We start from the raw sequence: 70,058 nt of genomic DNA on the forward strand, positions 1-70,058 counted from the left end.
ACCAGGCTCTGAGGGGTGGCCCCTGTAGATGCTCTCACTGCCCTCATCCCTGGCCTGGGGAGCTGGGGCAAGTGCAGAGGTGGGAAAGGGCAGGGTTCTGGGGCTCACAGCAGGAATCAGGATCCCAGCTCTGCTGACTCTCATGGGGTGAGAGTAGTTGACCTTGGAACCAGGGTCTTAACCCCTTTGAACCTCAGTTTTCTCTTCTGTAAATGGATATCACAGCCTACCCACACAGATTTGCTGATAGAATTGGAAATGACACCTCTACAATGCCTGGCACCCAGCAGGTCTCCAAAAGAGCAGCCTTAATTATGATGTAGCACGAGGATCCTTATCTGGGTAAGGACATCTGGGGGGTTGGACCCGGGGCAGCTCTGCTCTCCTAGGCCATACAGGAAGGCTTCCCAAGGCTCAGGCACAGACTGCGTCAAGGGGCTGCAGGCAGAAGCAGGCAGGTCCAAGCACACTGCAGGGCGGCCCCACCTGTGTCCCAAGGGGACTGCACCCCCACTCCTATAGGAATGAGTCACTTCTGGAAAAGCTTGACCAAGCTGCCCCTAGCACCCTCGGGCCAGGGACAGTTTTAAAGCAGCCTACGAGATGAGCAGGGGCTTCGGGGCCCTAGGTCCCACTGAGGACCCCACAGCATGGACTCCAGGGTGCGCTGGGCTGTGTTGAGGGTGCTGCACCCGCCTGTCCACAGCGGATATTCCTGCGGTCCCTTTGGAAAATGCATGCCGCCCGCTCAGCTGGGTTTGTGGTGTTGGTTTTTCCAGCTCTCTGGGTTTGCTTCCAGGAGGGCTTTCTGGTGTGATGTTGTCTACGTTTAACAGCTTTACTGAGGCATAATTGACACCCGATGATCGCTTCCGGTCCCTAACAGAACGAAAGGCAGGGCACCACTCCCCTTCCCCCCTCGCCCCCCGCCCCCGGCAGGGCTTGATGTGGACACTGGGAGCCCACGCCTGGCAGCCAGACTCGCTCCCAGAGCCCGCGCTGGCCTGAACCAACACACTAGGGCCCACCGCGGCCAGCCCTGCAGCTGTGAAATCCTGGCAGTTCCCAGCCCCGCTCCTGCGGTTCCGACGGGCTGCAGCCTCCGAGTACTGCCGGAGCCCAAGCAGTACTCGGGACCCTGGCGGGACCCTCCGCCCCACGAATGCCGCGTGCTTGCCAGGCTGGGCGGCGGCGAGTGAGGAGCCCGCACCACCCGGCCCACACGTGAGCCAACGGGGAGCGAGCCCTCCGCAGCCAGGATGGGCCCGGGCCGCTGGACTCTCCAACCGGCCCACGAAAGACAGAATCTTTGGTGGGCAATCACGATTCTTAAGAATTGGCTCAACGTTTTATAACTTTCATTGGGGTATAATAAACATGGAGGGGGGGAAATGCACCTTGTCTGAAATTCCTTTCAAACAAGGAGGGAGCCATAAAGCCGGTCCGCAGGCCTCTGCAGACAGCCCAACATCTCTTCCATGCGGGTCTGCAGGGCACTGTCCCAAAGCCAGCCGCAGGGGGTGAGGGGATCGAGCAGGAAAGGAAAGCCTCGCTTTCCCTCTCGGCCCCGGTGGTGGGCGGCCCCCGCCGCCCTAGTCCCTGGAAGTGCAGCCCAGTCGGCTAGCGTCTAACTTCAGCGCCCCAGCGTGCAAGGTCAAGGCCTTTCCTCCCGTGCGGGCTGCGGAGACGCGGGCGGCCGGGACTTGGGGAGGAGGGGGTACGGACCCAGGCTCCAGAGGCGCCAGCCGCCGCGCCCCCTCGCCGCGGCCCCCGCCAGGAGTGCCTCCCACGCCTGGGCTCCGCACTGCGGGTTGGTCCCCCACTCCCCTGCGGGCGGAATCACTTCCCAGTCGCTGGCTGCCCGCCTACTAGCGGCCTCGCCACCGCAGCAGACTCAGGTCCCGCGCCCAGCACCCGCGGCGAACCCCGGCACTCCGGAGGCGGGGCCGAGGATCGGCGCGGGCGGCGACGGCAAGAGACGCCACGGGGGCGGGCCAGGGGCGGGCCGGGGCGGGGCGGCGGCGGACTGCGGAGACGCGGCGGCGCGCGGGGCGGCGCAGAGCGTTCTCGGCGCGCAGCAGAGCGGACTGGTGCTGGGGTCGCGGGGCGCGCTGTGCTGGCCGGGGCCGGGAGCGGGGCCGAGCGGGAGCGGAGTCGGGCGTCGGGCCCGGGAAGCCGGGACCGGGCGGGGAGCAACCATGGCGTCGCGGAGGGTCGGGGCCCGCGCCGCTGCGGGCGGCCTGGGCGCCGAGTAGCCGGGCCGGGCCGGAGCGCGGGCGGCGGCGGAGGCAGCTGCGCCCGCGCCTCCTGCCCTCCCAGGCCCCGCGCCCCGCGCCCGGGCCCCGGCGATGGTGACACATGCGGCGGCGGCGCGCCGGCGGCAGGACCATGGTTGAGCGCGCCAGCAAGTTCGTGCTGGTGGTGGCGGGCTCGGTGTGCTTCATGCTCATCTTGTACCAGTACGCGGGCCCGGGACTGAGCCTGGGCGCGCCTGGCGGCCGCGCGCCGCCCGACGACCTGGACCTGTTCCCCACGCCCGACCCCCATTACGAAAAGAAGTACTACTTCCCGGTCCGCGAGCTGGAGCGCTCGCTGCGCTTCGACATGAAGGGCGACGACGTGATCGTCTTCCTGCACATCCAGAAGACGGGTGGCACCACCTTCGGCCGCCACCTCGTGCAGAACGTACGCCTCGAGGTGCCGTGCGACTGCCGGCCCGGCCAGAAGAAGTGCACCTGCTACCGGCCCAACCGCCGCGAGACTTGGCTCTTCTCCCGCTTCTCCACCGGCTGGAGCTGCGGGCTGCACGCCGACTGGACCGAGCTCACCAACTGCGTGCCCGGCGTGCTGGACCGCCGCGACTCCGCCGCGCTGCGCACGCCCAGGTGAGCGCCCGGGCGGCGGGATCCTCGCGCAGCTGCGCCCCCGAGGCCGGGTCGTATGCCCGCCGTGCTGTACTGGGTCGGCCTTGCCTTCCCCACCCCTTTCTGCCCTCTTGGGGGCCCCCACTCGCCGCCACCCCTCCCGACCTGCCGAGCGCCCGAGGCTCCCAGCTCCTCTGGTTGGGCCGGCTGTCACCGCGCTTTCTGACCTCGCTCTCACCCTTTTCCTTGCCTTGTGCTGCCCCACTGCCGGCTTGGCTGCGCAGCGCCCGGGTTTTCTCCAGGGTCCCCGCCCGCTGCCCTCGGGCCACCTTACCTGCTGTGCGCCGTGAGGTCTGGCCCGCCGGACTTGGGGACGCGGGCTTCTGGGTGTGTGCGTGGCCTACCTAGAGTGTTGGCTTCCCCGTGCCGCTTCGGTGCTGTGGCCCCAAAAGTGGAAGTGAGAGTAGTGAGGTGCCGCCCCTGTGCCTGGAGTGCCTGTCTTCAGAGGGTGGAGGAGCTGCCAGGGAAGGGGGCTGGCTCTGCCCGCCTGCCTGCCGGTGTGTGCAGGTAGAACAAAGGCCCTGTTGACCTGGGGCTGGGGGCGGGGAGGAGGCAGTGGCGCCTGTCCTCCCAGAGGGGCCTGCCAGCCGAATTCTTCCAGGCACAGGCTTGCCTGGAGAGAGGAACAAAAGCCAGCCGATGGGGGACCACCTTCCCCGGGAAGCCACCAGCCAGGTTGGGGGTAGTTGAGCTGGTCCAGGGAACCTGTGCTGCCACACCCCTTCTCTGGGGTCCCCCAGCCCCATGTCTGCGGGAGTTGGGGAGCGCAGAGCTGAGCTGCGAAAGGACACAGAGCATGGGAGGGGTGCCGGGGCAGCTCTTCTGGGAAGCCGTTTGTAGGGGAACCTGGGTTGCTGCTGGGTTTCCAGCAGTTAAAGTTGGGATTATTTTCCTCCTGTTCCTGTTGGTGCCCATTCGTCCTGCAGGGATGCCCTGCGGGGCCTTCCTCCCCAAAGTCTGGGCTGGGAAGGGCCAGGAGCAGGGCTTCTTGTCTGCCTTTTGTTTCTCTTCCAAATTGGCCTTAGGACTGAGTTTGCAGACAGGCTGGTAGTAGGAGGCTGGGCGGTTGTAGGCGTGTTGGCTGGCACTCTTGGGTCCAGAGGCTGTAGGCTCTCAGGTGTGCCTGGGGAGCCTGGAAGCTCCAGCCAGCCTGGAGCTGAGCAGAGTCCGAGACACTGCTTCCCTGCACAGACCTCAGTCCTTGCTCTGTGGTCTCTCTCAGACTGTCAGGAAATTAGGGTCCTAGAGTTGGAGGGGCATCTTCCCACTTTCCTTTCTCCCCCCGCCCCCCACTGTATACACACACACACACACACACACACACTGCAGCGCGCGCACACACACACACACACACACACACACACTCTGCAGCGCGCGCACACACACACACACACACACACACACACTCTGCAGCGCGCACACACACACACACACGCACACACACACACACACACACACACTCTGCAGCGCGCGCGCGCGCACACACACACACACACACACACACACACACACACACACTCTGCAGCTCCCAGCCTGGGATGTGATGTTCTGAGCCCCTTACAGCCTCTACACTTGGCGGTCACAGAGCTGCCTGTCTAGGGCCTCTGAAGGATTGCTTCCGGCGCAGCACTTAGTCTGCTCTGCACAGATGCACGTTCCTGCTGCAGGGCCCCCTAACCCTGGTCCAGCCGCTCTGTGCTAGGCTCAGCTGTGCCTGGGACCACAGCCATGCATCCACCCACCCTTCCGCCAGCCAGAGCAGTAGGCTCCCAGAGTTGGTCACTGACCAATACCAAAAGACGCCTCCCTACCTGTGGGGGGTGCAAGGATGGGGGTCACCCCCTTTGCCAGAGGGACTTAGCTCGGCAGCCTAAGAGGAGTGCGTGGAAGCTTCAGGCCGCCAAGAAGCCGGAGCTTTTGAAACAAGCCTGCTCAGCAGAGGCCACCTCAGCCCTAGATTGCAACCAGGATGCTCTTCCTGCAGCCCCGCATGCCTGTGGGTCCCCAGGGTGAAGAGCCTTGGCCTCCTTTCTCTGGAGTTTGTCCATGAGCGTGGGAGGACCAGGTGGGGCCGATGGGGCCCCAGGTGCTACATCAGGAAGACCCAGCTCCCCCTGCCCAGGGAGCATGTGTGGAGCAAGAATGGAAAATGCAGATGCCTCTGGCGGAGGTGGGCTGCCACCCTGGAAATTGCTAGCTCAGCAGCATGCGGCAGGGTTGGGAGGGGCTTCCAGGGCTGTCAGGAGGCCCCCTCTGCCGCCCACTCTGGAAGTGGGTTGTGCTACCAGGCAGGTGACAGCACCCCGCCCTCTGAGTCTCTCTTCTCCGCCTCCACTCCCTTCAGTTCTGTTGCAGGCACTAGGTAGATTGCTTTTTTTATGAGCTTCCTCAGGAGGCCGGGGTAATCTTGGCTTTGTGCTCGCAGGGCCGAGCTGCACTGAGGTCCACCTGCTGAGCGCTGCCCCGCCACCTGAGTCCTCTGGCCCAGGCTGGGGCTGGGCTTAGCTGCTGTGCTGTGGCGGTTGGGATGCGCTTCCCCCATCTGCCCAGGGACCCAGCAACTCTCTATCGGGGCAGTGCCCATCCCTGCTGGGGTGCCTGGTGTTAAGTGGGCTTGGTGTCAGGAGACTCAGGTGTCATCCTGGCCCTCCTGCGATGTCTTCACTCTGGCTCTGCACTGCCATCTCCGTGTTCTCTGGGGACTGAGACCCTCTTTTCCTTATATCTCTGCCTGCCTCCCTGCCCAAGGCTGGCTCCTGGAACCTCTCTACCAAGCCCCTCCCATTCCCTGCTGCGGTTTGGGAGGGCCTCAGTGGGCCTGTGGTGCATGTAAGAGAGGTGGGGCTCTTCCCGGCTGCCAGCCTCCCCATTGCACAGCATCAGCCTGGGCTGCTCTGAGCTGGGCATCCATGGAGATGGACAGGTTTTTGACGTCTTCCTGGAATATGGTTTGGAACTTCTAGTGGCTGTTAGTGCTTGGCTGCCTTGGTAGAGAGGAACAAGTGTGAGCAGAGCATTGGCGGGTCCCTCTTTGGTCCTGTGTTCACAATGGGGGCTGCCTCATCGGCCAACATCAGCCAGGGTGCTTGTAAGACTGCACTGGAAGGATGTTTGCTGGCTGGCCTTGAGGTGTGGCCATCCCCAGGCAGCAGCCAAATGGCCAGCCATTCCAGGGACCACTCGGTTAGAATGTCTCAGCACCCCACACTCTGCTGTCACTCAGAGGGTCCAGATGGTGCTCCAGAGCCAGAACCTCCCTCCTTCCTCTTCCCCTCTGCCTGAAGGCAACGCAAGAGCAGGTATGGTCAAGGTCTTGCCTGGGCCACCCTGGAAAGGTCCCTGAAATCATGTAGGCTTCATTTGGGGCCACGGAGAGCATCTGGAGCCCAAATGTGGCATCTGGGCCACCTTGGCCGGGGACCCGGGCCCAGCTCACATCCTCTCTGCACCAGGGCCTCTCTGGAGCCTTTAGTGGGCTCGCAGCCTCTGTGAAGTTGCCCTGCAAAGACAGTGCTTCCTTGCAGGAGGGATGGCACAGGAGCCCGCAGCCTCACCTTTGACCTGCCCTCCGTGATCCTGAAGCCTTCTCATACTCCAGAAATCTGCCTGGTGCTAGACCTGTGTGCCGTCCACCTGGTGTGCCTGCTCTCCTCTCCCACTGTTCTGCCTGCTCCTCACCTCCCTTCAGTCTGCTCAGATGCTCCTTCCTCCAGGAAGTCTTCCCTGGCTTTCTGTTATTAGGCTCCCCTGTGGCCTTAGGCGCCTTGACTGCTCTCCCATCTGCCACCCTGGCACCTGCACAGTGCATTGGCACTGCTCTCATGCTGGCACCGTGAGAATTTTTTTTTCCCTGGGCTCTGCAGAATCTGGGCTCTGTCCCTGCTCTTTTCCTGTGACTCAGGTTCACGGAGTCGGCCTTGAGTGTCATGGTGTTCCCTGAGAACCTGGGGGCTCCTTGGTGGGGCAGACCAGGTGGGGGTGGGCTTGGATGAGAGCCTTTGTTTCTGTGGCACACGACAGTTTCCACCTTACCTTCATAATCGCTTTTTTCTTTGAGATCAAGGGACAAACCCACATTTGCTGTGATGGGGACAGATGTTACCCAGCGCATGTGACTGGGGCCAATGAAAAGGACCCAGGGACCAGGCTGGGGGTGTCACTGTGCCTGCATTGCCTAGAGAGGCCTTTGGTTAAGATGAGAAGGGAATCTGTGGTCAAGATGCTCCTAGATTTTCACTAAAAACGTAAAAAATCCTTTTTTTTTTTTTTAAGCAAACACATGATAAGGCAAACTTACGAATGGTTGGGTGACAGGATCATTTTAGATGGTCCTCTGGCTTGGGGGATCATTTCTGCCATGCTGCTCTGGTGGTCTTCAAGCCACAGCTTCCTGTCCTAGGCACTTCACGCATAAAACCTGGGCCCTGGGGGCTCCTGCTCCTGGATCAGAGAGTGCAGTGCCCACCTTGGTCCCTAGGGCCGGGGAATCCAGGTTTCTTTCTCAGCGGGAGTTCTGGCTGCCACGCGGGGGAGTGGCCACGTTGGGTCTGGCGTCCTCCAGGGCACAGGTGGGAGGAGGAGAAGGGGCCTGCTCTTGTCGTCCTTCAGGGACTTGGAGACTTTTGCTCTCACACCGTGCTTTGTTGTGGTTATAATGATTGTTTGGTAGATGAGTGGGAGGAAAGTATGAGGCAGAGGGAGAAAAGGAAAATCATCCATTCCCCATGCATGGTTTTTCCACTGTAATTGAAGCCATCATATAAATTACACCATAAATGTTGTCTGTTGTCATTAAAAACTTAATATTTGAGTGGCTGCAGCTGCTCCGCTCTGAGTGTGCCACCTCTGGCTGGCAGTGGGTGAGCGTGCAGGTTGCCCATTCTGTGCTCTGTGGGGACTGCTGCAGGAATGCTTCTTGTGTGTAAATGTTCCACATAGCTCTGATTTCCTCTGGAGATACCTAGGAGTGGAATTTCTGAGTTGAATAGGCTGAATGTTTTACTGCTCTCGGTACAAATGTTACCTTCCTTTTCAGAACACCCACTCCTGGTGTGCTCCCACCTGTGGTCTGTGAGCACCCATGTCAGTGGCACGCTCATTGGTACTGAATAGCATATGAATGTTTTTTTGAGATGGAGTCTCACTCTGTCCAGTGCAGTCAGGACAACGATGGCACAATCTCAGCTCACTGCAACCTCTGCATACTGGTTTCAAGCGATTGTCCTGCCTCAGCCTCCCAAGTAGCTGGGATTACAGGTGCCTGTCACCACACCTGGCTAATTTTTTTTGTATTTTTAGTAGAGACGGGGTTTCACCATGTTGGCCAGGCTAGTCTCGAACTCGGGACCTCAGGTGATCTGCCCACCTTCGCCTGCCAAAGTGCTGGGCTGACAGGTGTGAGCCACCACGCTGGCCTATTGTGAATGTTTTTTAATTTTATTTTCTTAAATCACCAAAAAGTGCCAATCTTATGGTTTTTATTGCAAAGCCTTGCCCAATGAGTACGCCTTTGGGGTGGCCCATCTATGTAGGGCACTTGGGAGCAGCCGTGCCCAGTCACCCACATGTCCCCATCTGCTCACAGGTGGCTGAGTTTCACCTCTGCTGAGAGAGGGGTGCAGCTCCCAGGGGTCTGGGGTGCACCCTCTCTGGGTGCCCATCACCATCCCATGTGGCATTTTGCGGGACAGAATTCCGCCTCTATGAGGAACAGTTGTGACAAGCCATGGGGGCATGTAGAGAGACTGGCAGGGTGACTCTTGTCCCCTGCGTGCTTAGCAGGCACTTGGAATGGGTCATCTTGTTTGGACCCAACACTCCCCCAAGACAAGTATATGAAGATCGGCCCCATTTTCCACACAAGGAAGTCAGGCCCCAGAGAAGGTGGAGAATGTGTCAGTCCCTCAGCCTGGAAGGCCAGGAGCTAGCATATGGACATCTGTCTGTCTGTCCTGAAGGCTGTATGCCGCACCCAGCCCTCTGCGCCCAGCAATCCCCGCATGCGCATGGAAGGCTGTCCACTGGTGGGGACTATTGCTGCTGGCCCAGACCAACCAGATGTAGAACACTAGGGCTTCTGAGACCTGGGCAGACATGGACAGTTTCACATGTAGGCCTGTGTCGTTGCGTTTACTGGAAGACATCTGGCAGCCTTCACTCAGAGCAGAAGGACAGGCATCATGCCTGGGCTCTGGGCTCTGCAAAGGTAGTGCTGGCAAGGCTGCCTGAGAGTCGGCCCCTGGCAGCAGAGACTGCCTATGGCGGTGCTTGGCTCCTGGCGCAGTGTGGCCACCCCTTCTGCCACCTCCCCCATGAGATTGGGCTGTTTTCAGGTACTCCTCTGGTCCTGCACCACCGATGCCACCACCGGCCCAGGGAGGATCAGCCGTGCAGGAGGCAGTGCTGTGAGCATGTGTGGGTGCAGGTGGGTCTAGGCCATCCCTCTGCTCCAGTGTCCTTGCTCTGCCCCAGTGAATGCTGGAGGGTGAGGAGGTGGGAAGCCCAGGAGTCTCCCCAACCCCTCAGCTTCCCTCTCTGGGTGCCATCACTATCCCACATGGCATTTTGTGGGGCTGCGTTCCCCCTCTGTAAAAGACTGTGAGGTGTTTCTGGGTCAGACCTCAAGCATCACGGAGGCAGTAGGACTGGGCTCAGCCCCCGCTTGGTGGTAGCGTGTGGTGCGTCTTTTGGGTTTGAGGCGAGAAGAGCATGAGAAGCCGAGCTCTGGGGAGCAGTTACTGAGTAGGTAGCATGTGGGGCCCAGTCAGAGGGGAGCCCCACTGGAAGGGCTGCGTGATTCAGGCAGGAGGCAGACTCGGGCCATCCCCTGCCAGCGCTTTTCGGGCACTTCTCTGCAGCCACCTGGACACTCACTGGCACCTGCTGTCCTCTCCTTGAGGCCCACTCCACAGCAGCACTTATAGGTGAGGTGACATTTTGTTTGCAAAAAGGTTTTCATCTCTTAAGACTTGTTCTTGCGTTTTCAGAAACTCAGTTGGCTCTTTCTATGAAGATTTGCTGTCTGTTTTGGGTTTGGGTGGGTTATGTTATGCTGAAAAAAATAGTCCTAGACCTAGGGGATGAGGTTGCTCCAGCCAAATGACAATGAGCTGGTGGTAGCAAGAGGTGTGGGCTGCAGTGCCCTGAGGGGGTGGAGAAGCCTCCCCCACACAGGGTTTTGCAGGATGAGCAGGGGTGTGGAATGGAAGCAGCGCTTGGAAAGCACAGTTGGGTTTTAGACACATCATCCGAGACCCGGCCACTCACAGCAAGAGGGGGCAGTGGAAATGGGATGGCTTGAGTGGAGAGGGGCCCCTGCATGCAGGCCAGTTGCTTTCTGACTGTGGGACTTGTGGCCTAATCTCTTTGTTCCTTTCCTGAAAGTGCCCCTTTACTGATAGGGCATTGTCCCAAGTCCCCAGCTTGCAAGGGATGTCGTTTTGGAAAAACATGGCAGGTACATGCCCACACAGGAGCGTTCAAGTGCTGATCCCAGACCACCCAACCCAGGATGGAGGCTGTTAGAGGACATTTAGGATCCACAGATGGGCGGAGGGAGGATGTTCAGCCACCAGAGACCACACACATCCTACCCCAGCCGTGGTGTGAAGATGGGGCTGTTTTCCTTGACCATGGAGCAAAAACCATCCAGGACAGCTCTCCCCTTCCATGCCACCAGTTGCTCCTGAGCCAGCTCTGTGGGTGCTGGGAGCTGCGCTAAGGATTTGCACCTGTCCCCGCCAGCCTGTGGCCTTCTGCTGCCGCAGTGCCCCTGCCCTGAACTCCTCCAGGGTGCAGGACCTTTGGGGCTGGGGCCCAGCTCACTGCGGGGGGATGCCTGTGGGGGTGACATGCCCCAAGTTCCACAGGGCCACCTCGGGAGCTCTTGGGTCCTCTCTGTGCAGACCAGGCGCTGAGGCTGCGGTGGAGGGCAGGGAATCCGTAGGGACTTAGCTGCCTGCTCAGGCCCTGGGCTATGTGTTGGGTGGGCTTCTGGAAAGCTCTGCTGAGAGTCCAAGGAAGAGAGGAGTGCCCTGGGCAGCCCCTCCTACCTTGTGGCTGGAGCCGGTGGGTCTCATGGGCCCAGGTAGATATCTGTCTGAGCCTCAGTCTTCCCATCTCTAAAAGAAGGGTGGCAGTCTGCCATTTGGTTCTGTAGAGGAACCAGTGACTTATTAACTGTGACCCCGGTGACCGCATGATCCCTCAGCCCCGGACTGTGTCCATGTCTTATGGGAGCCATGGCCACTCGTAACCCCTTAGCATCCTGCAGTCTAGTGCAGGCCCAGTTCCTCATCTGGAGAGCGAGCCGTCAGCAGCTGTCCGCGTGCTGCGGGGAGACTGACCGCGGGGCCAGGGCTTCAGTGAGAGGCAGCTCCCGACAGCCTGCACCTGGCCTGCCTTTGAAGGCCACACGTGACCAGCGCAGCTGCCTAGGATTGTTTACACAGAGAACGTTAAAAGGCCCAACAGGAGGGCCATCAGAGCAAATCACTAATTGTCTGGAAAGATACAAACTGGAGAGATTGAAACCCTGGAGTTAATTGTTTACGAAGCCTTGAAGGCCACAGAGGTCAGTGGCCGTGGGTGACCGCCCCCGCTGGTCATGGGCAGGGGCAGGGGCCTGTTATCTCCCTGTGACAGGGCCTCCTGCTGGGGCAGGCCTGGTCCTAGTCCAGGATCCCAGCTGTTCCCTAGGAGGGGCTCTCCACTGGTCAGCCCGGGCCGCTGCTCAGAAGCTGTATCAGGTGGACATCTCTGGGGCCAGCTCAGTTTGTATTCTAGCTCTGTCCAGCTCTGTCCCCATTCCCGCCTGGAGAAGTTGAGAACAGTCAACCTCATTTTCTTTTCCCACCCCATGGAATGGTAGGAGATGAGAGTCCACTCTGTAAGCTCCACACCATCCTTCACCCTCCACAGCAAATAGGGACAGAAGGTTCTATGGGTAACCCAGCAAAAAGGAGGGCAGGTGAGGCTGGCCAAGACCCACCTCGGGTCTGGGGAACCCTGGGACCATACCAGGGGTGTCAGCAGAGCAAAAGAGAGGCCCCAGGCTTGCAGTCAGACCAGCTGGGCCAAATCCTGGCTTTGCATCTCACAGGGTTCTGCAGCTCAGGTTCCCCATCTGTAAAATGGGCATACTCATAGTGCCTGTGCAGTAGGTAGACAGTTGGAATTATACCCACAGTTCCACTGTGGCCTCTGTACTGTAAGAGGCTAGAATCTGACCCATCTGTCCTGGAGACGGGGAAGAGACCTCCAGAGCCAGCTAGGAAGTCAGCTCTTGTTCTCACTCCATGAATTGGTTGGTTTGAAGGGAGATTCCCTCAAAGCAGCTGAAGTCTGTGCAGGTTGGGTCCTGTTATCTGGGACATCACCAAGTGTCATCACTGGCCTTCCAAGGTGATGACCTGGAGCGTGCTGTGTTTTGGCTGTGGGGGTCTCCTGTTCACCTTGGGCTATGGCCTTGGGACCACCCAGTGCCTTCCTGACTGTGCCCATTTGACAAAAGGCTGTCTCTACCAGGATCTCCAGAAAGCTCTGGCCCTCCCTGGCCAGCAGCCAGGATGTAGAGACTGTGCACATCTGTCCTGGTGCCCAGGTCGTGAGACCCTGTGGGTGGCAGCCTGACCCCACCCCCAGCCACCTGAGAACCTCGAGACCCAACCAAGAGGAACTCAGTGTCAAGAGGAGGAAAGGGTGGATGCCACGTGATGCTGGCCCTGCACAGAGGCCCGCCTGGCTGAGGGCCCAGGCCTTGTTCCTCGGATGCAGTGGTTCCTCCCTTCCCTGGACCCCACCAGCTGCTATCACCCCCTACATGGTATCTCCAGGGGTGTAACTGGGGAGCCTTGTGGAGTTTCACCTCTGTTCCCACTGCAGGCTCAGCTGGGTGCAGCTCGCAGGTGAAGACCTCATGCACTGTGCTCCACCCCACCCTTGCCTCCCTGCAGCCTCGCTCAGCACCACTGTCCTGTGTTTCACGTGTTTCCTGCCCTTGTGTTTATGCTTTCGCTGTAGATGTGTGTATTCCTTAAATGATACACAGTGCTGTTTGATGTTACTAACTTTCCAGAACCCTTATCAAACTCTGCTTGACCTTCTGCAACTTGCTGTCTTCACTCAGCCTTGTTTTGAGATTTATCCCTGTTGGTCCCTGACATGCATGTTTAATTCATTGACTGCTGGACTTAACATCAAGGTAGTCCAGACGGATCTCTGCTCGGTTCTAATGCAGCTGCGGGGAGCATTTCACTTTGGCCGTCACAGTCCAGGTGCGGCCACGGTGCTCGCTCACAGTCCCTATGTGTCCCTAGGAGTGTGTCAGAGGGAGGTTCTCCTCACCACCATGCTGTGCCCGTGGTTCCCGATTGTTTGGGCAGGCACTCTTGGCTCATTTCTGCCAGGCCGGGAGCCAGGAGATGGGACCTCTGTACTCTAAGTGCGTGTTTCCCCATGGCAGAGAGATGGCATCTTACCATGTGTTTATCAGCCAGTGAGGTCTCCTCCACCGACCTGTTCATGTCTCTGGCCTATTTTCCCCTACAGGGTTGTTTGTGCTTTGTGTATTGGTTTGTAAGCGTTCTTTATGTGTCCTGGTGCCAGGTTCTACAGGTAGCGTGCTCCCCGCTTTTCTCCTCCTGTTCATCATTTCTCCATGTGTGAGCTTGGGCCTGTGGCATCCCGGTGCCTGCACCAGGTAGGGCCAGGCTGGCCTGGGTACATCCCATCCTCCAGCTGAGTCACATGCCAAGAAGAGGTATGCCTGCTGACCCCTGAACCCCATGGGACCCTGCTGGTGGTGAGAGCTCAGCCGGGGGCTTGTTAGTGTGAGCGGGTGGACAGATGGCAGCTGACCAGCATCCTCCCTGCAGCATGCACCCCCCAGGGCCTTCCCTGGAGATCCTCAGCAGTGCCCACGGTGGCGCCTGCACAGCCCTGAGCCCAGGAAGGCCAGACAAGCAGACAGTTCCTCATGTGCCAGGGCCCCCTCACAGCGATTTTGCTGCATGTATTGGAGTCCCTTTGAGATTGAGTTGGAAGGAAACCCAACTAAAACCAGCTAAAACCAGAGCCTGGAACCCACGGCTCTGAAGTCACAGGGCCCCCCCCACCCCAACTCCCAGTGAAAATCTGGGTGGGCGTTTCCCAGAGTGAAGCCTGCTTGTGTCACCCCCCAAGCCCGGCCAAGGAGCTGGATGTCCACGCCCTGTGCCTCAGCCTCCCCCCATGACAGTGACCACACTGCTGTCTGTGCCTCCAGCCTGGTGCCTGGCCCTGCCCTCACTCCCCAGGCCCCTTGGGCACCGTCTGCTGCGGGCGCACCCAGGGCTGTCCCTGTGGGGCACTGCTCTATGGATAAAGCTTCTCGCACCCCCTCGGAAAGGAGCGTGGGGGTGGTAGCCCCCTCATCATCCCAGCCTTGGAATGTGCCCCCGTCCCACGTGGCCCCAGCCCCATATTTGCAGTACCCCTGCTGCCGTGCCCCCACTGGCTTAGGACAGAAGGGCCTACACATGACCATCCACCTGAGAATTAGAAAGCGCCTTCTGCTGCAGGGCTTGCAGGAACAAATGTTTGCAGCCCCTAGGCGGCAGGGGGAGCATCTCCCCTCTGAGTTATGAGCTTTAGAGGCTCCTGTGTAAATATTTCTCTCTCTAGAGCATTGGTGACCTTGGGAGATCGGGATCTGTAAGCACTGAGGTTTTCTGTTTGCGTCATCGTGGCCAGGGTGGGGTTGGGGGTGTCATCCTGGAACAGGGAGCCGGGCTGTGGAGTGTGCAGCTGCCTTCTCCCTGGAATCCTGGTCCACATTCCCTGGCAGAGAAATCTTCGCAGCGGCGCAGCCATGTCCTCCAGCCCGACCACAGTTGATGGAGGGAAAGCCAGGGAAGGCACTCTCCTGTGGAGTGACACCAGCGTGGTAGCCCTGTTGAGGAGCGGAGGCACAAAGGAGGGCTACCCAGAGGGTGCAGTCTGGGAGCAGGGAGGGGCTGTGACAGTCTCATTCGGGCCTCACTGTCAGGGGTGCAGTCTGGGAGCAGGGAGGGGCTGTGACAGTCTCATTCGGGCCTCACTGTCAGGGGTGCAGTCTGGGAGCAGGGAGGGGCTGTGACAGTCTCATTCAGGCCTCACTGTCAGGGGTGCAGTCTGGGAGCAGGGAGGGGCTGTGACAGTCTCATTCGGGCCTCACTGTCAGGGGTGCAGTCTGGGAGCAGGGAGGGGCTGTGACAGTCTCATTCGGGCCTCACTGTCAGGGGTGCAGTCTGGGAGCAGGGAGGGGCTGTGACAGTCTCATTCGGGCCTCACTGTCAGGGGTGCAGTCTGGGAGCAGGGAGGGGCTGTGACAGTCTCATTCAGGCCTCACTGTCAGGGGTGCAGTCTGGGAGCAGGGAGGGGCTGTGACAGTCTCATTCGGGCCTCACTGTCAGGGGTGCAGTCTGGGAGCAGGGAGGGGCTGTGACAGTCTCATTCGGGCCTCACTGTCAGGGGTGCAGTCTGGGAGCAGGGAGGGGCTGTGACAGTCTCATTCGGGCCTCACTGTCAGGGGTGCAGTCTGGGAGCAGGGAGGGGCTGTGACAGTCTCATTCGGGCCTCACTGTCAGGGGTGCAGTCTGGGAGCAGGGAGGGGCTGTGACAGTCTCATTCGGGCCTCACTGTCAGGGGTGCAGTCTGGGAGCAGGGAGGGGCTGTGACAGTCTCATTCGGGCCTCACTGTCAGGGGTGCAGTCTGGGAGCAGGGAGGGGCTGTGACAGTCTCATTCAGGCCTCACTGTCAGGGGTGCAGTCTGGGAGCAGGGAGGGGCTGTGACAGTCTCATTCGGGCCTCACTGTCAGGGGCACTGTTTTGCAGATGAGTAAACTGAGACTCAAAGAGCCTAAATAACTGATCACCTAAGGTCACCGGTGGCAGAGCTGGGATTCACACACAGGCCTGTGCCTCCAGGATTTCCCCCAAACTCCTCCAAGTGACAAGGTGCAGGCAGGTCACTCCCCAGAGTGGGGAGCCAGGCGTCAGCCAGGCGTGCGGCTCATGTCTGCCACAATGCCTGCCTCTGGGAGGGTAACGCAGCTGCCCTGCGAGCAGGTGGGCTCGCCAGGGAGTCCAGGATGGTGCAGGGACCCTCGGCAGGTCCTGAGGGACTGCTGGCCCACCCTCCTCAAGGTCCAGCTGAATGAGTAGCCGCCTGCTGGAAGCAGCTGTCACCAGGTGTGATGCTTCAGCTCCCCTGAGAGGATCAAGGGCAGGCAGAGCAGATGGTCTCCCGGGGGAGTTGAGAGGGTTGTGATGTCACTGGTAAGAAGAGGCCCTGCCCAGGTACTAAGCCGGGGAGAAGGTAGGCCCCAGAGTGAGAGCAGGTTCCAGCTCTGCCTGGAGAACAAGGGCCTCAGCCAGCCAGGCTCCAACCCTTGCCACAGCCTCCTTCCTTCCCACCTACCGCAGACCCCAGGGCTCCCAGTTGGAGGGGCTTGGCCCCTCCTCTCCTGCCTCTCTTCCGTCCTGGCAGGCAGGAAGGTGAGCAGGTCTGAGCAGTTGGTTTAGCTCACACAAGTCCAGGCAGGGCTGCTTGTCGGCACACGTCCTGAACCCTGCAAAAGTTCAGGCCTCCCAAGTCATGCTTTAAAACTGTCCAAGCAGGCCCGTTGGGAAGCCAGGCCCAGCAAGGAGGGGTTTGTTACTCTGTTTTCCTGGAAGCTGGGCTGGCAACGTTCCCAGCAGAGAACATCATTCTTATAAAGTAGAGGGGTGTCAGGTTTCAGCCAAGTGGGTAAAAGGCAGGTAGTGGGATTGGTGTGGCTGTTCCAGGACAGGAGCAAACCCCCATCCTTAAGCAAGTGGGTCAAATGGGGACCCAGGCAGGCAATGGGTCAGGCCAGCAAAGGCTGGAGAATCCAGAATGGAGAGTTTAGGAGGCCCTCATAGCAGGGAGCTGCCTCCTGCATGACACTGACCCTGTGCATTCCACACAGATCACAAGCACTGCCCTGGGCCACCAGGAAGGCCCTGGGGACCACGTTCCATGGGTTGCCACAGAGCCAGGGGATGATGGCCTGCAAGTGTGTGTGCTCAGTCACCCGCCCTCCCCAGTGCAGCCCAGCCCAGCTGCAGGAGAGGAAGGTAGCCACTCCTGAGTGTCATGAGATGTCGAGTGCTCCAGGGTGGGTCCTCTCACCCATTGAGCACTGCTGTGAGCACTCTGATGGGACACAGTGTCCCTGTCACTGTCCTCTGGTACATGGGTGCCTCCATATCTTCCCAGTGGCAGAGGGGTTTTGGCCAGCATCTGACTACAGCAGCTGTGTGCATTGCTGCAGTGCTGGGCTCTCCCGAGAGGGGACCCACGGGCAGAGGTCACCAGCCAGACGGGCAGGGCAGGGTTTGCACCAGCCAGCCCAGGGACCTTTCTGGAGTCCTGTGCAGCTGTCCGTTAGCAAGGCAGCCTCCAAGGGATGCCAGGGCCTTACAGTCTATGACAGGTACTTGTTTTGTCCTCCTTCCCCTTAGCCAAAGACAGCTTAGTGCCCAGGCAGTGGTCCTGGTCTTGAGGAGCTAGAGGCCCTCCTCTCACCAGGCCCGTACCATGCACCATCTCTGTCCCTGGGGAGCACCCACACAGCGGGAGACCCAGTTTCTAAAGGCTCGGACACACTTCAAGAGGATGAGCACGGCTGGCAGCATCCCCCGGCATAGTGGTTTGGGGAGGGGGAGCTATATTAGGGTTCTCCAGAGGGACAGAACTTATAGGATATATAGAGACAAGTGAGAGAGGATTTATTAGGGGAATTGGCTTATGCAATTAGGGAGACTAAGATGACCTGAGATCTGCCATCTGCAAGCTGGAGAACCAGGGAAGCCAGCGAGGAGGCTTAGTCCAAGGCCAAAGGCCTGAGAACCTGGGGGCTGTGGTGTTAGCTCCCAGAGCCCAAAGGCCCGAGAACCTGGAGTTCTGATGTCCAAGGGCAAGAAGATGAGTGTCCCAGCTCCAGAAGAGAGAGGAGAGTCGCCCTTCCTCCACCTTCCTGTTCTGTTCAGGTGTGCAGTAGATTGGAAGATCTCTGCTCACATTGGAGAAGTCAGTCTTCCTTTCTCAATCCACGGATTCAAATGCCAATCACAGACATACCCAGAAACAAAGCTTTACCAGCAATCTTGGTGTCTCTCAACCCAGTGAAGTTGACACCTAAAAGTAGCCACCACAGTGACCTTTGGGTGAGGACCTGGGCACCCACACTGGGCTGCAGTAGCGTTCTCCCAAGGGAGCCTCAGCCGTTTATTTCTAGGCACCTCCCAGATGTCCCCTTTAGCAGGCAGGCTGGATGTCATGAAGAAGAAGGATGTTGACCAACAGGTGGCAAGTGCCCACTTGACGGGGTTGGCCAGCCAGTGTCCCCCCACTATGTATGGAGGAGCATCTGGGCCCAGACAGGTGCGTGTGCAGGTGGGACTTTAAGCTCAGGGTTTTGCATGATTGGGTGTTAGATCTGGAAACTACGTTTTAGGTACTTCTCTTCGGTTTTGTTCTTACTGTAACAGTAATGCATGCTGATTCTAGAACTTGTTCTCAAGCACAGAGGTGCTACATAGAGCTGTCCTCAGCCCTCAGGGTGGCACTGTGGGTGTTGTGCTGTTAGGGTCAGGGTCAGCCTGCTCCCAGCTCCCCAGCATCTCTGCGTGGCCCCGTGTCCCTGGGCACTTCACATGCCCTCCTGGCCCTGCCTTTACTGTCCTCTGTGATGCTGCAAAGCACCTCCTGGCTGCATGTTTGGTCTGCATCTTGGGGCATCCTTTCAGAGAACATCGAGAGTGGAGGTGTCCTGGCTGTGTGCCTCGCCCTTGGGCATCAGGGGTGGGGCAGGCCCAGGCCCCGGAAAAGCCTGGCATTTCCTCCCGGGAACGGGCAGCAGGTCGGATGTGTGGGCCTGGCTCCCGAGGTTTAGACTGTGGGGGACCAGAGAAACATGTGGTCAGCACTTTGGAGGAACACACAAGGAGGGGTGAGGACAGGAGGGTGTTGCAGGCAGAGGATGCCTTGAGCAAGGCCCTCAAGGGCAGGCGGTCGGGGGAGAAGAGGCTGGAGCTGGTGAGAGGCCAGGCCTTGTCCTGTACAGAGCAGGGACCTGGCCGGCTTTCTTCCCAAAAGAGGCCTTGGGAGGTTGGACTCAGATGGGGGCCGATGTGGAAGAGGCCCCACCACAGAGCCGTTGGGATGGGAGACCTAGCCGCGAGGGCTGGGCCTGAATCAGGAAATGCCTTGAAGCCCAGTGGTGGCAGGGGCTTGGTGGGGAGCATCCCAAGTGCAGCTTGAGGGAGTGAGGGGAGGGGAGCCAGCCACCAGGCACAGAAGTAGCAGGGGGTTTGGGAGGGAGCCACCATGTCCAGGAGCCACTCAGTCACCAACACCTGCGTGCAGAGCCATTCCTGGGCCCCAAGAGAGGACTGGGTCCACCCTTGGGGAGCCGCTAGCCCTACACCTAGAGGAGCTGCAGATGATCACAGGGCCGGGGCTGGGAGGGAGTGGATCAGATGGGAGTGTCCTCAGCAGGATGCTTAGTGAGAGAGTCCCACACATGCACTCCCACACGTGAACACACCACGTACACATCAGTAAACATGCAAACACACACACACCCCTAGCCTTGGCTGCACAGCCCCAGCTCAGCCTGACCCGTGTGTGCTGCCCATGGCATTCTTTGACCTCAGGGTCCCCAGTTTAGCAGGTGGCCAGTGAGTCATGGGGCCTGAGACCAGTTGTCCTCCCCTAGTTATGCCTCTCAGACTCCCTGAGGCTGCAGCGCCAGCTCGGAGCACAGCACCTGGCCAGAAGTCCCCATGCACAGCCTCCACTCTGGTCACACTGAGCGGTGACACCCACTGCCTCAGGGTGTCCTGAGGGATGGGACTGGCTTCAGGGCTCTGGCGGGAATGTCTTCTGATTGGGGCATGACTTTATCCAGGGAGAGGAGCTGGTGGCACCATGGAGAGCCTAGTCCTCTACTTTCCCTCCCCTGAGGCCAAGCTGGAGCCTCTGAGGTGTTCCCACCCAGGAGACACCAGCCAGCATGGTGTCCCTGACTGCCTGGCAGCCGTGATGCCTGCATGAGCCAGTGGGGCCCAGGGACACATGCTGCCCGATGTCCATGAGTGCCGGGGACCCCGTGGAGACTGGGCCCAGCGGGCAGGATCAGCTGCAGGCTTCAAACCAGCACACATGTACCCCTCTGAGGGTGAGAAGCTGGAGAACTCCCAGGGTTGACCAGGGGCTGACAAAGCACGCACGGTCTCCCACACACACGCACGCTCCCACTCATATACACATATCCCCGGCAGTAGCTCATGCTTTGGCACCAGTGGTGACTCAGAAACATTCTGGAACAAGAATTCCTTTTTTCCTTACAAGTGGTTGGCACTTGGGGACGTTTCTTCGTATTTGAAATTCCTTCCCACTGGTCCCTTTAAGAACTGAGCAATTTTCCACTCTGAGGTGGCCTGCTCTTCCATCCTGGGCCCTCAGAAGTCTTCGGAATGGTCCCAGGATATTAGAGGAGATGCTTTTCCAAAGAAGATCTGCTGTCATTGCAGACGCAGGAAGGGTAGCCTGGAGCCACATGGCCCCTGGGAACCCCTGCCTGACACACAGGGCGCAGGAGCCACACAGCACCTAGGGATCTCTGCCCAACACAGAGGGGTACAGGAGCCATGCAGCCCTGTACACACAGAGGGGTGGCTAGAGTTGCACAGCCCCCAGGAACCCCTGCCCCTCACAGAGGGAGGGAAGGCTGGTTTCTATAGACCATTCAGGAGGCTGTTGCTGCATGTGCCTAAGCACCCAAAAGCCCAGACTCCTCAAACTTTGTGACCCAGGGCTCCCATTCCTTTCTTTTGCCCTCCCCAGCTAATGACAATAACAGAGGCACTCATTTCTTAGGCATGTGCCATTGCACCCACCTCCACCATACACAGCACACGGTGGCAGCTCTCCCTTGAGAAAGATACTGGCCGAGGCTCGGACGGGGTGTGGAACTAGCTGCTTTGGAGGGTGAGACATGCCTAGAGCAGCTGGGAGGAGGGTCTGCACTAGGGACCTCATGGATTGACTGTGGGGGCAGGTGGCATGGCAGGGGCCCTGAGTATGGCCAGGTGATGGTGCCGGGCAGGAGTTGGACCCAGTCCTGGGCATCCCCGTCCTCCACCTGCGTAACTCAAGGTGGCCCGCCCACCCTGCCCTTAGTTGTTACAGCCTCAGCCGAAGAGATTAATTACCAACAGGTGCTAGACAGACAGTCCTGTGGGGGTCCCAGCTGTCCCTCCCTGCTTGCTGGGAGAGGGACTGGAGCTGCTCAGCTTCAGGGGCCAAGAATCCAGAGATACCCCTGTGCACACAGTGCCCCAAGTAGACACCTCCGTGAACACACGGCCCCCTTGGCATGGCCCAGGTGCAGGGCTGGGGGCAGGCGTACTTTGGAAGCCACACCTGGTCACCAGCATGGCCCAAGGTGGCACTGGTTTGGGAAAGGGTGAGTGGTCCCCTCCTCTTCTCCAGTGTCCCATCCCTGCCAGGGTCCAGGTAGGGATGGTAGCTGTGTCCTGGGGCTGCAGGCCCTCTCCGGAGGGCAGGCTCCCCTGTGTGGGCCTCCTGCACAACCTTGTCCATGCCAGCTATGCCCTCAGCTTAATGCCATGGGTTGGGGATGGGCCTGTAGTTCTGGTTGCAGGAGCTTGGAGTGTGCTTGGGACTTTGGAGAAGCCCCCCCATTTTACAGAGGAAGCTGCTGGGGTCCTTGGTTTGGTGAATTCAGCAGTATAAGCAGAGTGTTACCCAGGTCCAGGTCTGACTCTCCCATGCTGCCCCAGCCTGGGCTTCACAAGACAACCTGAGTGCTGATGGGAAGCGGCTGGCGAGACCCCGGCCTGGAGGTGGGGTAGCCCTCTGCCCACCAGAGCCACCCTGCCTTGCTGGTGCCGGTGTTTGTGCTGCCGCAAGCCATGTTTCCTCCGTCTGCTCAAAGCCCAGGGGTCTGCTGCCTGCGCCTGCACCCCCAGCCTCCGCCTGGCAGATGGGCTGTGTTAGCAGGGCCAGGATGGGGGAGGGGTTATGAGCCTCTCAGCCACAGCTCCCTACCCTGTGTGCCTCTGTCTCCTCGCCAGCTGGGGTCCCTCCAGGCAGGCGTGGCCCACTGTGATTACCCTCTGTGCCCCAGCTTTCTGCCAGGGGCCTGGCACAGGTCATGCGTGGCCTTCAAAGACAGAGATCCGCTGTGCTCCTCACCGGAATGTAAGCTCTCTGCTTCAGTTTCCTCATCCACCACATGGGGCTGGGCCTCAGTGTGCCTTCAGCTGCTGCTGTGGCTCTTCCTCACTGGGCCTGGGGTGTCCAGGGTAGGGGTCTGGAGGACAAGGCGTGACCTGCCATCCACTCAGTCTCCCCACATGTCACACTGAGACTGGGGCCAGCAGAGCCTCAGCAGCATAATTTGCAATCTGTGTTGTGTTGACCTCTTAATAGTTTGCTAAGAGTGGGCCGGCCAGGGTGGAGGGCTCGCTCCTGCTGATGGGCCTGTGTCCGAGGGTGCAGCTGCAGCCTCACTTTGCTCCTTTGGAGGATGGGAGAGCAGAACACCACCTCCCATGCTGTTGGGGTGCGTCGGGGAGTTGTGGTGCAGAGCAAGGAGGGAGCTGTGTGCTCTCTGCTGCATGGCAGGAGGCAGGCACTTGCGGAGCCTGCTCCGTCCCTCCAAAGAACAGAAACTGGGTCCTTGGCTAGGTCACACCTGGGCCCTGGGCCACATCCAGGTGTGTTTCTGCCCCATCTCAAGCCGATTCTGGTGCCCTTGGCCTCTGGTCCTCTCATTCCAAGAGCCAAGGAGTACCCTACACGCTCATGCAGGAGGGAGAGGGAGTGAGGGGTGGGTTAGGCCTGAGCCAGCCCCACTGGTGGGCCCGGGGTGGCCACACCCAGGGAAATGCTGCTTTCACTCCTGAGAAGCTGTCGGGACTTGGCTCTTGAGGACACTCGTTGTGGGAAAGCCTTTGTTTTTTATTGTGGTGAAGTATGCATAACATAAAATTTACCATTCTAACCATTTTTAAGTGTACAGTTCAGTGGCATGAAGTACATTCACATTGTACAGTCATCACCATCATCCGTCTCCAGAACTTTTTCATCTTCCCAAACTGAGCTCTGACCCCATTAAACATGAACTCCTCATTCCCCTCCCTCCAGCCTCTCACGCCGTCCATCCTACTTCCTGACTATGAATTTGGCTACTCTAGATAGCGGATTTAAGTGGGATTATATGATACTGTCTTTTCACGACTGGCTTAGCATAATGTCTTTAAGGTTCATCCATATTTTATCCTATGTCAGAATCGCCTTCCTTTTTAGGGCTGAATAATATTCCATCGTCTGTATGTACCATATTTTGCTCATTATCCCTTCATCTGTCAGTGGACCCTTGGGCTGCTCCCTTCTTGCTATTGTGAATGATGCTGCTGGGAACATGGGTGTACAAATATCTGTTTAAGTCTCTGCTTTTAGATTGTTTGGGAATATATCTAAAAGAGGAATTGCTAGATCATATGGTAATTCTATATCTCATTTTTTTTTGAGAAACCACCATACTGCTTTCCACAGTAGCTGTACCATTTTTCCTTCCCACCAGCACTGCAGAAGGGTTCCAGTTTCTCTACATCCTTGCTAACATTTCTTCCTGTTTTTTGGTAATAGCCAGTCAGATGGATGTGCAGTGGAATCTCATTGTGGTATTGATTTCTATTTCCCTAATGGCTAGCGATGTTCATCTTATATCTGCTTGTTGGCCATTGGTCTGTCTTCTTTGGGGAAATGTCTACTCAAATGTCGCACATTTTTTAATTGGGTTGTTAAGCTATAGGAGTTCTTTATATATTCTGGATATTAATCTCTTATCAGATATATGATTTGCAAATATTTTCTTCCATTCTGTGGGTTGCCTTTCACTCTGTTGATACTATCCTTTGATGCACAAATGTTTTTATTTTTTTTGTTTTGTTTTGTTTTTGAAACGGAGTTTCACTCTTGTTGCCCAGGCTGGAGTGCAATGGCGGGATCTCGGCTCACTGCAACCTCCACCTCCCAGGTTCAAGCGATTCTCCTGCCTCAGCCTCCTGAGTCGCTGGGATTACAGGCATGCGCCACCATGCCCAGCTAATTTTTGTATTTTTAGTAGAGACGGGGTTTCTCCATGTTGGTCAGGCTGGTCTAGAACTCCTGACCTCAGGTGACCCACCTGCCTCGGCCTCCCAAAGTGCTAGAATTATAGGCATAAGCCACCACACCCAGCCTAAACGTTTTTAATTTTGATGAAGCCCAATTAATCTAGTTTTTCTTTTGTTGCCTGTGTTTTGCTGTCATATTCAAGAGATCATTGCCAAATCTAGTATCATAAAGCTTTTTTCCTATGTTCTAAGAGTTGACAGTTTTAGGTCTTACCATTGGTCGTTAATCCATTTTGAGTTAATTTCTGTGTATAATGTTAGATAAGGGTCCAATTTCATTCTTTTACATGTGGAAATCCAGTTTCCCCAGCACCATTTGTTGAAAAGACTGTGTTTTCTCCATTGAATGGTCTTGGCACCATTTGGCCATATATGCAAGAGTTGATTTCTGGGCTCTTTATTGTATTCCATTGGTCTATATGCCTATCTTTATGACAGTACCATACTGATTTGACTACTGTAGCTTTGTAGTTAAGTTTTGAAATCAGGAAATGGGAGTCCAACTTTGTTTTGTATTTGTTTTGGTTTGGGGTTTTTGTTTGTTTGTTTGTTTTTGAGACAGGGTCTCGCTTTGTCATCCAGGCTAAGGTGCAGTGATGTGAACATGGCTCACTGCAGCCTTGACCTCCCGGGCTCAAGCACTCCTCCCTCATTGGCCTCCCAAAGTGCTGGGATTACAGACATGAGCCATTCTTTTTTGTTAAGTACTTTGGCTATTCAAAATCCCTTGAAATTTCATATAAATTTTAGGTTAAGTTACTCTTATTTATGCAGCAAATACTGTTGGGGTTGTGATAGGGATTTCATTAAATCTGTAGATTACATGAGTAGTAAATGATAGTAGGTCTTTCAGTTCATGGACATGGGATGATTTTCCATTTATTGGTGTTGTCTTTAATTTCTTTCATCAGTGTTTTGCAGTTTTTAGTTTACAAGTATTTCACTTCATTGGTTAAGTCTCCTCCTAAATATTTTACACTTTTTGATGCCATCAAAAACAATTATTTTGTTAATTTCCTTCTTGTATTGTTTGTTGCTAGTGAATAGAAATACAACTGATTTCTTTTAATTTTTACTTTAACAATATTGTTAAGTTAGTTTATTAGCTCTAACAGGTTTTTGTGTGTGGAAGTAGATTTTTTAGCGTTATCTGCATATAAGATTAAGTCATCTGAGAAGAGAGATAACTTTCCTTTTTTCTTTCCAATCTGAATACCTTTTACTAATTTTTCTTACCTAATTGCTCAGGCTAGAACTTCCAGTACTCTGATGAATAGCTGTGGCAAAAGTAGACATCTTTGCCTTGTTCCCAATGTAGAGGAAAGCTTTCGGTGTTTCACCATTGAATATGATGTTAACTGTGAGTTTTTCATATCTGGCTGTCTTAGCTCAGCCTCTATAACAAATACTATAGGCTGGGTGGCTCAAGCAGCAAGTGTTTATTTCTCACAGTTCTTGAGACCCAAGTCCAAGATGAAGGAGCCAGCACATTTGGAACTGGTGAGGGCTTGTTTCCTGGCTTGTATCCTCTGCATTTCCCATGACCAAGAGAGAAAAAATCATCTCTCATGTCTTTTCTTATGAAGCCACTGGTCCCATTCATTATGGTTCCACCCTCATGACCTAATTACCTCTCAGAGTCCCCACCTCCAAATGCCATCACATTGGAGATTAGGACTTCAACATGAGTTTTGGTGGAACACACACATTCAGTCCATAGCAATGGCCTTTATTACATTGAGGTAGTTTCCTTCTGGTTCTAGTTTGTTGAAAGTTTTTATTATGCAGGTGCATTGAATTTTGTCAAATGATGTTTCTGCATCAGTTGAGATGATCATATGGTTTTTTTCCTTCGTTCTGTTAATGTGGCATACTACATTGATCTTCATATGTTGAACCATCTTTGCATTCTAGGGATAAATCTCACTTGGTCATGATACGTAATCATTTTTATATGCTGTTCAATTCAATTTGCAAGTATTTTGCTGAGGATATTTTCATCAGTATATATAAAGGACATCTGTGTGTAATTTTCTTGTTGTATCTTTGTCTGGCTTTGATATCAGGATAATGCTGACCTCATAGAATGAGTTAGGAAGTATTCTTTTCACTTCAGATTTTTGGAAAGGTTTGGGAAAGAGTTGTGTTAGTCCCAGGAGAGCCTCTCAGGTCCCAGCATGTGCTGGGAGCCTAGTCACAAGGCCTGGCAGTCAAGGGTGTGGACACCCAGGCAGCTGCCTGGCTGTGTGGCCCTGAGCAAGGGCCTTCACCTCACTGTGCCTGACTCCTCAACTATAAATGGAGAGGAATGGTACCCCCTGCCCTGAAGTGGAGAGAAGAATGGTACCCATTGCCCTGGAGTGAGGAGAGAACCAAATGAGCCAGTATGGGTGTGCCCAGCACAGGGGAGGCAGCAAGGATGCTGCCTGTGCCATCAGCCGGCAACATCTCACGGTGTTCACAGTAGCCCTTCAGGACAGAGGGACCCAGGGCTCAGAGGGCACTGGATCTGCGCATGGTCACTCGGCTGCTGATTCCTCACTGGGCACATCCAGACCCCTCTGCCTTCAGACTCCTGCATTTCTACCTTGCCACACAGGAAAACCAAGAGGGGGAGGTGGGTTGGAGTAGGTCATGGGACCCACTGAGCCTTGGGTATCCTGGCAACTGCCTCTTATTTTCCTTGTTCCTCTTGGAGCCTCTCTGGGGAGGCCAGGGCTGTGTCCATGGAGAATCAGCACAAATGTGCCTGAAGGAAGGAGTTTCAGGAAGGAGGAGGCTCCAGGGCCTGCCCACCCAAGCTGACACCCCTGTACCTTGTGGGCCACAGCCAGGGAATCCCAGAGCCTGGGTGTGGGAGGGTGGTCCGAAGACCTCTTTTGTCTCCCCCTCCACACACACACACACACACACACACACACATGCACACACCCACAAGCCTCCCTTCTTTGCGGTGGAGCCTCTTTACTGCCCAGTAGCCCACCCTCTTCTCCCAGCTCTCCAGGCCTCAGAGCACTTGTCCTCAGAGGGGCCACAGCTCCCAGGTAGGAGTGTGACGGCGTCTCCATCCTGCCTGGGCCACCAACCTATTGAAACTGATGTCATCTTAAGGACAGCCAGCGTGTCTTGACAGGTTGCCCTCTGACAGGCTGCCCCAGGGTGAACAAGTTTTTAAAGGTGGCAAGTCCCACCCACCCAGTAGACAGGCTGAGAACAAAGGAAGACCCAAGCACTAGCAAGGAGAGCCCTCCCCTCCCTCGGGGGCTGTGGCACTTCATGGGCAGGGCCCGGGGCCCTCGATCACAGCCCCCCCCCCGCCCTGTGCCCCCTCTGATGCAGTAGAGTCAGTGAATTGTCACTGGCCTGGTGCAGGCCATCCAGAGCACAGTGCCAGGGCCGGGCACAGGGCGTGTATGACAGAAGAGCCACGTGGGGTCTCAGGAGGAGGCTGTCAAGTCCAGGCTCAGGTTCCATGGGCCCAGAAGCTGTGGTGTGAAGGACAGTGCTTCATGGAGTTTGGGGCAGGTTTCCAGCAGAGAATCTGGGCCAGCAGGGCAGGTGCAGAGAGGAGAGGGCAGGGCCTTGTCCTCAAGGAGGTACAGAGCCAAGCCTACTGGCTTTGGGGCCCAGGAATGGTGCCATCATGGTGCCTCTGTGTCCCTGCAGTGTGGTCTCAGCATGGACCCCCAACCTGTGGTCAAACCATTGCCCTGGGATATTCAGCAGGACTGGTCAGCTTCTGCCTGGCTCAGCATGGCCATTCCACACTTAGAGGCTGACCACAGGACTAACTGGATCCTATGTGGCTACAGACCCTGCTCACACAGCACTGGCCTCCTGAGCTGGTGGTTAATCCCACCTTCCTCAGCCCCCAGAAGACCCCCAAAACAGGTGCTTGGTATAAATGTAACTCTACTTCCTTCACTGGTGACCTGAGGCCACCTGATGGCCTCTCTTTGCCCTCTGTCCCCGTGGGCCCCAAAGAATCTGGGAGCATGTTCCTCCTCTGACTCCGGACCCTCCAGGCCACACCAGCCCCCTGGTTTTGCTAAACATCCCCCAAGGCTGTGGCCCAGGGAAGCACCCCTCAGGACCATGGTCTGCTGCTGCTCTCCCTCCAACTTTGAAGGTCCCCTCCCGTCCTGGGGTATGAGGAACGGTGATTTCTGGGAAATCTGGAGCCACCCCAGTGTTCACAAGGAAAGTGCCCAGCAGGTGGTGGCAGCCGCCACAGTTACTCCTCAGACTAGCTTTACTCATGGCTTTAGGGAGTGACGATCATGCTTCATTCCAGGCCTCAAAGCCTTAGCCATCCCAGGCCTTGCTCTGCCCAGGCCCAGGCTGGCCCTTGGGCAGGCTTATGGGGAGCCAGGCCAGAAGAGGAGAAAAGCGCCATATTGTGTGACATGCCCCTGGCTCAGAGTGGGCTGTGCCTGGGAGCGGTGCCCTTCCGCAGGAGACAGGGTGTGCGGGTGGGGCGCTGGAGTGCCTGGCTGGTTTGGGCCCCACTGTGTACAGAGCAAGGCCCAGCCTTTGGGGAGGGAGGCCTGGTATGGAGGGGCAGGGCAGGGACCAGCTCCACCGGGCCCATGGGTGGAACCACACAGGCTGTGGGCGGCGGGGGGGCTGCAGCCACGCCAAGGACCCCAGACCCAGGGTGGTCTCCAGGGCTCTTTTGCAGTAGGAGTGGCAACAGAGTTGGGGAGGCTGACAAGTGGGAGGCCTGCCTGGGCTCTCCCCGACCGCTGCCCTCCCCCACACCCCATGTCTCAGGTGCCCTCCTGTGAGTCGAGCCGTCTTTTCCAGCAGGAGCCCGTCAGCTGATAGCACCCCTGCCTGCCCTTCCTGCTGCCCTTGTTCCTCTGCCCGCCCCCATGGCCTTGTGAGTCACCTCCCCTCCCCCCGCCCCGTTCCCCCCGTGCCATTTGCCTGGCCTGCTGCACACTGAGTGCCCTGAATCTGGAGCCACTGCACGGGGCACTGCCCTCCCCGCTTCCCACAGCCCTTGCTGGGCTGTCCCTGCCCACTCACATGCCCACATGCCACGGCCTCCCCGTGAGCCCGGCCGCCCTCCCCGAGGCAGGGGTGGGCCCTCCACCACCCTCTACATCCTCGCCGGGATGCCTGGCTGGTTCCTTCCAGCTTCTGGGAAGCGAGGTGCCAGAGCGCCGGGGTGAGGAGCACAGTCTTCTCCAGTACGTGTCTCGCCCCGGGTTGTTCTGTGTCCAGACTGGTGTGGGCGTCCCTGCCCTGAGGTGTTGTGTGGGTAGCTGGGCCTGGAGCACAGGGCCCACCTTACCTCCTCAGGAGCCCAGCCACAGTTAAAGCTGCTCCAGGCCAGGGCCCTGCCAGGCGTGGGCCCCATGGAAGGACACACATGGTGTGAGCAGGCCCAGACTGCCTGGCATGGACCCTCTGGGGATCCCTCTCCCCACACCTTCACCAGGTGGTCTCTGGGGCACTGGGAGGGCCTAGAGCTGGGCAGGGCCAGGAATCCCTGGCACTCTTGCTGGGCCCAGCCCCCTGGCCTCAGTTCACCCTCCTCACTGTTGCCCTGTGCCGCCTCCCCTGCTGGCTCCATCCAGGCCCCTCTCCTGGCATCCAGGGGCCTTCTCCTGAGCCGGACCCTTCCCCACACAGCCACCCTGGGATGGAGGAGCTTGGCAGGGTCTCCCCTGGCCTCGAGAAGAGTGTACATTCTGAGGAGCCTTGTCAGCCCTGAGCAGGGAGGATGTTGGACGGAAGGAATGGAGGGCAAGAAGCACCTATAGGGAAGCCTGTGTATGCCCTTGGGGAAGAGCCTGTGGACATACGCCTGCCGGTACCCCTGCACAGCTGTTACCATGTCCTTGCTGGGTTGCCTCTGTGAGGTCTGTCCAGGGCCTCCCTGTGGAAAGAGGAGGGGTCAGGTGATGGAAAGCAGCAGGACTGGTATGAGGCAACAAGAGCCCCAGGCTGGAGAGGCCGGGCCAGGTGAGGCACACAGCCTGTGCCCTGGCTCCCTGGAGGTCCTCCTTGCCCCAGGCATGGCGTCAGCCTGTGGAGGACCCGGGTCCTGCAGCCAGGGGCTTTCCCTCAGGCCCTGCTGAGCTCATTTAGAAGCCAGCTGCTCCCGCTGACGCACCTGCTGAGCTCACCCAGTGCCTGGGGCCCTCCCTGCCAGAGGTCTAGCCCCCAAGAGACACAGTGAGGATCCAGACTGAGGAGGCCACTGTTTCCTTCTGCCGCTCTAGTGCCATGGCCGCCCCAAACCTCCAGGACTCACACCTCACTGAGCGCAAACCCACAGCCTTAACTATGGGGTGCTCTAGACCCAGGGCAAGGGCAGTGGGCAAGAAAAGTAGCCCTCCCCCATGCCGGGACTCCGGCTATCTGAGAGGGTGTGTGAAGCCCCCAACCTAGTAATGCTTGCACGGGGTACTCAGTAAAGACAAGAAGGACAGGCAAGGGGACTCTACTGGGACAGTTAGGTCCCTAGTTCCTCCTTGTTTTATTGCATCAGCTGAGATCCCCAGTACATGCAGAATTGCCTCAGAGAGAGTGGACATCTTTGTCCTATTCATGATCTTAGAGTGAATGCCTCTGACTCTTCCCCATGGGGACCATGCTTGCTCTAGGTTTTGGGGATACTTTATCAAATTAAGGAACTTTTTTTTTCAATTCAAGACAGTTTCACTCTTTTGCCCAGGCAGAGTGCTATGACACGATCTCTGCTCACTGCAACCTCCACTTCCTGGGTTCAAGTGATTCTTATGCCTCAGCCTCTTTATAGGTGCGTGCCACCATGCATGCTAATTTTTTTTTTTTTGTATTTTTAGTAGAGACGGTGTTTCGCCATGTTGGCAAGGCTGGTCTTGAACTCCTGACCTCAAGTGATCCGCCCGCCTCAGCCTCCCAAAGTGCTGGGATTACAGGTGTGAGCTACCACGCCTGGCCAAATTAAGGGACGTCTATTCCTAGTTTCCTGAGAGTTTTTATTATGAATAGTGTTTTTAGCAGATGCTTCTTACACATTTACTGAGCTCTATAGTCTGTTGCTGTGATGAGTCACATGTATGGATTTTCTCCTGTTAAGCCATCGTTGCATACCTGGGGTTACTAAGTATGGTCGTAATATCTTTTATATGCTCAGTTGGGTTGGATTTGATAAGATTTTTGTTCAGGAATTTTTGTATCTATGTTTGAACTCAGTGAGCTTAGCAGATGTGTCCACCAGGCTGCGATTTTCCTCTCTTGTGCGTTTGTCCAACTTTGGTATTAGGATTATATTGGCCTCATAGAATGAATTGGGAGTGTCCACTGCTTTACTCTTGTCTAGGAGGGTTTGCTTACAAAAATCTGGTTCTTTTAAAATTTGGTAGAAATAGCTCAGCACTTTCTTTGTAGGAATTTTTCCCCTAACTTTTTATCTTGAAAAACGTCCAACTTACAAAGTCGTCGAAATAGTGGTAAAGTGAACCTCATACCTTTCACCGAGACCCACTGCTTGTTAACATTTTGCAATATTTGTGCTTGTGAGTGGGTGCTCTCGCTTGCTGTTTACATATATGTATATCTGTAGATATATGTGTACTTACATGTATATTTATATATGCAGTTATCTACATGCTTTTGCATTTTAGTAGAAACATTGGAATGTAAGCTGCAGGCATTTCCTCAATATTTTAGGAAGATTTTAAACTACTGCTTTGATTTTTGCTTTTTGAGATTATCGGGCTATTTGTAACTTATATTTGGACATTTTATACAAATAATTTGACTGACAGCTATCCTCTCTGTGTCTCTTACATGTTCTCCTGGTGCCTCTGACCTGTGGTTGGTGAAAGCAGGTAAGTCTATTCCGGCAGCTTCCTCTCTTTTCTCTGCCAGCTGGGGTGGGCCCATCCTCACGCAGAGTGTCATGCTGTGACCTCCAGGAGGCGTATTATCTTGCCTTGTGCAAGGAGGAAACAGATGCCAGATGCATTCCTTGGGGAACTCGTCAGGGCCACACAGCTGCTGGATGGCAGATCCCTTAACAAGCTGGAGACCTGTTTTCTGGTGCTGCCAGTGGCGCGCCGGGTTCCCCTGGGAGCCCCGTGCTGCTCATCTCAGGGACCGTGCACGTGGGTGAGCAGCAGACATGCCTTGTGGCCTATGAAGTCAGATACCTCTGGTATCTGGGAGACTTTGGCTGCAGAAGGATCTCTGAGTCTCCATTCGCCCATCTGCAGGGGGAATCTAGTAGTGGCGACCGTACCAAGGTTGCAGGAATAAAATGAGCAAATGCCTGCTGGGCCCTAACCTTTTTTGGAGGAACCAACCACAAAAGTGCTTGATGGGGGGCCATAAAATGGCTGGTTCTGGAAGAGTCAACATTCCCGAGTCCCCAGGGTCACAACTCAGGTGACAGCTTTCTCAGTGCATCACCCGGAGCTGTCGCCCTCCTTGTAAGTAGAGCCAGGTCAGCAGGGCCATGAGAGTCTAGAGTTGGATGCTGCAGTTAGCTTGAGTACAGAATGGCTTATCTCTGGGGTGTGCTGTTTAGGCTCTGAATTTCTCTGTCTGGGGAAAAATAGTCTACATTCAAGAGCATGCAAGGCCATCTCTCCACAGCCCCCTCTGTGTTTATATGGACTCGGGGGTTGAGGGAGCAGGTGTCGGCCCCTCTTCTCTGCAAAGAGGCTCTGTGGGGTCATGGGTGAGAACCAGGACGACTTTGCCTTGGACCCCGAGATGAGTTGCTGTGGGGCATGGCGCCTGCCACCAGCTGTGGGGTCAGCAGGAGGTGGAGCCTGGAGGGGTCCCAGGGACACCCCCAGTGATCCTCAGATGAGCTCTCGCCCTCCTGACCCCGAGAAAGGCTGATTACTGGTGATGATCCTGTGGCTTTGGAGATGTCCTGAGAGGCTGCTGGGGAGGCCCTGAGCCTCCCAGGCCTCCCTGACTCTCCTACCTCCTGTGAGAAAGTCAGATTAGATTGTGTACATTATCCTTTTGTTTGTTTGTTTGTTTTCTAATACATGCTTGGTTATATAAAATTGGAAAAATACAGAAAAAGTAAAAGAAAAATGGCCCAGGGCACTAGGCCCAGGGCACCTGGCGCGGGTTGCATTTCTGCTCCATCTCTCCAGTTTATGTGTTTTCCAGAGTTGGCATCAGGCTGTACCCACAAGCTTTGATGTGGCTCTTTTGCCCACTGTGCATGCAGAAATGAGCTCCTGTGTTAATGCAGAGTCCCCGGAAGGGCTGTGCTTTTCTACTGCCATGGAGTCACCAGGCGTATGTATCAAGTCGTGCTGGCTGGCCTCAGGGCCCTGAGCACTTTCTCACCTGGCAGGGACAGTTTCGTAGCTGGGTACGAATACTGCACACCCTGGCAGGACCTGACGCTGCCTCCAGCCTCCCTCTCGGGCCTCTGCGTCTCTCTCGGTGGGCCCAAGCAGCCATGGTGGATGTGTAGTTACAGGCTGTAAGGAAGGGGAAGGGCCATGTGAGTCCCCACAGTAGCCTCAGCAAAAGGCCTAGAAGCAGAAGGAGTGATCCCCAGAGCTCTTGGCCAGGACAAGAGGAGGCCATGGCTCTGGAGACAGGTCTCAGGCCGAGCCAGCCCACCCCTAGCCGGCTGCCCTGCTGCTCGACTGCGTGCCCTGTGAAGAAGCAGGGCACCGTCACCTTCTCCGGACCCCAAGGTATGAGTGTATGCGTTCAGGCAAAAGTGACATCTCGCCTGCTGGTGTCAGAAGCCAGAAAGTACCAGGCGGGCAGGCGTGAAATATGAATGGGCAGCCTTCATGCCCGGCGAGCAGCCCCGCAGGGCCCTCGTGGCCTTGCTGGAGCCCTGCCTTGGAGCAGCAGGCAGGAGAGTCTGAAGGGCAGTGGGACACAGGTGAGGAGGTGGTCCTCACCCCTTCTGCTCATGGAAGACCTCGGCAGAGCCCCATTCCAGGTGTCCAGTCAGCAGCATCTGGGCCCGGGCTGCTCACAGCCATGCTGGGCTTTTGGACGGGGTCAAGCTCCCAGAAAGCCATCCACGTGTTCTCCCCTCATTGAAGAGGGCTGGTGCAGAGCACCCCTGGACCTGGCGTCTCTAGCTGGCCCTGCTGGGAGGACATTGTCAGCACCTCCTCTTGTGGCCCCTACCCTGGGGGTGACTTCTAGGACCTTCAGAAGTCACAGCCTTACCTGACACCTGCTAGGTGGAGGCAGTCCTAAGCCTCACATCCCAGCCCTCTGCCCAGTTCTCTGTGCACCCCCACTTCAGTGCTGTTGGAGAAGCAGCCCGTCAGGGGACCTGCTGGGGGTCTCGTTCACCCTCACTGAGTAGCAGGGCAGCTGTCCCTGCCCACAGCTGGGAAGTGCATCTCAGGGGAAGGGGCCTCACCTGTACCTTCTTTGGGGGAGTACCCTGGGCCCTGGGTATATCCACTGAGGGGCTCTTGCAGGGGGACTGCCCTGGTCAGGAATGGGAGTGACCATTCCTGGGGCCAGGAGGGGTTGGGCGCGCTTCCTTCCCATCTGTGCCTTTGTGGAGGTGTGGCGGGTATGGCCTGCGCAGCACCCCACAGTGTGTGTCCACCTGATGGCTGAGCCACCCCCTGCCCCAGAGGGTTCCTTGTCAGGGCCCAGTGAGATCATGCAGGTCAGGGGGCTTTGAAGGAAAAGCTTTGGGCTTCCCCCAGTGTGGGGCCTCTGCTTCCTGGTCACTTGCTCCCGGACCACCCCGAGGGGAAGGTGGGAGTCTCAGGCTCCTAGGAGGCATTCAGAGGGGCCTCCTGCCTTGGGGATGCTGTTCCCCAGGCAACCAGTGGGGCCTTGGTTTCTCTATCTGGGTGGGCACAGCTTTGCAGGGGGCAAGGCATATCGTGGCCAGCAGCCTGCTCTGTTTTCTGAAACCTTTGCTGACCTTGTTTGTAAAGCCAGCACAGATTTTCACCCGCCTGCAGACGTTGTTAGGGAAGGGGCTGAGGAAGTATTTCCTAAACCTACACTAATAAAGCCTTTTGTTTTTTATTTTTTAACAAGTCAGTATTTTGACACAAGGTCAGAAGTTTTCCTTTTTCCCACCATTTAATAGCAGTGTCCTGTCCTTGGAACCATGAACTCATTTCCTCTTCTGACCAACCCGTGCACTTGGATGGCCTGCAAAGCCTGGGCGAGCAGTGCAAGCTCCCAGGGGCCCTCCCCGGCCTCCTGCCTGTCCTCTGCTGCTCTGCAGGTTTGTCTGGAATTCAGCCCCCGGCCCCCTTGCCAGGCCTGCTCCTCCTCGTCCTCCAAGCTCCTGACCTGGAGTCTGATGAGGCCCCTGACCCACCCCTCCCTGGCGCTTGCTTGCCTGGGTCTTTAGTGGCCATGTTCCTGGCCCTGCGGGATGCTGTGAGAGCAGGACCCTGGCTCCAGCCTGCAGACCTCAGCCACAATAGATTCCCCCAGGGAGGGAGGAATAGGAATGGCAGATTGGATGGGACAGGGACTGACAAGGTGAGATCACACAGCTTACATCTGCTGCACCTGCTGGGGTCCCCCACTCCTATCCTGGGCTGGATGAGCCCTCACCCCTGCAGGGTGCTGTAGGCTATAAGGCTCCCTACGTATGCCGCACGCCAGATCGCCAGTCTGGGAAGTGGCTGTCTACATGTTTTATGGAGGCAGTCCCTGGGGCTCAGAGGGGCCAGGTGACTGTCCCCAGGCCACACAGGGGACAGCTGGCAGAGCAGGAATCCCACCTGTTCATCCATCTGACACTGGGACCTGTGTCCCCTCTAGCTGTCTCATCTACTTCCTCAGCCCCCTTGCCGGACAGAGCTATTTTGGGGCAGATGGCACCTGTCCCACTGCTGGCCTGAGGGTGGGGTGGAGGCCCTCAGCTCCCAGCACCACCCGTCAGTGGAGAAAGGCCCTGGCCCATGGGGATGGTTGCCTGAGCCAGCGGGGAGCAGTAACTGGCAGGCAGGAACACCTACCATGGGAAGGGAGACAGTGTATGGACCCCCAGGCAAGAGTCAGCCTGGCAGGGTGGAGGCAGAGGCAGGGGTGCCACAGACGGGCCTTCTGACTCTTGCCTGACTCTTGCCTGACTGGCCCAGGTGCTGGGCAGACAGCCCTGCCCATCCCCCAAGGCTTCCCCTGGTCCTAGAACTCTCCCTGCGCAGTGCTGCTGAGTCCTCAGGGTAGCAGAGCTGGGCCGTAGCGGCAGGCATCCAGGTGAGCAGCTTGGCTGTGAGGTGGGACAAGGCCTTGGGAGACTGGGTACACAGGCGCCCAGTGCAGGGCAAGGCAGGGCCTCACGTTGTTGGGCCCCAGTGGGGTCTGTGGATCCTGCCACCAGGGCAGGCCAGAGAGGGAGCCACCTGCCCTTCCCACGTAGGGAGTGGGGTGCGTCCAGAACCTGGGGGCTGCTTTGTTCTCCCCACTTCCATACCACATCCAAGAGCACTGGACAGAGGAGTCAGACCTCCACCAGACCCCTGGCTGGGAGGCCACAAAGAAGAAGGGTAGAACCCAGAGAGCGTGGAACACTCATTTCCCTTACTGGGAAACAGGCTAGATGGGGACTGCTGCCCCAGGGCCTGCTGCCCCAGGGCCTGGCTGGTGGTCAGTGACCTAGAGCATGCAGTAGGCGCTCCATCAGTGCATGTTCTCTGGCATGCCGCCTGTTTCCTGGAGGCCAGAGGTCGGGTTGCAACACAGTGTGCTCTGGTGAGGCCCGGGCACCAGGCCTGCCAGCGGGGCCACAGTGATGACATCCTGGAAGCCTCCAGGGAGAAGTGCTCAGTGGGAGCACTGGCAGGTCCAGAAAGGCTGAGCTCAGCATTTAGGCCCAAACCACCGGGTAGGGGGCGGGAGGCTGCAGCCATGGGATCCCTCTCCCTTTCTGGCTCTGGCCCTGGGAAAGTCACAGCCTCTCAGGGGCTCAGTCATCCCTGTTGTTAAGAGGGACGATGGGGCTGGGCACAGTGGCTCACGCCTGTAATCCCAGCACTTTGGGAGGCTGAGGCAGGTGGATCACCTGAAGTCAGGAGTTCAAGACCAGTTTGGCCAACATGGCAAAACCCCTTCTCTACTAAAAATACAAAAATTAGCCGGGTGTCGTGGAGCCTTAGCCTCTGAAGGCTGAGGCAGGAGAATTGCTTGAGCCCGGGAGGCAGAGGTTGCAGTGACCAAGATCACGCCACTGCATTCCAGCCTGGGAGACAAAGCAAGACTCCATCTCAAAAAAAAAAAAAAGAGGGACGATGGCACCTCCACAGTGTGGTAGGTGTTGCTGTGTGCACAGCACCTGGGGCAAAGCGATGAGTAGCTGGGGCACAGGCTGGTGTGTGCCCGTGGGTGTAATGTGGGAGGGATGGCAGAGACTTGGGGCCTTGTGTGACTGGGGACAGGTGGCAATGGGAGGGAGGCAAGATAAGGCCCCTAGGGTGGGGGGCCGCCTGTGGATGAGGGGACCAGGTGCCTGTGTTGGCAACCTGGGCACAGGGGCTATCGGAGGGTGGAGCCGAGATGCTTAAGCCAGGTGCCCCTGCCCTGTCTGAGCACCTAGTTGCAGACTTGGCTGCGGGAGCCTGAGAGCAGGGTCCAGCCAGGAAGCCTACATCCTTGCAGGAAAGCCCCTGGGAACAGGGCTGGCAGGAGGGTGGCTGTGGGGCCCTGGAAGTGGGGTGAGAGTGTGGGGCTGCCCCGTGGGTCTGACTCAGCCCCCCTGCTCCAGCTCCGTCCAGGCCTGTGTCCCTCGGCAGGTGAAAGGGCCACCCAGCCTCCGTTTCTTGACCTGGAATGTGGGATTTACAGCTGTGGGGTCCATTTTTGCCATTTTTATATCCAAATCTCCACAGTCCCAGGAGTCAGTTGCATTTTAACCCAGGCTTGCGGTGGGAGAGATGTTTCGGCAGGAGTGGCAATAGCTCTAGAACTCAGGAAGCCCCCAAGAGCTCCCTGCATCTTCCTCAGGAGGGAGCTGAGGTCTTCCTGCCAGTAGGCACCTCACCCACAGGGGTCGACCCACACTCTAGCAGCCTGGCCAAAGCCCACCCCTGCCACCCCTATAATGGGGGAGGGAGGGGCGAGGGTGAGGCCAATGCTGCAGAAGGCATGTTCATGAGGACCAGGACATGGGGCCCAACACCCTCCAGCTCTCACAGAGTTCCAGGTGTAAGTGGCACTGCTGGAGGCCACCACCTCAACTGAGAGACCTGGCCCAGGGTCATCTCCTCCATGGACACCTTCCTGGCTGCTCCAAGTGGAGCAGACCGTCTCACAGCATAGCTGCACAGTAACTCCTAAACCACCATGTCCTTTGCCAGGGGGTCACAGGGATTGCTCCCCATCATTTGGGGTCCCTGCCACCAAGGAAGAACTAGGCCAGTGGGGAGACAGAGATGTGAGCACTGCTGAGCCCTGGGGCTGGAAACCTACCAGGGCCCCTTCTGTCCAGACTGGGAGCTGTTGCAGTGACAGAGGCCTGCAGTGCCCCCTGCTGTGAGTGGATTTCTGTGCAGTGCCTGGGAGCCCCTAAGCAGTCACCCTGGGCTCGAGTGACACTGCCCCAGCACTGTGTTGGGGAGCCAGAGAGTCCCGGCCTTTTTCAGCTGCAGGTAAGTGGGCTCGCAGGGGTGGCCTGCCCAGGACACACAGCTGTGGGCCTGGAGCCAGGTGCTTGGATCTGATAGGACAGCTGTTTTTATTTGCTGGAGAGGTGACTTTGGAGGTGGAGCTGAGTGAGTCAAAGTGGAGATGACAGCCCCCTGGCAGTGAGGATGGAATCTGTAAGCCCCTCCCCAGGGTGTCTGGTCCCCTGAGGTCCAGAGGCCCCAGATGTGGGGCGGTCAGCACCGCCTGTGTTAGGAGCTGTGGCCTGCAGTACCTGGAGCCCAATATGCTGGGCTGGGCTGGGCTGTGCGCCCTGGGCACCCTCAGGCTTCCAGGCTGGGCCCTTTGCTCCTCTGCAGTTCCCAGCTCCCCTCCAGGTAGGAGATCCTGGCGGGCACAGGCATCTTCCCTGGATTCCAGGCCTCCACCGGCTGACGGGAGTGGGAAGGGGCCGGGGCAGTTGCAGAGGCACAGAGGTGGGGCTCAAGCAGCCTTGTCCTCACTCTGTCACTTCCTGCCTTGCAGGGACACACAGGCCTGCCCCCGACATGCCCTCCTGCCTCGGGGGTCTCTGCCCATCTGGCTTCCCAGCAGGGGCTGGCAGTGCCGTTAGGACGCTGGCGGAGCTGCCCTCAGCTCCTCAGGCCACAGCCCAGCTCTGCACCCGCAGCATTTTCAACCATCTGCTGCGGGCCAGTGGGGGCTGGGTAGGGCTGTGAGGGACCAGAGGGACCCTGTCCGGGAGGCCCGCCCAGCGACCCACAGCGAGGCACCACCAGGTTGGGCCAGAGTCCAGGGCTTCGGCTCTGTCCCTCTGGTGCTGCTGGACAGCCGCAGTTTCTGTTTAAAGTGGTTCAGCCTGGTACTGCCGCGTCTTCACTGCAGGGCTGAAGGTGGTTTTTTCTTTATGCAGACCACTCTGACTCTTCACTGATGCACTGTGCTCTAAGGAAAGGGGCTGTGATTTTTGTTCCTAGTCAGAAAACACCACCCTGGCCATGGTTTGGGCAGTAGTCAGCAGGGCGTCCTGAGCAGCATTGCCAGACCATTGTATCTGCCTAGCCTCCGGGGACTGGCAAGGTCAGCCTGCCCTTCCAGCCTGGAGCCTGTGGCTCAGCAGGTGAATAGTTCTCTTCAGTCAGTCACAGCCTGGGTCCAGGTGGACGTGGGCTCCAATCCCAGTGCCGCCCTGAGCAGCCATGTGGCCTGGGCTAGTTATTGAACCTCTCTGGGTCTCAGTTTCCTCATCTGCAAAATGAGAATAATTCATGCCTATGGGGTGACTGGGTAAAGCGCCATGAGTTCAGTAAATTAATAATTCAGTTACTCCTGAGCCCAGGCTGCTGCCAGGCCCCCCTGGCCCCGCCCAGGAGCCCACCCTGTCATCTCATTCAGGTCCCTGGTGTATCTCCCTGAATAGATGGATTAGGTTCAGAGGCCAAAACGGGGCAGCAGTTCGTTTTTTATTTCCCTCCCTTTGGAAGGGAGCCCAGCATAAGCAGACCAGGCTGGTGGAATGCCAAGGAAACACCAAGAACCCAGGCTCTTTCTCTTCGCTCTACAAAGTGGGGCTTCTGCCTCATGGTCCAAGGTGACTGCTGGTGCTCAGCGGTCACATCCGCTTTCCAGTCAGCAGGAGGAAAACAGGGCAAAGAAGGCTGTCTCTAAGGACATCCTGATGGCCGGACAGTCACACAGCCATACCTGGCTGCACATCATCTCCTGGGCGTCTTCCTCCTCAGGGACTTTCTGCACTGTTTTCTAAGCCTGTCTCTTGAGGGCCACATGAGCACAGAGCCCTGTACCACCTGGACTGCCTTTCCACCCATCTGTAAGAATTCAGCTCCCCTGGGTGAGCCAAGGAGGCGCCCCCACCCCCCATGCCACACTTTGCTAGAGGTAGGCAGAGCAGAAGTAGCATCATGAGGCCAGCAGGCACCAGCTGGCCAGTCCTGTCCAGACCCAGGTGCCTCTGTCTGCCAGAGGGGGCAGGGCAGGGAGATGGGCCTCAGCCCTGCTGCTCCCTTCCTGCCAAGGGGCTGGGCTGAGGCTGGACCTCAGCTGACCCAGCTCCAAGCCCAGCCCATGCTTGAGGAGCTGGGTGGCCTTGGCCTCTCTGGTGTTGCTTCCTCATCTCTCCAGCTGGGACATGCCCAGGCTGTGAGGTCACTGGTGAGAGGCTCCCTGGGGTTGGGTCAGCCTTACCTGTCCATCCGGGTGTTCTGCCAAAGGTCCCATCAGCTGCAGGCTCTGCCTGCCCTGTGTGTGTCCTGAGGCAAGAGGGGGCTCATCTGGAAGGGGTGTGGGCAGCACAGCCTTCCCAGGAAGCACATGGGTGAGGACTGCCCCCTGTGCCCACACAGCACCTGACCACTGATGTCATGGGGCCTCTCTCCAGACCTGGGTATGTTTGGAAGCAGATTGAGTTAATGAAAAAAAAATCTGACTACTCTTCTGCAGACGTCACCAAGAAGGGACAGCCTTAGCCCAGCATTTTCTGTGCTGCATTTGGGGAGGGGCTGCCTGCCCTCGGGCCAAGCCAGGCCTGATGCTGCGGCACTGGGTCAGGTGCAGGCACACCAGCACAGGTGTCACACCAGAGCAGTGGGGAAGCCATTCCCTCTCAGGCAGTGGCTCACATGCCTGTGCCTCCTGGGAGCAGGTCGTCTCCTCTGGGCTGTCTCCCCAACCCCCGCCCTCCTGGACCTGCAGGTGCCCCCTCTCAGAGGGAATGACATCATGGACAGCCAGCCTGGCCTTGTGGCCCTGGAGAGCTGCGCCCAAGGGCCACTTCCTGCCACAGGAAAGAGGAGGCGGCTACCCGCCCCAAGTGGGGCGCTCAGCGGCTTCCACCCCACAGTGGGACTTGGAGCCAAAATCAGACTTCCACTTTTTCTAACAAACTGGGCAGAAGCCGGACTGCTTGGTGCTGTCAGAGGCATGGGCACCGGGGGCCCCTGGCGGGGTTGGCAGCAGGCAGTGCTGATGAGGGTGACGGTGGTGTGTTATGCCGTGAGTTCCCAGCTTTGGCGTCCTCCTAAAGGTTTTCATTTCCTTCCTGTAATGAGGACCCAGGCCTCAGTGAGGCCCAGTCGCTTTCCGGAGAGAGCCATCCTGGTGCCCTGTGGTGTCCCATGGGCCTGGGGCAAGGCTGGCAGTCAGGGTAGGCTTGGGGAAGTGGGTGCTGTCGCTGAGTGTAGCCGGGTGCTCATGCAGTCCTCAGAGGAATGTTCTCCCAGGTGCCTCTCTGAATTTCTGGTGCCCTTGGAGTCCAGGTTTTGTTTTGTTGAGAGACAGAGTCTCGCTCTGTTGCCCAGGCTGGAGTGCAGTGGCACAATCACAGCTCACTGCAGCCTTGAACTCCTGAGCTCAAGTGATCCTCCCACCTCAGCCTCCGGGTAGCTGGGACTACCTGGAGGTGCGCACCACTGTGCCTGGCCTGGAGTAGGGTTTTTAAAACTAATCACTGAGATGCAACCTTCATGGTGTGGCCTCTGTCCTCATGGTGGGACCCCTGGTCCCTGGGAGATCAAAGCACACCGTTGGAATAGAGGACTTTCGGAGCCCCTCTCAGAGCTTCCCTCACCACGCCATGTCCTTGGGGGCTGGAATGTGACAGGCATGCTTGTTGTTTCACTGAAGCCGGCCCCCCAAGGACTCTTCCTCTGAGCCACGGAAAAATCATTCATTTTCTTTCAGTAACTGAGTCAGAAGTAATGCAACAGTATTTCTTAAAAAAAAAAAAAAAAAAAATAGTTCTGTCATTCTGACTCTGAATGACAGCGTCCTCACCCACAATTAGGGAGCTTCCCCTCTGTTGGCACTGGTATAAAAATTGTCATTGTTTCAGGGTCTGAGTTTAGAAACTTGTGGGTTAGACCCTCGTTTCATGGAACCCACCCCCGCACCCCCATCACCTTCGGGCATGGGAGGGGAGGGGCCTGAAGACAGGGCACACCCTGGACAAATGCAATGCAAGCTGGACTGGCGCGGCCGGCCCCGTCTGATGGCCCATTTGCACCCTACACCCTGTCCCAGGCAGCAGGGAGGCTTTTGTGATCTTCATTATATTGTTTCATATAAATCATTTCTTCTTGGGTCATATTTCCTATTAGGTTGTTTATGTAATGTTTAATTACAGACAGTATAGAAATATATAAAGAAAACGTTATGGTCACATTTGGGCTTATGGGTTTTCACCGAACTCTCAACTCCTGTCAGTTCAAACATTTTTATAGTAAAATGTTGAAAAAAATTCATTATCTCACTGTTGAGACAGCCACTGAGTAGTCCATTCCTGTCCTGGGTGGTGTTTTTTCTGAACATGTATATATCTTACAGAACCATGACCACAGAGTGCTGTTGTCCTGCACATTGGAGGGGGATAGACCCTTGCTCGTGGAACCCCACAGTCAGCTCCAGGGGTTGGTGCAGGCATTTCTCCACATCTTCAGGTCTTGTCGGCACCCCCGCCATGGGCCACAGGACTGTCCACTGTGTGCCTGCCGTTGGCCTCTGCCTGCATGGCCATGACTCCCTGTGACAGCTCACACTCCAGTGCACACCCTCTGAGGCAGCCCTGCCATGTCTCAGCCCTTCCCTCCAGGGCCAGCACCTTCCCAGAGGTGGAGTTACTGCACCAGCCCCTCACCAGGCTCCAGTCTCCTGTGTCCCTCCTCGCCCGCCCCAGACTTGCCACATGCCCTGAACCAGGTTTGAAGTCTCATTTCTGGCTGGAGTCCTGAGCTTCCGGAAGGCAGAGTCAGCAATAAGAATATGCAGGCATGAGTTTGGGTCAGATCAGCACTAGAAGGCAGAGGAGACAAAATGAAGCCCCCTGCAGCCATGGGCATGACCCACTGGAGGAGCAAGGGACAGGTACCATGGGCTGCAGTGCCCGGCCTGGTTGATGCTGGCCTCAGGTGTTGCCTGCCTGCCCCGCCCTCCTGCCTGGAAGGCACTCAGAGCTCATGAGCTGTACCTGCAGGATTTTTCCTGGGGTGCTCTGTGTTTGAGTGGGGCTCCCAGGCCAGTTCTAAGTTTGTCCTATAAGAATCCAGACTCTGGACTTTAGAACTGGCCACGCCCTGACAGCAGTGCCTAGATCTTACCTGATTGTGGGGCACACTAAACCAGTGCCCAGAAAAATGTCAGAACAGCTTCAGGTCACAGAAGGCATTAAACCAAGCATAGTTAAATGCCAAAGTGCATGATCCAGGCGATCATTGTGTGGTCTGTCACAAGAAGCTGCAGTTCGTGCAGACTAGAATGATTTCATAGCGCATTTCAAGTTCTTTGACGTTTCATGCTTCATCTTTGAAATCCATGTGAGTTTCCCACTCAAGGCCATTACTCATCCAACCTCATTTTCCTATAGAGTGAACCGGACCGTCCTTGGTCTGGCCCTGCCTGTGTGCCTTAGCCTCACTGGCCACGTCCTCACCCTCCTCGGAGAAGCTGCCCTGTTGCCCACAGAGGGTCTCAGGGGCTGACCCCTCCCGCCACTTGTGAGAGGGAGGGACGTAGGCTGGCTGCACAGACACAGGTGACCCCCACTGCAGATAGGGCGCCTCGGGGATGGCCTCACATCACAGCTGCTGCCCACTGACTGGATGGCAATAGTGAGCAGCCAGTGGTGCAGACAGGGTCTTCCCGTCACCCTCGAGTGACCAGTGTGTGTCCCATTCAGGGGTGAACGCTGGGAGCCCTGGGTCTGTCCCAGTACATGGCATGCATAGGTGTCCACAGAGATCTGCTGTGGATGTCAGGGTGCTGTGAGTGCCATGCAGCAGGACCACAGCTTAGGGCTGTACTCACAGAAGATGCCAGAGGTTTACCACCCTGAAAGAACCTCATTTGCCAGCAAAGTCACTGGGCAGGGTCCCCAGCCTCCCGCATCAGGTTGGCAGCAATGAGGGAGATCCCTTAGGAGAGAAGTGGCCCTGTTTGCATCCCCAAGGCACTCCTACTCCTGGATGGTGAACCAACCACCAGCCGGATGCTTGGGCTGGGCAGGACCTGTGGTTCCTCCCCAGCGTGGCCACAGAGCATTCAGACTCATTAATGCATGGTTAGTTACTAAACCTCAGGGCAACCCCCACTGCCCTGGAAACCGGCCACCCTTGAGGTGGTCCTCCTTCACTGATACCCACAGGGGCCCTCCACCCCTTTCGTGGAGCCTGTCTTGCTCACCGCAGCAGTGTAGCTCATAGGAGGGGAGGAGAGGGGAGAGGAAGTGCTGAAGACGCCTGGAATTTGCTGGGTGTGGAGGTAGCAGGGGGTTGCAAGCAGAACAAAGGGTAGAGATGGGCAGGGAGCTCTGGGGACGGAGGCTCCAGCTTGACAAGACTGGTTCACCTGGAAGGCCAGCTGGGCCTCTCAGGCTGCCTTCTAGAGTCTCAATTTTATCTTTCTTCCTTTCTTTAAACTTTTATTCGCACGAAGTGTTTGGGACATACAAAAGAACTTGCATAATGTACATAGGAAATAAATGGTAACAGTGAACACCTGTACCCCCAGCTGCTCACCGGAGGCATGAGGACATGATCAGCACCATGTAAGCCACTGTGAGCACCCAGCGCCGTCCCAGCCCCACACCCCAGGGCTAGCCTCTGACTTGAATTTTCCTGTTTCAGCTCATCACTTTTTTAAAAAACAGGCCGGGCTCAGTGGCTCACGCCTGTCATCCCAACACTTTGGGAGGCCAAGGCAGGCTAATCACCTGAGGTCAGGAGTTCGAGACCAGCCTGGCCAACATGGCGAAATCCCATCTCTACTAAAAATACGAAAAAATTAGCCGGACATGGTGGTGCACACCTGTAATCCCAACTACTTGGGAGGCTGAGGCAGGAGAATTGCTTGAACCCAGGAGGCGGAGGTTGCAATGAGCCAAGATCACACCACTGCACTCCAGCCTGGGTGATGGAGCGAGACTGTCTCAATAATAATAATAATTTCAACATATATATGTGTATCCCTGAATAGTGTTTTCTGGGGATTTGTTTATTTTTGAGAACTTGATAAAATACACGTTACCATCATAATCCAGTCCTGATGTGCAGTGCCTTCTTCGTCACCTTTCCCATGGTGTTGTGAGTAGCTGCCATTTGTTCATTTTTATTGCTGAGTGAAGTATGCCACCGTGGAGGTGAGCACGCCACCATGATGGGCATTTGGAGCTGTTACCAGAATGCTGCTGCAGCCTCCCCAATACCTCCTGGTGTGAACAGCAAGGTTCCTCTGCGATGTGCATCTGGGAGAGGACTCACCGCATCTGGGGGAATGTGTAACTTCTGCTTTCCAGTGAAGACACTTGGAGATGACTGTTCTCACCATCTCGTTCACATCCATAAGCAGATGGCAGGAGGGTCACCCTGCATTCGTGCCTACTCTTGCTGCTGCCCAGCTTTGCCTTCCCACCACTCTCCTGGTATTGCCTGTGGCTTTCTGTGCCACTGCCTTGGTAACTGATGCAGTGGAGCCTCTTTCCATACACTTTGTTGGTCAGTTTCCTCGTTGTTTTCTTCTAATTTTTTTAAAGTAATTCATACACATACTTAAAAATAGATAGTTCCAGTTGGCTAATGATGAAAGCCAGCAGATCCGCTTTCTCTTTCCAACCTCTCCAGAGAACCATTTGCAGCTTTCTCGTATACTTCCGGTGTTTACCTTCATATTTCTAAATAACGTATAGTGCTATTTCTTAATTTATTGATTTAGATATTCTTTGTTTACTTTGTTTCAATAGATGAAGGTGAAGCGTTCTTACACCCTCACACAGTCTGTCCCCCCCACCCATCACCCACATACAGTTAAAACTCACGTTTTTATTAAATCAGTAATCACTGTTTACATGATGATGCCTTCAAAACCATCATTTACCGCTGAGGCAAGTAGTGTACTTCATTTTCTTTTCTATATAACTTTTTGTTTTTCCTGGAATTAATGATTGCCTTGTCTTTTTACTTGTTTTATTTTCTATCTTCATGGATTAATTTTTTCCAGATGATTCCAGAATCTGCCACACACCTACCATTCATTTTTTCCCACCAAATGCTCGGTTGTGTCAGGCCATCTGTCCATTCCCCCTCCAACCCCCCTCTTTTTTTTTTTTTTTTTTTTTTTTTGAGATGGAGTCTCACTCTGTCACCCAGGTGCGATCTCAGCTCACTTCAACCTCTATCTCCTGCATTCAAGTGATTCTCCTGCCTCAACCTCCCAAGTAGCTGGGAACACAGACATGTGCCACCACTCCCGGCTAATTTTTGTATTTTTAGTAGAGACGGGGTTTTGCCATCATTGGCTAGGCTAGTCTCGAACTCCTGACCTCAAGTGATCCACCCACCTCAGCCTCCCAAAGTGCTGGGATTACAGGTGTGAGCCACCATGCCCGGCCTTTGCCCCTTTTTTCCTAGAGCTTCTGTCCCCCTGCTCCTGACAGGCCCAGTGGGATGTTTTGCTGACATCCTGTAACTGCCCCCTGGGTTGGAGCTCCTGGCTCCCACTTTTTGTTTGTTTTGTTTTTTCTTTTCCTTTTTTGCTAAATGAGATGCCTACTCCAGGATCTTCCTAAAATAAGATTCACAGAAGGTAAATTTCCTAAGTCTTTATATGTCTGAAGACGTCTCTGCTGTCCACACTTGACTGATAGTTTGGCTGGGTATGAGATTGAATTGGTCATTTTCCCTCTGCCTTTTGAAGACCGTGCTCCAATGGTTTCTAACATACGGCGTTGTAATGGAGAAGCATGCCATTTGTGTATTGTTTTTTCTGTCCAGATGCTTCAAGGGTCAACTTTTTAGTCCTCTGTTCAGTCCCCACATTCATTTGCTTGGCACTTGGTCAGCCATTTCAGTCTCAGTGAATGATGTACTCCAATTCTGGTTATTTCTCTCATCATCTCCTCTATTTTCTCTCTCCCCTCTTTCTGGAAGCTTTGCTGGCAGGCACTTGGAGCACCTGGATGGACAGACCCTGCTGGATAGTGATAGGCACAAAGCCCCTGCTTTGTGGGGTCCCAGGTGTCAGTGCAGGGAAGATTGCTCTGGGGCACAGACCCTTCAGCAGGGGGTACGAGGCAGGGATTAGATGAGCCTGGGCTCCTGAGGGCAGGGGCTGGGGACCACCTTGAGTGTGCAGACCATTCCTCGAACCTCTGAGCCGTGAGCCGCCCCCTTGGCACCTCCAGAGAGCACATGTCAGAGAGCTGCCTAGATCTGGGGTGGGCCATTTGGGGAGTCCTCTGCACCTCGCCATACCCCGCCCTCTTCCTGTTTCTGTTTGACACCTCCACCCCGCCTTTTGGCAGATGACAGACGGAGAGTAAACAGCAGATGCATCTGGCAATGCGTGCAATGGAGGAAAGAGGACGGAGCACGGGAGGTGGGACAGGGCGAGGCGCAGCTGGAGCACCAGGCCAGAGGATGGCCAGGACGTGCCTGTGGCCAGCAGTGCCTGCAGTGTTCGGCAGAGGGAAGGGGACAAGGCAGAGGGGAGGGGAGGGCTCTGCGTGTTGGGCATGGGACTGGACGCCTCTGGCTCCTAAAGAGTCCCGCCGGCTATGGAGGGGCGTGCCAGGTAGTGGCTTCCATACCGTTCAGGCAGGGGTAGGTAGGAACTGGACAGTGGCCAAGGGCAGGTCACCCTGCCTGGATCAGCTGTCACATCTGCAGAAAGGGGCAGGAACAGCCACATTTGGCTGCTGGCCTCAGGCAGCTTCTAGAGTCTGGCTGGCCCTTTGTCTATACCACAGGCCGTGTCTAGGGGACAGAACCAGGGGACCCAGGGCATGGCAATGTTCTGAGTAGAGAAGGTACACAGGGAGCCGTGGGGACAGCGTAAGCCATTGGGCCTTAGGGCGGGGGCCTCGGTCAGCTCAGGCTCCCCCAGGCGCAGTGCCCATTGCGCCATTTTATTACAAGATGCAGAGCCGCTGGGCCAGCACTGCTAATATCTTTGCACACACCTGCCTCCCTGGTGTGGTTCCCCAGCAGCTGTCCCTGCAGCGGGAGGCCTTGGTCCAGAAGGGTTATGTGGGACATGGGCACAGGAAGGACAGGTGAGGCTGACAGGCTTGGTCATTCCAGGGAGCATGGGAGTTTTGGCTGGCTCAGGTGCCCCTTGCCCCTGCCGTTGCCCCTGTTGGTGCCTGCTAGGCCTCCTGTGCACGGAAGGCCTTGGCAGAGGAGAGAGCCAGGCCTGGGGCAGTAAAGGAGAAAGCTTCGCCTCTAGTGCTCTGAGGGCCCCAGACTTAGATGGCTTTCAAATGAGTGTCTGTCTTCAGCAGCTCACCCTCCCAGCTTTTTCAGAAACCAAAGAGTAAATTGCTCACGGCTTCTCTTAAGTGGCTCACACATGAAAAACCCAAGTCATTTCAATGGCTGGACCCAGAAAATCGAGTCCTCTCCTCTCCTCCCTGTCTCTGGCCCCCAACTCTGCCTCAGTTGCACCAGGGTCTCACTGTCCCCTCAAGACACTGCCCCTGCAGGCACAGGCAGAGAGGCCTTTGTTCCCCTCAGCTGTGTCCCGTAGAGAGGATGCTGCCGTCGGACACATGGTAACTGAGCCTACTGCCACCCCGACCCATGATGGTCAGTAGGTCATGTGCCATCTGGGGCTACTAGAGCCGGCCCACTGTGCATACCACACGTGCCTGCTGGGTGCTCTGGGCTCTTCTCGCACTCCTGCACTGGCAACCGCTTATCTTTTTGAGCTGGGTCTTAAAGGTGGAGAGGTCTGACCAAGGGGTGGTCACTCACGCTGGCATTCCAGTGAAGGGCATGGCCCATGCAGAGACCAGGGGTGATGCACCCGTGTGCTCCTACCTGCAGACCATGACGGTGCTGGGGAGGGGAGGGGAGGGGGCACCAGGCCACACCGGGAGGGCAGCAGGGGGACGCTCCAGCCCCTCCACGGCAGAGGCCCTGAGCTTCGCAGGGGTGAGGAGGCTGTCATTCAGAAAGGTTGCTGCCAGGGAGAAGGGACTTAGAGAAGGGAGCCTTGTGGCTGTGGCCCATGGCTGCCCTCACCACCAGTCTCCTGCCTTCGGGTGGCCAGGGACCATCTGAACCCCCAGGGGACCTGGGTATGGGGTTGGTGTAGACCGTGTCCTGGCCCTTCCCAAGGTGCCGGCTTCACCTCCGTCCCTCTGCACTCTGGTGCTGACCTGGCATTTGCAGTTATGTGCCCTAGTGGCAGCCGCTCGAGCTTGGCTGCCAAGACCCACGGTGTGGTCAGACCGTGTGCGGCTGAGGAATGAGTTCCTCCCAGGAGGGGAAAGCCCTCAGGTCCATTGGGGCCCTCGTGCCCACCCGTCACTGCAGGCTGGGATTGTGGCAGGTGGTGGCCCCAGCTTTGAGTGCTGCCTCTTCTGGGGCTGCAGCCGCCCACTGTGAGCAGGAGGGTGAGGGCAGGTAGAGTCTGTCCTGCCACGAAGCTGGAGGCTTTGACAGCAGGGGCGGACAGAACTGAGCAGAAACACTTCACAGCCTGGCCACGAGCTCCCCGCTTTGTGCTCCCTCCCTCGCACTCCCCCGTGTTCTGCACCCCCAGAGCTGAGGAGCCAGGGCCCTTGTCCAGGAACAGGCTGGATGCATGCCTGGTGCCTGCATGCATTCCCAGGTGGGAGCCAGGCAGGTGACCTGGACCCTCCACCCACCCAGAAGCAGCCATTCCACAGAGGGGCCTCACACCACTCCTGCCTGTTCCCTCAGTCATTAGGCCCAGTGCTGGCCAGGTGGCTCCAGACATGACCAGGAGGCTCTAAGGCTCATCAGCATCTCCTGGAGCCTGCACGATACACAGGCACAGGCTACACCATGGGAGACCCCATCTGCAGAGTGCCAAGCCTTTGCATGCTCAGGCCTCTGACGGAATCTCTTCCCCCTGCTAACCAGGCACAGGGCAGCTCGCTCTGCAGGCCTTCCAATCAGCTAGCACGGACTCTGGCTGGTGTCATGACTCTGTGTGGCCCTGGGCAAGTCACACACCCTCTCTGGGCCATGGGCAGAGAAGCTCATGATGGAGGCATGCCTCGGGCTGCAGGGGATGGTCCCTGAATGGGTGTGGGGCTGGGGCTGAAGGACCCGCATGTGGGCACGGGGCGCTGAAAATGGGAGAGGAACTGAGCCGTTTGTGCTTCCCAGACGGGGCCTGCTGCACCATGCACAGCGTGTCCTTGCCCTCAGAGTCACCCTTGCGGCCAGTCAGAGTCCTGTGGCTGTAACTCACAGGGTCATTGGCTGGGGCTAGGAGGGCAAGCCTCTCTGTTGGTTGACGCATCACACTGTGGTTTTTTGTGTTCGGAAGAAACCCCCCACACTGGCCTGTCTCCATCCATTTGGTCAGGGCCCCACAGGAGTGGGGAGTGGAGGTCCATGCGTCCCTATGCCTCCCCTGGACACAGGGTCAGCTAGGAAGGGCATGGATAGCCTCTCTTCGGCAGTCAGGGCCTTGTGAGCCCGAGGCAGGAGACAGAGCCTGCCCCGGCCACCTCGGGCCCTTCCTCCCTGGCCCTTGGTCATTTTTGGTTCTAAAGCGTTGGTCTCATCTGCTACCTGAAGAAGGTCCCGCCCTCTGGCCCTTGAGGCCCCGAGTGCCCAGGAGCTGCTGCCATCAGCACAGATGTGTGGTACCAGGCAGGCGGTGGGTGCAGGGTGCTCAGGGAGGGCCAGGTGTGCCTTGGGGCATGTGAAGTGGGAGCCTGGAGCAGGGAAGCTGAGGCCTGCTCTCGCCCCTGCTGCCCACAGCTTGTCTGCCCCCTGGAGTCCAACTGTGCCTGACCCTGGGGTCGTCAGCTCAGTCCTACTGGGTCCTTCCTCCACCCCATCTGCTGGGAGCTCCTCAAGGGCATGGTCTGGGCCTGCCAGGCCACAGAAAACACCAGGCGGATGACAGCTGCCTCTCCCTTCCTCGGCAGTCTGCATGCAGTAGTGCTGGCCTTGCTGCCTGCCCCGGAGCCATCACTGGCTACCCCGCCTGCTTCAGAGCTGCCCCCACTGGGGCTTTCTGACATGTCTTCATAGGCGGGGGTGGCCTGCAGTGGCACCGCACCACTTGCCAGGCACTGTGCCTCCTTCCCCGCAGGGAGGTGTGCAGTCAGATCAGGGCAGCTGCCAGCGGACACCAGGAAGCGCTTTGTGCTCCCCAGGGTCCCCCCATGCCCCCCACCCCCGCCCCTGCCCAGGGCAGTGTGAGGGGAGGAGGGGAGCAGTGTGGGTACACTTCCATGTTGCCATCTGGGGAATCCTGGCGGTGGGTCAGGGCCCTTCTGGAGCTGCTCCCCCAGGCAGTGAGGGGCCCTGTGGGTTCCTAGGCTGCCTGCCCAGCCCTGGTTCTCCTTGGCCTGAGGCCCACCCACCCCAGCGTGGACAGGAGCCCTCTAAGAATGACTGCAGCCTCCCCCAGGGCTGACCTCACACACACACTGGGCACATCCACAGCCGCCACCACATTTTACCCATCTGTCCGGTGTCCTGACGCCCCCAGCCCAGCGTCATAGCGAGCCGGGCAAGGACATGCTTCATGCTGGGCTCCTGCCGCGCAGAGGAGGGTGGGAGGTGGAGCCTTCCTTGGGTCATTTCTCCGTTGTGCACGCACCCTTACATACTGTGCAATGCGCTGGCGTCTTGGGGGACAACCCACCGAGTTGGAGACTATATAAGTCATGGCTTCCCCTGGGGTCCTGGGCTGGCTGGTCCGCTGGGGCCCCCACCCCACCACCGGGCCTTGGCAGGACCCTGGGACTGGGACTGGAGGTGACCCTCACTGACCCCTGCCCACCCTCTGCTCCTGCTGAGTGGCTCTTTGGGTGGCACCATGCCCAGGCTGTAAACACCTGGTGAACACTGCTGGTCTTAGGCGGCTGTGGCTCTGGGACTTCCCTGGATGAGGTATTGGCAGCTCCACCCACCGGCAGGAAAAAGTCAGGTTGTCTCTCCAGAGGAGCCAGGCCAGGCGCTGCAGGGCACTGTGGTGGTCACCCTGGGTAGCCACGTGACTGTGGCATGCTCCTTGGCATCTCTGATACCGGGTTTTGAAACGGCTATTTGAGAGCTAAATGCAGGAGTTGGTTGGCATCAGAGGTGAAGCCCAAACTCTTGTAGTGGGGACTTTGACTCAGAGCAGTCCTGGTAGCCCCCCTCATGCTGCGTCACAGCCCTCACCTCCTCTCCCCGTCTCCTTGCAGGAAGTTCTACTACATCACCCTGCTACGAGACCCCGTGTCCCGCTACCTAAGCGAGTGGCGGCATGTGCAGAGGGGTGCCACGTGGAAGACGTCGTTGCACATGTGTGACGGGCGCACACCCACGCCCGAGGAGCTGCCGCCCTGCTACGAGGGCACGGACTGGTCCGGCTGCACGCTGCAGGAGTTCATGGACTGCCCGTACAACCTGGCCAACAACCGCCAGGTGCGCATGCTGGCCGACCTGAGCCTGGTGGGCTGCTACAACCTGTCCTTCATCCCCGAGGGCAAGCGGGCCCAGCTGCTGCTCGAGAGCGCCAAGAAGAACCTGCGGGGCATGGCCTTCTTCGGCCTGACCGAGTTCCAGCGCAAGACGCAGTACCTGTTCGAGCGGACGTTCAACCTCAAGTTCATCCGGCCCTTCATGCAGTACAACAGCACGCGGGCAGGCGGCGTGGAGGTGGACGAGGACACCATCCGGCGCATCGAGGAGCTCAACGACCTGGACATGCAGCTGTATGACTACGCCAAGGACCTCTTCCAGCAGCGCTACCAGTACAAGCGGCAGCTGGAGCGCAGGGAGCAGCGCCTGAGGAGCCGCGAGGAGCGCCTCCTGCACCGGGCCAAGGAGGCGCTGCCGCGGGAGGACGCCGACGAGCCGGGCCGCGTGCCCACTGAGGACTACATGAGCCACATCATTGAGAAGTGGTAGTGGCGGTGGTGGCCACGGGGAGGCCTCTTGAGGGGTGTGGGGGATAAAACAGGACAGACGACAGGTCCACCCAAGACTGTCACACGGGATGAGCATCCCAAACCTGTTCCACAGAGGTAGCTGCGTCCTGAAAATAAACAGAGCAGGGATGTAGTGGGGCTGGGCGGGGATGGGGGCTTGAGGAATCAACAGGTGCAGCCCAGTGGGTCAGAGGAAAGCGTGCTCAAAGGATGCCATGGTCAGGGCAGGGCCTCCAGAGCAGGTGTTGTGCCTGCTCTCCTGGCCTCCTTGGATTTATCACAAAAACTGAAGGTTTGCACAAGAGACGAGGACAGCGGGAAAGTGGACCTGCCAGGTCGGGAGTGTGTCCCTCACCAACTATGCACACAGCACTCGCTCTTAGCTCCTCTGTCCGGGCTACTAGGAGTGAGACCCGCTTCTGGCAACTGCCCCAGCTCCAGGCCATCCCGTAGCCCCTCCCCTTCTGGCTGCCCCCAATGCCCCAAGGTCTGGGGAGCCCCCAGCTCACCCATCTGTAGCTCCCTCAAGGTCAGGGCCCACCCCATCTGAGGCAGAGAAGACTCGAGTCCAGCCCCCAGGAAGCCTGCTCCCCTCTCTGGCCCATGGTCCTGCTTCATGCTTTGGGTCAGGAGGCCAAAGCTGATGTTCAGGACCCACCCACTCCCTACAGTCCTCAGACCAAGGAGGGGTTTGGGTAGTGGGCCCGAGCTGCATTGCCAGCCTTCCGTGGGCTGACTGGCAGCCCGGGAGTGGGGAGGCTTTGGCCAGGGATGCTGCCACTTGTGCGTGAGTCCCCGGCTGGCCTTTGGAGCTGACCATCCAGGCAGGCCTGGCTCAGACTGGAAGGGCTGGGGACCGAGCGCTCCCCTGCCTCTGTTCTCCTTTCTGACCCACTGGGATTTGCTAGCAGGCTGCCCCAGCCCCATCACCGAGACACGTACTCAAATACCACTGCTCCCACCAGTGTGCGGATTAAGTTCATCAGGCTTCCATCGGCTGGAGCATGGGACCATAGCCCCCGCCCAGGAGCCGTACCCTCGGACCACAGTTGGCTCTGGATGGCCAGGAACGGGGACTCGAGCTTTCAGATTCTCAACTAGCCTTGGCAAAACAGCTGTAGGTGGCCTCCCTGACAACAGACACTCAGCCCTCCCCACCCTGGCTCTCCTTGCATTTCCCTGTGCTCCCCACCCCCTTGCAAAAGGCTGGCCATGCTCTGTTCCTAGCAGCCCCGCAGGTTTCCCCACTGGCTGCAATGGCCTTACTAAAAGCCATGTTGCATATCCGTTGTAAGCACGTGCCCCGTGCCCTGTCCCCATTCCTTATGCCCTAGGAGGCCAAGCTGGTGTCTCTAGGAGGGCCCGCATAGGCATCCTGGATCCCCCAGAGAGCAGATTGGTGTGCTCAGGCCGCAGGCTGACTCAGAGGCAGGGCAGTGGGCTCTGCAGGCCGCCTGGCTGAGGTTGGTGGGGGTCCTCTCTCCTGCCCCAGCTTCCACTCAGCCACCACAGTTGCCCCACCATGGGGTGGAGACATGGGTCACCACGGGCTTGGGAGCAAGCGCCTTCTGCAGCACAGGAAGGCAAAGCTGGGGTCAGATGAGGTTGCTACCCCTGGAGGTCTGGCATAAGGGCCCCACCCTCAGGCCTCCTACACTGGCCCCATTTTACTTTGGGGTCGAAGGACAGGATGGTCAACAGGGCAGGGTGGACAGTGTGCCAGCGTCGCGCAGGGCCACCTCCCTGGGTGGATGCATCACACTAAGGAAGCAAGTGCCAAGGGGATCTAGTGCTGTGGTTCTTTCAAAGGGAGGTCAGGGTCAATGGGAATCTGCTCGGACACTCAACATTGGAGTGGATGCACTCCTTGGAGGAGGAGGAACGTGTTAAGGGGATCGTGAGGTCTTGCACAAGCCACGTGGGGCACCTTGGCCTCCCGGCAGGAGGTGGACACCCAGCCAGAGGCCTGGCTCGAGGTGGCCTCACCTTCACCATGGGCTTCCTGGGTGCGCGGGCCCGAGCGCAGGTTGTTTTGTACATATTGGAATATGTGTTAACTTATGCCCCGCATCCCGACTCACACGGAAGCACGGGTCTTGTCTCGGTCTCTTCACTGCATTTGGAAAGCAGTCTCCTCTCGGGCCAGCGCCGGGCTGAGGTGTTCAGAGGCGGCGGCAGCTGGCAGTGCCCTCAGACCCTGAGTGTCCAGCCTGGCACTTCCCATTCAGGCCACCTGCTTTGTGTCAATGGTTCCTTTGCCAGCAGCATCTCCTAAATTGTAAGGACTCTGTCCACTCAGGGCCCTCCCAGGGCTGCAAGGATGGAAGCAGGCAGGCAGTGGAGCTAACAGCTTAGTCACCAGGACCCCCAGACCTGCAAACGTCCCCTCCTGGAGGGGGAAGGCAGGAACAGCAGAACTGCCCACAAAACAAGGCTGTGAACTTTTCGGGAACTGGAACTGTTTAACTTGAACCCAGGATCGTTTAAAGCTTTATTTATTTATAGCTTCTTCTTAAAAAAAAGTGTTGAAGAAATTTTTTGGTTATTCATACAAAAAAAAATGAGTTGATGATGGAAAAGCAAGTCATAATCATCTAATTGTTTTTGTCTAGGTCGAGAATGAATGTTAGCCGATGAAATAAACCCTGACAAGGAGTGGCGGGTGTGCTGTGGTCTCTGCGGGCATAGCTGCCCCTCCCAGTGGGGTCTCACACCGAGTCCCAAGGGCGGGGTGCTTTGCACAGGTGCATGAGGCTCAGTGAGGAAAGTCCCATTAAGTAAGGCATTCTGAAAGAAAAAATGGGACTTTGTCATCAACATAAAGAGTAACCATTTATTAATCATTAGTCATAGTATTTGGGAAGATGACACCAGTTGAAAGGGAGGTAGGCGCCACTGAGTTACATTCTCATTAACCTCTTCCCTCCCTGTCTTTGGAAATTTTGAAAGATTTCAAATGACAAAGACAGTGGAGGAATAGTTCATGGACACCCACGTGCTCTTGGCCTAAATTTTTCATCTTCTCTTATCCTGTGCCCACACTTTCTCATACACGCACACACGCGCATGCTTTTCTGAAACATCTGAAAGTAGGTTGTGATCATCAGAATACTGCACTCCTAAATCCATCAGCTCGTGTCTCCTAAGGACGTTCTGCCACAAAACTCAACCCTGTTATTCCAGCGCCCCCCGCCCCCAAATTGTATAACAATACAGTATTTTCCAATATCCAGATCCTCCGATTGTCCTAGAGTTGTCTTCAGAGGATTTCGTAGCCCCAGGACCACACAGTGCTCCATGTGCCTCTCCTGTCTCCTTGAATGGAGGAGAGGGTCCCAGCCACCCCTTCTTTTTTCCGTCTGTCTTAGGATTGACATATTTGACTAATACAGACCAGTTGTCTTGAAACCTCTGCTGATGTTGGCCGGGCGTGGTGGCTCACACCTGTAATCCCGGCACTTTGGGAGGCTGAGGCGGGCGGATCACGAGGTCAAGAGATCGAGACCATCCTGGCTAATGCAGTGAAACCCAATCTCTACTAAAAATACAAAAAATTAGCCAGGCGTGGTGGTGGGTGCTTGTAGTCTCAGCTACTCAGGAGAATGGCAGGAGAATGGCATGAACGTGGGAGGCGGAGCTTGCAGTGAGCCGAGATTGAGCCCCTGCACTCCAGCCTGGGCGACAGAGCAAGATTCCTAAAAAAAAAAAAAAAAAAAAAAAGTCTGCAGATGTCAGTTTCCTAGTGGTCAGATTCGGTGAAATTGGGTAGGAAGGCCCTCGGGCAAGGCACCTGCCATCAGCCCAGGTGTCCTGTGGCTCTGCTCCCTGGATGAGGGAAGTCCAGCCTCCCCACTGGGCCCCTGGGGAAACCCAGCCATAGTGGTCACCTGCCAGCTCGTACCTGCCACCATCCCAGTGACAAAGGTCACTGGGGTGTTTCTGGGAGGGTCACAGCTTCTACCTGCCACCATCCCAGTGACAAAGGTCACCAAGGTGTTTCTGGGAGGGTCACGGCACAAGTAGGGCAGGAGTCAGAACGTAGCTGCCTTCTTAAAACCCCAGTCTCAGACTCCACATCAACACCTGCTCATGCCTCGGTAGAGTGCGGAAGGGAGGAGCAGAGGCCAGACGCCAAGAGGAACTCCCGGGTCCTTCCCGGACACTTCATGCGGAGGTTTATTTGGGGTGTGGACCAGCCCTCAGCCTGGCTCCTCCCTCGGGGGAGCCATGATGGAAGCTTCCTCCACCTTCTGATGGTACCACTGGGCTCTGTAGGGCCAGTGTCATGATCAAAGGTGAAATCAGACCTGAAAATACTTCACCCAAAAGGGGGGTTTTCCTCTTCCTGCTTCTCTTTAGAGTTGAAGGCCACCCTTTTTTTTTTTTTTTTTTTTTTTTTTTTTTTTTTTTTTTTTTAAAGACAGAGTCTTGTTCTGTTACCTGGCCGAAGGCCACTTTATTAAAGTCCACCTGAGGCCGGGTGCGGTGGCTCACGCCTGTAATCCCAGCACTTTGGGAGGCCGAGGTAGGCAGATCACTTGAGGTCAGGAGTTTGAGACCAGCCTGGCCAACATGGTAAAACCCTGTCTCTAACCAAAAATATATAGCCGGGCGTGGTGGCATGCGCCTGTAATCCTAGCTACTGGAGAGGCTGAGGCAGGAGAATCGCTTGAACCCGGGTGGCAGAGGTTGCAGTGAGCCGAGATCCTGCCACTGCACTCCAGCCTGGGCAACAGAGCAAGACTCTGTCTCAAAAAATAAATAAATAAATGAGGTCCACCTGGGCCAAAGACCCAGAAGGCTCAGGCCCGCCCCCTGCCCAGCCCTCATCCCCACTTCCTGCTCACTGCCACAGAGTCCCCACTGTAAGCGTCAGGCTCACCCGATCCTCCAAGGTCCCCTGCCCCCTTCTATCCTGCCAGGGAAACCCACATCTGTCCTTGCTCCCGGGCCTGTGGGTTTGGACAAAGGCAGCTCCTCCACCACCCAGCCTCGTGGCCAGCGCCACATGCCTCATCCCTCCCGTCCGGCATTCTGTCTTCACACCAGTTGCTCCAGCCATGGCCAGCCACGGCCCCGTCCCTGGATGGGCCTGCTGGGCCTGCTCCCCACTGCTCCCCTTGGGCTTCATGCCAAAGCCATCAGGCCAGCATCAGTCCTCACACCCTGCTCAGCTGGGGGCACCTCTGCACACAGCGCTGGGTTCTCTTCCTCAGGGAAGCTGGGCACCAACTACCCCTACCTAGACGTGGTCTCCCAGGTGCCTGGCTTGGGGCCCCTGGTCCCCTTCATTTTGGCACAGAGAGGAGCCCATCCTCAGGCCACCCTTGCAAAGGTGGGAGCCCCAAGTCCTCTCCTGGGAGTGTACACCTGGACTCGGGGAGCTTCCAGACTAGGAGGACTCGGGGGGCAAACAGTGTATTCATGAAATGAGGACACCTTCCTAGGAGGGCCTCACCTCAGGGCTCCAAGGACACCCCTGCGGGTAGAGCCTGGGTCTGACTCCCCTGACATGTAGCAGCAGCAGCAGAGAAACCTGCAGGAGTCGCTTTGTCAGATGAGGTCTTGAGTTCCAAGTGGACCGCTGGCTGCTGTTTGCTCCTGTGCCTCCATTTCCTTCTCTGTGAAATGGGAAGGCTGGGCCAGGTGTGGTGGTTCACGCCTGTAATCTCAGCACTTTGGGAGGCTGAGGCAGGCAGGTCACCTGAGGCCAGGAGTTCGAAACCAGCCTGGCCAACATGGCAAAACCCCGTCTCTACTAAAAATATAAAAAATTAGTCAGGAGTGGTGGCGGGTGCCTGTCATACCAGCTACTCAGGAGGCTGAGGCAGGAGAATCACTTGAACCCAGGAGGTGGAGGTTGCAGTGAGCCAAGATCATGCCACTGCACTCCAGCCTGGCAACAGACTCCGTCTCAGAAAAAAAAAAAAAAAGAAAGAAAGAAAGAAATGGGAAGGCTGCTGTGAGGATCCGGCTGCATCAGGGGAGCTAGGCCTGGCCCCACACCTGCCCACAAAGGTGGACAAAACACTGACCACAAATGAGCCACCTGGGGGGCTTGTTGAAAGCATGGAATCCTGGCCCCACCTACTGCCTTGCTGATGCCAAGCAAAACCATGTGGGCCCAGCCTCTCCTGTGGGCACACCCACACACTGTCCCTCTCTCTCCCCTTTCTTTCCCCCAAAGGGCCATGACAGTTTTCTATGTAGCCCTGCCCAGCCCTGCCATCCTCCTCCCAGCCCCACGCTGAGAGGACACCTGTCTGCCTCCCTCCTGCCGGCCCTGCTCCCTGCTGCCTTTCACTGGCCTCCAGCTCTGTCTGCACGAACGCTCCCAGCTCAGCCCCGGGCCTCGGGCTTCAGGTGGGACCCGGGCTCCTGGGGCAGACCCAGAGGAGGGTCTGAATTCATTCAGCACTGCCCAGACTTGCCCAAAACGTGGCCTCTTTAAAGAAACTACCTACATCCTGTTAAGCCACTCGTCCCCTAGCAGGGACAGGGCGCTCACACATGGTCCCCCTCACCCCGCCTTGTAGAGGGATCATTGGTCTCGCCAGGACCGCCAGCCTCTGCCTTCAGCAGCTCCACTGCAGGGGTGTCCAGGACGGCAGGAACTCAGAGTCTAGTCTCTTGGCTCGGGCAAGACACAGAGACCCCTTCTGGGGCCCAGTCTGTCCCCTCTGATGGATGTCCTGCTCTGAGCCCCCACCTCAGCCCCAGGTCCCCCTCGCACCCCAACCGTGTCTGAGCGCTCACTGCCGTGTCTACTGCACTGCACCCGGCCAGGCCTGCCAGACGCCCCTCACAGGATTCCAGGCGGGCGCCACAGCCCATCTCCCAGGGCCCGGTCCCAGCAGAGGCCACAGCCATGGAGGGCTGAGGTGTCTTCCCTTTCACCTGTGCCCTCAGACTTCCCCACCCCTTGCACCTCCTCACTGTCCCCTGCAACAGGGCGTCCTCACTGCCCTGTCCTCCCACCCCACTCTGGCCCCTCGGAGCCCTGTGATTTCTATGCAAGAGGAAGCCTGGAGACTTTGGAAAACACTTTTCTTTCTCAAACAAAAAGCCAGGCATTCAAGACAAGCCTCTCCAAGACTCCAGGGAGTCGGCCTGGAGCCGTGTGGCTCAGGCTCAGGAATGCTTCTTTGTTCCCCGCGGTGCCCGCCCAGCCCCAGAAGCCGCGAAGGCCCGGGTCCCAACCGGGCAGCACCAGGCAACACTGTTCATGAAGGCTGAGCGGGTGGGCCCACTGCTGCACAGCGTCCTCTCCGGTCAGCACCGCCTGATGATGCCTCAGGCACAGGAAGAGCTGGAAGGGGCCCTCCGCTCTGGGAGAAGGACTTCCAGGAGAGCTGGCTGAGCTAACAAAGGCCGCTTGTGTGACTCATGCGCTTGCTTAGGAAGCGGCCCTGTGCAGCCTGGCTGCTGCTTCTGGGATTTGCCGAGAAGTGCCTCTCGGGAAGTGGCCTGAAGTCGGTACCTTTCCAGCGGGCACTCCATGAGGGCAGGGGTTTTTCTACCTGGAAGATCTGAAACTCAGGCATCGTGGCAGAGCCTGCTAGCTGTGCCTTGGTAGTTGTTCTCCCCTCCTTCCTTAGTAGCAGAACCACTACATATCAGCGGTGACACAGCCAGCCAGGATCAAGACCACACTTCCCAGCCCCCTTTACAATGGCATGTGCTGTCACTACACCCTGTGGTCAACAGTTTGCAAGAGGAAATGTTCCTTGCAGCTTTGGGAGACAATCCTGAAACAGAAGCAACTTCCTCCCTTTCTCCTACTGAATGGCTACAATGAGGATGTAATGGCTGGAGCTCAAGCAGCCATGTTGGACCATGAAGTAGATGCCATGTGGTGAGGGTGGTCGAGCAACAAGATAGGTCCTTGATGATTGTGGAACCACCCTAATAGCTTTGGGATGCCTACCTTAAGACTTTATCCATGTAAAATAGAAATAAGTGTGTTCTGGCCGGGCACAGTGGCTCACATCTGTAATCCCAGCACTTTGGGAGGCCAAGGCAGGTGGATCACCTGAGATCAGGAGTTCAAGACCAGCCTGACCAATATGGTGAAACCCCGTCTCTACTAAAACTACAAAAATTAGCTGGGCGTGGTGGCAGGCGCCCGTAGTCCCAGCTACTCAGGAGGCTGAGGCAGGAGAATCGCTTGAACTTGGGAGGCAGAGTTTGCAGTAAGCCAAGATTGCACCACTGCACTCCAGCCTGGGTAACAGAGTGAGACTCCGTCTAAAAAAAAAAAAAGAAAGAAAGAAATGTGTACCTTGTCAAGGCCACTGTTGCTTGGGGTTTCTGTCACTCTCAACTGAACCTAATGCTAACAATGGTCCAGCCACTAAAGATCAAATTCCTGCAAAGAGCATAGCTGGAGGCTGCAGCCCATGTAACAACACCTTCTTTCCACCAACTACTCAAGACACTGCTGCCGTTCCTGGCTTCATTTATGTGGAAGTGTTAAAAGGCCCAGAGAGGGAAAAGGAGCTTTTTCCTTTTGTACCTTTTGATTTTTGAAACATGTGAATGAGGCCGGATGCAGTGGCTCACACCTATAATCCCTGCACTTTGGGAGGCTGAGGCGGGAGGATTGCTTGAAGCCAAGAGTTCCAGACCAACCTGGGCAACATAGCAAGACCATGTCTCTACAAAAAAATAAAATAAAATTAGACAGCAGTGGTGCTGCATGCCTGTAATCCCAGCTACTTGGGAGGCTGAGGTGGGAGGATCAATTGAGCTGAGGAGTTGGAGGTTGTCGTGAGCCGAGATCATTCGGCTCACAAATGAAGTCGTGAGCCACTTCATTCCAGCCTGGGCGACGGAATGAGACCCTGTCTCACAGAAAAGAAAGGAAGGGAAAAGAATGGGAGGGGAGGGGGAGGAGAAGGAAAAGAAAAGAAAAGAGAGAGAAAGAGAAAGAAAGAAAAAGAAAGAAAGAAAGAAAAAGAAAAGAGAAAGAAAGAAAGGAAAGGAAAGATGAAGACAATGAAACGTGCATGAATTACCCATTCAAAACATAAATAGCTGGAAATAAAAACAAAAGCAAAATGCAAGGGAAGATAAACACAAATTCGTGACAGGAATTTTCTCAAAATTGCAAAATGGGGACTTCTCAGGCTGGAGGAATAAGGAAACATCAACTTTATCTGTAACACTTTACATATTTTCATTAGAAAATAAGACAAGAAGAACAATCGTCACCTCTGAGTGATAGGTACATTTATATATAAAAATTTATAAATTTATAAATCTATTAATCAATATGTATAAATATTTGAATCTTATATAAATGTGTATATATCTTATATAACAATAGTATATATTAACAATATAAATACATATAATAAAGCATAAATACATACTAAGGATACATGTTGTTCTTTGGACTTTCCTGTGTGGTTATGTGTCTCAAAATAAAGTCATAATTTGAACAAGCCTGCCTGTGAGGTCAGTGCAGAAGCCTGGGCTACCTCAGGCTACCAGCTCCCGAAACAGGAAGGGACCTGGCACCCAAAGCCAGGTCCAAGCACTCCTAGGACATGGACAGAGGACCAGGCTGGTTGGCACCTCCTGGGTGGCCAGGTGCCATGAAGTCAGGGGAGCCGAGGGACACGGGCTTTAAGCCGTTGCACATCATGTTGCTGGATTAATCATAGAGCAATGGTGACACCGGTCCTGGTTCCCCCGGGGTGGGCCACCTTCCCCCACACATCTGTTTTGTCCCCTTTCACAAGAGCCCCCAAGACCGGCTGCCACAGCCCCACCGCACACAGCGCTGCCTGGGAGAGGGGATATCCACTGAGCCAGCAACGCTGAGGGGGACACCTTCGTGGAAAGGGCCCTGCCTCCTGGCCAATCCCTGTGGCCTTGTTGTGGTCACATGACACAAGCAGAACCAATCAGATCACTGCCCAGGATTTCTTATTTAGGATTTTTATTTTTTTCAGATGGAGTCTTGGTCTGCCCCAAGGCTGGAGTGCTGTGGCATGATCTCGGCTCTCTGCAACCTCCACCACCTGGGTTCAAGCAATTCTCATGCTTCAGCCTCCCAAGTAGCTGGGATCACAGGTGCACTACCAAGCCCAGCTAATTTTTTTTTTTTTTTTTTTTTTTTTTTTTGTATTTTTAGTAGAGATAAAGTTTGGCTATATTGGCCAGGCTGGTCTTGAACCCCTGACCTCAGGTGATCCACCCACCTTGGCCTCCCAAAGTGCTGGGATTACAGGCGTGAGCCACCGTGCCTGGCCCGGGAGTTTAGATTCTTGTTTTGAATCTTTTCCTCTTCTCTAATGGAAACATTTATTGCTGTACATTTGCCTCTCAACACTGCTTAAGCTGCCGTCTATAAATTTTAATGTTACATTTTTAGTCTTAGTTCAATGTTTAAATTTCACTTTAAGCCTTCCTCTTTAACTCATGCAATACTTAGAACGACATTGTTCAGTTCCCAAATATTAGGAGATTTTTCTGTTATCTTTCTGTTATTGATTTCTAGTTTTATTCCATTGTCGTCAGAGAACATGCTCTGTATGATTTCAATTCTTTTAAACTTGTTGAGATTTATCATCCAGTATATGGTCTGTCTTGGTATATATTCCATGGACACTTGAAAAGAAGGTATATATACTTCTGTTGTTGCGTGGAGTGTTTTATAAATGCCAATTAAGTCTGTTCATTGTTGAATTCTTCTATATCCTTGCCAATTTCTGTCTAGCTGTTCTATCAATTTTTGAGAGAGGGATATTAAAGATTCTAACTATAATTGTGGATTTATCTATTTCTCCTTTCTCAGTTTTGTTTCACATGTTTTGTAACTGTCTTGTCTGGTGCATACACATTTAAAATTACAATGCCTTCCTGGTGGATTTTGACCAGTTTAGCATTATATACTGTCCCACACTATCTCTGGTAATTGTCTTTGCTCTGAAGTTTGCCTTCTGATATTAATATTGTCACTCCTGCTTTCTTTTGATTAATCTTCACATGATATATCATTTTTCATCCTTTTACTCTCAACTTGCCTATATTGTTTTGTTGTTGTTGTTTTTGGGTTTTTTTGTTTGGTTGATTGGTTTTGTTAGGTTGGTTTTTTGCTTTTTGAGACATGGTCTCGTTTTCTCGCCCAGGCTAGAGTGCAGTGGCACAATCATAGCTCACTGCAGCCTCTACCTCCAGGGCTCAAGTGATCCTCCCACCTCAGCCTCCCACCTCAGCCTCCCAAATACGTGGGACCACAGGCACATGCTGCTACACTTGGCTAATTTTTGCATTTTTTGTAGAGATGGGGTTTCACCATGTTGCCAAGGCTGGTCTCAAACCCCTGGCCTCAAGCAATCCTTCTGCCTCAGCCTCCCAAAGTGCTGTGATTACGGGTGTAAGCTACCACACCCGGCCAGCCTATATTGTTTTATTTGAAGTTAGTTTCTTGTAAGCAACATAGAATTGGGGCATGTTTTTTAATCCATTTTTCTTTTGTCTTTTAGTTCGTATATTTATACCACTTACACTTAATATAATTATTGATATGTTAGGTAGGGCTTAAGTCTAACATTTCATATTTTGTTTTCTGTTTGTCCTCTCTTTTTTCATTTTTCTATTTTCTTTTTCTTGCCTTGGTGTGGTTTGGCTGAACAATTCTTTAGAATTCTATTTTCATTTATCTGTAGTGTTTCTGAGTGTATCTCTAGATATAGCTTTTTTAGTGGGTGCTCTAGTATTACATAAGTATACACAATTTATCACAGTCTAGTAGTGTCATCATTTTACCAGTTTGCATAAAGTATAGAAAACTTACCTCCCTTTTTTATATCCCTTTTTTCTCCCCCATTTATAATTATCTTAATAAATACTTCTACATACACTTAGAACCACATCAATGTTACAATTTTTGCTTCAACCATCAGATACAATTTGGAAAACTCAAGAAGAGAAAAGCCTATTGTAGTCACCCATATTTCTGCTTACCATGTTCTTTCTTCCTAGTGTTTCAGGGTTCCTTATTTTATTGTTTCCTTTCATGTTTAGAGACTTTCCTTTAGCCACTCTTTTAGGGTAGGTGTGCTCGTGACCACCTCTCTTGGTTTTCCTTCATCTGAGAATGTCTTGTTTTATTCCTGAAAGATTTGGGAAGCTAGGGTAGTAATGAGATTTTGGGTTGACAATTGCTTTCTTTCAGCACTTGAAAAAAAATTATGCCACTTTCTCCTGGTTTCCATGGTTTCTGATGAGAAATACACTGTCATTTCAATTGTTTCTTCCTCTAGGGGTAATGTATTGTTTTCTCTGGCTACTTATTAAGATTTTTTTTATCTTTCATTTTCAGGAGTTTAATTATGATGTATGTTGGAGTGGATTTCTCTAAACTTATCCTGTTGGGCATTCATTCAGCTTCTTGAATACATAAGTTTATGTCTCTTGCCAAATTTGAGAAGTTTTCAGCCATTATTTCATCACATAGTTTGCCAGCTCCACCCTCTTTCTTCTCTCCTTCCAGGACTTGGATGGCATTAATGTAAGATCTTGTTATAGGCCCACAAGGTTCTGCTCATTTTTTTAAATCTGCTTTTTATCTCTGTTTTCAGATTGGGTAATTCCTTTTGTTCTGGCTTCCAGAACAAAAGGTTCATTAGTTCTTTCCTCTGTCCCCTCCATTTGCTATTGAGACCATCTGCTGAAATTTTTATCTCAGTCATTGTGTTTTCAACTCTGAAATTTCCATTTGGTTCTAGTTTGTTTTTTTTTGTTTTTTGAGAAACAGAGTCTTGCTCTGTAGCGCAAGCTGGAGTGCAGTGGTATGATCTTGGCTCATGCAACCCCTGTCTCCCAGCTTCAAGCAATTCTCATGCCTCCCAAGTAGCTGGGACTACCGGCATGTGCCATCACACCTGGCTAATTTTTGTATTTTCAGTAGAGACAGGGTCTTGCTGTATTTCCCAGGCTGGTCTCAAACTCCTGGCCTCAAGGGATCCACCTGCCTCGGCCTCCCAAAGCACTGGGATTACAGATGTGAGCCACCACACCCAGCCTGGTTCTTCTTTATAGCTTCTATTTCTTTGCTGAGACATTCTATTTTATCCCGTGTTTCAAGAGTGCTTGTAATTATTCAGTGAAGCATTTTTATCATGGCTGTTTTAAGAATTATTGTCAAACTTCTCAAATAATTCTAACATCCCTGTCATCTTGGTATTGGCATCTACTGATTGTCTTTTTTCATTCAGCTTGAGATTTTCCTGGTTCTTGATACGATGAGTGATTTTCTCTTGAAATATGGACATTTTTCCGTATAAGACTCTGGGTCTTATTGAATCCTTCTGTTTCAGCTTCCAGTCACTGACATGGCTCTGGCGGGGAAGCAGGGGAGGTGCTGATGCTGTCCTGGCACTTCCAGGTGCAGATGCAGGTTCCTCGCTTGGTTCTCCTGACACCTGAGGTGAGGGGGCTTAATGTTACTGAAACCTGGGAGGGGCTCATAACCAGCCACTGGGGATAGACGTCCCAGCCCCCTACCTGGCCTTCTCTGACACCATCCCAGCAGACATTGCGGTGCTTTTTTATAGTTTAGGATCTCACCTTGGCCTTTGCTGGTGGGGGTTAGGGGGACCACAGATTTTTCTGTGGTGTTCAGCTGGGGTAGAGTGATTATTGCCTGAGAGTTTTCTGTTCTGGTAAGCTACACCTTTCCTGGTCTTTGGACTAAGATAGCAGACTTTCTTGGGGCTTTTGTTTTTTCTATGCCCATGAGCATTTCTGGGTTGCCAGCTGCTTCTCCTCCAAGTCTGGGACACATGAGGCCAAAAAGAAAACTCAGGGACTCACCATTATTTCATTTGATATGACTTGACTCTGTGTCCACATCAACTCTCACCTTGAATTGTAGTTCCCATAATCCCCATGTGTTGTGGGAGGGACCCAGTGGGAGGTAACTTAATCACGGGGGCAGTTACCGTCATGCTGTTCTTGTGATAGTGAGTTCTCACGAGATCTGATGGTTTTATTAATATAAGGGGCTTTTCCTTGGCCAGGCATGGTGGCTCACGCCTGTCATCCCAGCACTTTGGGAGGCCGAGGCAGGTGGATCACCTGAGGTTGGGAGTTCGAGACCAGGCTGACCAACATGGAGAAACCCCGTCTCTACTAAAAATACAAAATTAGTCGGGCGTGGTGGCACATGCCTGTAATCCCAGCTACTAGGGAGGCTGAGGCAGCAGAATCACTTGAACATGGGAGGTGGAGGTTGCGGTGAGCCGAGATCACGCCATTGCACTCCAGCCTACTCAACAAGAGCGAAACTCAGTCTCAAAAAAAAAAAAAAAAAAAAAAAAAAAAAATATATATATATATATATATATATATATATATGGGGCTCTTCCACTTTTGCTCAGCACTTCTCTTTCCTACCATCATGTGAAGAAGGATGTGTTTGCTTCCCCTCTGCCATGATTGTAAGTTTCCTGAGGCCTCCCCAGCCCTGAAGAACTGAGTCAATTAAATGTCTTTCCTTTGTAAATGACCCCGTCTTGGGTATGTCTTTATTCGCAGCATGAGAATGGATTACTACATCATTCCCTGGGTCTCAAGGTCCCTAGCTGGTCTGTCTTCTCTCCACCTTTCAGAGTATATATATGATGGACAGAGGTTTTAGTTTTACTTAGCAGGGGGAGGGAAAAGCTTGTCTACTCCATATTCCCATATTACCAGAGGTGTAAGTTTCCTATCTAGAAGACTTTTATTTTAATCAACCCACCTTTAGAACATGACTGGTTTTTTTTGTTTGTTTGTTTGTTTGTTTTGGTTTTTTTTTGTTTTGTTTTGTTTGCTTTTTTTTTTTTTTTTTTTTTGAGACGGAGTCTTGCTCTTGTTGCCCAGGCTAGAGTGTGATCTCGGCTCACTGCAGCCTCTGCCTCCCGTGTTCAAGCGATTCTCCTGCCTCAGTCTCCTGAGTAGCTGAGATTGCAGGCATGCGCTACCACACCCGGCTAATATTTTTTGTATTTTTAGTAGAGACGGGGTGTTGCCATGTTGTCCAGGCTGGTCTCAAACTCTTGGCCTCAGGTGATCCACCCTCCTCGGCCTCCCAAAGTGCTGGGATTACAGGCATGAGCCACCGCACCTGGCCTGGGACATGCCTATTCTCAACCCAGGACAGGCATCCACATTTCCTTCAGTCAATTCAGGGAGGCTCCATTCAGAAGGCCCTTTCTCACAGTCACTGAGAAAGTGGCTGTGAGGCCATAAACAACGTCAGGTCTTTGCTGCTCCCACCTTCAGTCCACAAACCCTGCCTCAGGACAGCGCGTGCAGCAACCATTGGCTGTAGCATCCCACCGTCTGGCCGGGCCCTCCTCATATGCTGACCATGTCCGATCTTCCCCAGCAAGGAGAACTGTGGCATCTGTTTGAGATCAGGCAAGGGGCCAGATGCCACCATCTTCCCTCTGCCACAATCTTTTTGCTTCTTTTCTCAGCTCATTTAGAGGACCTATTCCTTGGAAAGCCACATGAGCTTTTAAGCACTGGCTTCTCCTGCATGGGGGCCTGCCCTCTCTTCGGGGCTGACACACTGCAGGGCCTTGTCATATGGGGTCAGGTTAGGTAGGAGCCAGTTCCAGGAGGTGGCACTGAGCAGAAGCAGGGGCACCACGGCTGATGCCCCAGGCCCCACTGCCCACATTCTCATGGGTCAGAAAGGAAAGGCCCCTGCATGGATGTTCCCACTGCCTGAGCCCAGCCCTTATCTGCTGTCCTTCACACTCACCTCAATCACTCCAGCCCTGAACCTATGTGAGGAAATTCTACCTCCACCTCCTCCACTTTCCAGCTTTGTGGGTAAAACACTTATTCTCCCTGATCATGTGTTTTGTAAACCAAAAATAAAATTCTAAGACCGCCCCACAACCATCTGAATGAACTTCCTCCTCAGCCAGGGCTCTTAAAATGTAACCTGAGAAACTGGTTCAGGCCGTGAAGGCACAAGTGGGGCCGAACACACCTCATTACCCCTCTCCAGCATTAACATCAATACAGACCTTAAGTCTGATAAAAAACATTTTACAGGCCGGGCGTGGTGGCTCACGCCTGTAATCCCAGGACTTTGGGAGGCCAAGGCGGGAGAATCACCTGAGGTCAGGAGTTCAAGACCAGCCTGGCCAACATAGTGAAACCCCATCTCTACTGAAAATACAAAGATTAGCTGGGCGTGGTTGTCCGCACTTTTAATCCCAGCTACTCAGGAGGCTGAGGAAGGAGAATTGCTTGAACTGAGGAGGCGGAGGTTGCAGCGAGCCGAGTTCGTGCCGCTGCACTCCAGCCTGGACGACACAGTCAGACTCTATCTCAAAAAAAAAAAAGTCTCATTTGCATAGTAAAACTTTGCTCTCCACCACCTCTT

At 55.5% G+C, this 70,058-nt stretch overlaps 1 protein-coding gene across 1 annotated transcript; it reads left to right on the top strand.

Annotated features, from left to right (window-relative positions):
- Nucleotides 1–2,045: 2,045 nt before the first annotated feature.
- HS6ST1 (heparan sulfate 6-O-sulfotransferase 1) lies at nt 2,046–56,315 on the top strand. Its single transcript, XM_054478267.2, has 2 exons — nt 2,046–2,885; nt 52,931–56,315. The coding sequence occupies exons 1-2, from the start codon at nt 2,359–2,361 to the stop codon at nt 53,637–53,639; spliced, it is 1,236 nt and encodes a 411-aa protein (XP_054334242.1). The 5' UTR covers nt 2,046–2,358; the 3' UTR covers nt 53,640–56,315.
- Nucleotides 56,316–70,058: the final 13,743 nt, after the last annotated feature.

The sequence above is a fragment of the Pongo pygmaeus genome, chromosome 11, assembly GCF_028885625.2.
Source record: "Pongo pygmaeus isolate AG05252 chromosome 11, NHGRI_mPonPyg2-v2.0_pri, whole genome shotgun sequence".
Taxonomy (NCBI): domain Eukaryota; kingdom Metazoa; phylum Chordata; class Mammalia; order Primates; family Hominidae; genus Pongo; species Pongo pygmaeus.

Coding starts and splice junctions, on each gene's coding strand:
- HS6ST1 (XM_054478267.2), top strand. CDS start 2,359: ATGCGGCGGCGGCGCGCCGGCGGCAGGACCATGGTTGAGCGCGCCAGC. Junction 2,886..52,930: donor GCCGCGCTGCGCACGCCCAG/GTGAGCGCCCGG, acceptor GTCTCCTTGCAG/GAAGTTCTACTACATCACCC.